Raw genomic sequence first — 72,089 nt, forward strand, 5'->3', positions numbered from 1 at the left:
ATCACGGTACACCGTGCGTGGAATTTAATTTCTATGGCGCATACCCGTTTATGGTGATGATAGTTTTTTGGTACGGGGTGGACAACTGTTAAAAAAGAAAGCCCCTGAAGACTTCAACTTTTTTCCGACCTCCCTTTTTGCAGAGGCGGAAAGAGGGAGCAAGACCATCTACGAGACAGGCTCAACAAGATCAAGAGACGCAACTGTTGGGTCTGTATTCTCACGACACACGATACGTGCAGAGGCGTACTTTGGCAGCATCGTGAGAACTTCTAGTAGACGGCCACCGGCTTGATACATTTTAAGAAGCCTTTATAGGTTCTCTTGTCTGCCGATCTTTCATAGCCGTGTTGATAACAAGGGCTTCAAACGCAAGTTTTGATTAAGGTTGTGAAGATAGAGTGAATGTATATTAGTGCGTTTCTATAGTTATAAACATGTACTATGCGCGTGGCGATGCCACTCTGAAGTTAATATAACTTTGATCTCCTTGGAAACAAATATTATGCGTTGTGATGGCATGCGTTCTTGCTTGGCTAGTGGCGCTCATGGTAAAGCAACGTGTGTCTACTCTCCTGCGCAGCGATGAATGAGTGGATATTTTTTTAACGATGTATGTCACGTGTCTACTCTTTCCAGTTGCACATGCGGAGTGTCATCGCAGCGAGCGATAGAAGTTAACTTGCTCCTTAAAGCTTGCCGACAAATGAACTCGCCGTATCACAACAGTGTCGACCTATACATAACGGAGGGCATGAATGATAATCATCATCAGCCTGACAACGCCCGCAGCAGGGAAAGGGCTTTTTTTTATTGCGATGCAATTATATGGACAGTCTCGGCTGGCTTTTGCCGTCGCCGTCACCGCCGTCATGCTGCGTATATGTATAAGAATGTATATATACATCAATATCCCAAAGAAAAAATTACAGCATATCCACGGGTGAATGATGAAGAGCTTGGGCGAAGCTCCTGAAGCAATCGTGGTCTCGGGATTCGCTTCTAGTTGAGCCCATTTCGCAGCGGCGTCCTTGGCGCGCACCGTCACGGGATCGGCCTGGCTGCCGCCAAGCGAGCGTCCGCCGCTGCGCATCGTCCATGCTCCGCCAACGATCCGACACGTACGGCGACGATCCAGAAGAATGAGAGAGGCGCTCGCTCCCCGCGCATCCCCGCGCAGCCCGCGCAGCAGCCAACCGGAGAGCAGCGTAGAGTCACTAGAAAAATTTTTCTAGTGACTCTAGGGCAGCGTAGGGTGCCTTGATGCGCGTTTTGTTGGGCGCACACATCGAGGCACACTAGGGATGGATGGATGGATGGATGCTATGAGCGTCCCCTTTATAACGGGGCGGTGACAAGTGTGCCACCAGGCTCGAAAAAAAAAAAAAACCTTTACTCTTTTTTTTTTTAGCGTTGGCCTAGTGTCTTTACTTCAATTAAAACTATTTTACTCCAGAAGACAAAAAAAAACCTTAAGTTTTCAGCTTCGTTTTGTGCCCTTTACGGCAGAATGTCCTTATTTTTTTTCCCATTATTTATTTTTGTCCTTTCTCTCTAGTTTTCTGCCACCAGTACTCTAACCGTCTCTTACTTATTTCAATCGCGGGTGTGTTCAGCTTTCCATTGTCTCTAAAACCCAAGGCGTCATGTAGGCTCGTGCCCAAACGTACACCTGGGTGGATGTCTCCACATTCAATCAGAACATGCTCCGCCGTTTCCTGATCTTCCCCGCAGCACGTGCATTGTTCTTCTTCTTTACTGAATCTCGCTTTATAACTACCCGTTCTAAGGCAACCCGATCTCGCTTCAAACAGTAAAGCGCTTCCCATTGAATTGTCGTAAAATGCCTCCCTCCTTATTTCATTTTTGCCCTTCCGGTAGTTACTCAAAGCCGGTTTTTTCTCCATAGCTGTCATCCAGTAAATCCTCTCCGCCTCTCTGACTTTTCGCTTAACGCTCTTTGTTGACATACTGCTTACACTACCAGCCGTATATTTACTAGTGAGCCTCCTAGTTCTTTTTCTCCACTGTGTGTCCACGCTCTTCCTATACAAGTAACGGAACACCTTCTCTGCCCATCTACTCTCCTTCATATTCCTTAGCCTTTCTTCGAACCTTATTTTGCTCTGAGCCTCCCTCGCCTCAAAACCTGCCCATCCCATATCGCCCTTTACAGCCTCATTTGTCGTCTTCCCGTGAGCACCCAACGCGAGGCGTCCCACAGTCCTTTGATTTATATCCATTCCCGATTGCACCTCTGCCCTCATGCACACCACTGAGTTCCCAAAAGTAAGCCCCGGAACCTTTACACCCTTCCACAGACCTCGAAGCACCTCGTACCTATTGTATCCCCACAATGCTCTGTGCTTCATTATTGCAGCATTCCTCTTTCCTTTTGCTGCTGAGGCTTTTTCCTGTACCTCCATGTACCTGTCACCCTCATTTATCCATACTCCGAGGTACTTGTATTCGTTCACTCTCGGTATTTCTTGGCCCTGTATTGACACCGCCTGATCACAAGGGTCATTGAATACCATCAATCCACATTTTGTTACACTAAATCCTAGTCCTAGAGCTTCCCCTTCCCTTCCGCATATATCCGCCAGCTGCTGTATATCCTCTCGACTGTCAGCAAATAAGACAATATCGTCAGCATAAAATAATCCTGGAAGCTTCTGCTCAATCATCACGCCGCCCTGTTTGTGTGACAGATTAAACCAAAGTTGCTACCTTCTAGCGCTTTTTCCATATTCACCATGTACAGCATGAATAACAGCGGGGACAAAGGACATCCCTGTCTCAGCCCCTTGCCAATCTCAACGTTCTCTTTGCTACTCATTCCTTCCCATTCTATGCAAACTGTATTTTCTCGGTATATCTCCCTCAAAAGCTGTATACAGTCGTCGCCTATGCCAATTCCTTTCAATATATCCCACAAAATTTCCTGATGAACGTTGTCGTACGCCCCAGTGATGTCTAGAAAAGCCATGTACAAGGGCCTATTTTCTATTTTTGATATTTCTATACACTGAGTGAGAACAAACAGGTTATCGTCTAACCGCCTGTCGACTCGAAATCCATTCTGGAGTTGTCCCAAAATATCGTTGTGTTCTGCCCACTTTTCTATTTTCATTTTTACTGCTTGCATCGCCAACCTGTATAGTACCGATGTAATGGTTAGTGGTCTATACGAGCGAATGTTATCCTTTTCTCCCTTGCCTTTATAGATTAAGTTCATTCTACCTTTTCGCCAACTATCCGGTATTTGCCTGTCCTTTAAGCATTTTTCTACAGCTTTCAGCAGTGCTTCTTTAGTGCTATTTCCTAGTTCGTTAATGAGGATGGATGGATGGATGCTATGAGCGTCCCCTTTAAAACGGGGCGCTGACATGTCTGCCACCAGGCTCGAAAAAAAAAAAAAAAAAAACAGCTTCCTTGTTTCATGTTGGCCAAATACCTTATCTACATTGATTAAATCTATGTTATTATACCAAAAAATATAAATTCACGGTCCATCTCTCTGCCTCTTAAGGCAGAATGACCTTATTTTTTCCCCCCATTATTTATTTTTGTTCTTTATCTCTACTTTTCTGCCACCAATACTCTAACCGTCTCTTACTTATTTCTATCGCGGACGTGTTCAGCTTTCCATTGTTGTCCCTAAAACCCAAGGCTTCATGTAGACTCGTGCCCACACGTATACCTGGGTGAATATCGCCACATTCAATCAGTACATGTTCCATCGTTTCCTTAGTTCCCCCGCAGCATGTACATTGTTCTTCTTCGTTACTAAATCTCGCTTTATAACTACGCGTTCTAAGGCAGCCCGACCTTGCTTCAAACAGTAAAGCGCTTCCCCTTGAATTATCATAAAACCTTTCCCTCCTTATTTCGTTTTTTCCTTTTCGGTAGTTACTCAGAGCCGGCTTCTTTTCCATCGCTGTCATCCAATAAGTCCTCTCCGCCTCTCTGACCTTCCGCTTAATGCTCCTTGTTGCCATATCGCCCGCACTGCCAGCCGTATATTTACTGGTGAGCCTCCTAGTTCTTTTTCTCCACTGCGTGTCAACGCTTTTTCTATACAAATACCTGAAAACCTTCTCTGCCCATCTACTCTCCTTCATTTTCCTCAGCCTCTCTTCGAATCTCATTTTGCTCTGCGCTTCCCTCACTTCAAAGCCTGTCCATCCCATATCACCCTTTACCGCCTCATTTGTCGTCTTCCCGTGAGCGCCCAACGCGAGGCGGCCCACCGTCCTTTGATTTACATCCATTCCTGATCGCACCTCTGACTTCATGCACACCACTGAGTTCCCAAATGTAAGCCCCGGAACCATCACACCCTTCCACAGCCCTCGAAGCACCTCGTACCTATTGTATCCCCATAAAGCTCTGTGCTTCATAATTGCAGCATTCCTCTTTCCCTTTGCTACCGATGCTTTCTCTTGTACCTCCATATATCTATCCCCCTCATTTACCCATACTCCGAGGTACTTGTACTCGCTTACCCTCGGTATTTTTTGGCCCTGTATTAATACCGTATGGTCTCCGTGATCATTGAATACCATCAATCCACATTTTGTTGCACTAAATCCTAGTCCTAGAGCCTCACACTCCCTTCCGCATATATCTGCCAGTCGCTGTATATCATCTTGACTGTCCGCAAATAAGACAATATCATCAGCATAAAATAGACCTGGAAGCTTCTGCTCAACCATCGCTCCGACCTGTTTGTGTGACAAATTAAATCCAATGTTGCTACCTTCTAGCGCTTTTTCCATCCTCGCCATGTACAGCATGAATAACAGCGGGGACAAAGGGCATCCCTGTCTCAGCCCCTTGCTAATTTCAACGCTGTCCTTGCTACTTATTCCTTCCCATTCTATACAAACTGTATTTCCTCGGTATATTTCCCTCAAAAGCTGTACACAGTCGTCACCTATGCCCACTTCCTTCAATATATCCCACAAAATTTCCTGATTAACGTTGTCATACGCCCCGGTGATATCTAGATAAGCTACGTATAAGGGCCTGTTTTCTATTTTAGATATTTCTATACACTGGGTAAGAACAAACAGATTATCGTCTAACCGCCTGTCGATTCGAAATCCATTCTGAAGTTCTCCCAAAATATCATTTTGTTCTACCCACGCTTCTATTTTTAATTTTACTGCCTGCATCGCCAACCTGTATAGCACCGATGTAATTGTTAGCGGTCTATACGAGCGAATGTTATCCTTTTCTCCCTTGCCTTTATAGATTAAGTTCATTCTACTTTTTCTCCAACTGTCTGGTATTTCCCTCTCCTGTAAGCACTTTTCTACGGCTTTCAGCAGTGCTTCTTTAGTGTTATGTCCGAGTTCGTTAATGAGGCTGACGGGAACCCCATCTAAGCCCGGAGTAGTGCGCTTAGGAATTTTTCCTTCGGCCTTCTTCCAATTGAAATTCTCTAGTACTACATCTTCGTCGGTTGCTCTCCTTTGCGTACTTTTACTCACCGGGGGAATCCCCTGGGGGACCTTTTTAAACGAATCGGCTGTTATCTTTCGGATGTAACCTAGCGCTTCATATCCTTCCAATTTATTTCCTCCTTCATCTACTATATGTTGTTGCATTGTGACAGACTTCCTACCCAGCGCTTTTAGGTGGCTCCAAAATATCCTAGGCGCGGCCTTCTTCTTTTCGCGAATCTCTGTCATCCAGCGTTCACTTTCACCTTTAATTTTTGCCTCGACTAATTTCTGCACAATGGATTTTTGCTCTAAATATATTTCCCATATTTGGTTGACTTCGTCCTGTGGCCGCTTCTCCTTTTTTGCCTTTCTGTGCTCCCGTGATGCCTGACGTCGCATCTCGATCGCTTCCCGGATTTCTTTGTTCCACCAACTTTTTGGCTTTTTCTTTCCTTTCCAACAAATAGTTTTCTTCTCTATTTCCATTTCTTTCGTGATTACATGTAGCAGCTCACTATACTTCCAGTCTTTGCCTGGTAGTTCGTCTACTTTTTCCTCGACTCTTGCGGCTATATTTGTTATTTGTTTGTCATTTAGATACGAGCTGCCAAACTTTGATTCTATGTTCTTATTTTCAGTTTTATATCCCATTTGTAATATTATGCGTTTATGATCACTACCTAAGCTGTTAATGCCTTCTTCGTCTATTCTCATCTCTCTAAGTTTGTCATATATTCCTTCTGTCATGAGACAGTAATCAATGCTCGATTGCCTGTTTCTGACTTCCCACGTGATCTGCCCCTCACACTTAGGCCCCACGTTAACTATCTCAAGACTATGTTGCTCGCAGAGATCTAGCAATAACTTGCCATTGGTGTCTGAATATCCGTCAAGGTCATGAATGTGAGCGTTCATGTCCCCTAGAAGGATTATCTCGGCATCATGACCAAATTCTTTAATATCGGTGCTTATGCATTTCACTATCTCCAGATTCTTTTCTCTGCAGTTATTGCCTGTCCACAAGTAAGCTACACCTAGCCACGTTTTCTTTCCACCTACTGTGCCCGAAACCCACATGTGCTCTGAACACGTTTGTTTCACTCTCTCCCATTTTGTTCTGCTATGAATTAGCATTCCAACCCCCCCACCTCTCCTTTCTGATGTGATCCTGTTACATCCTTCCCAAACATAATTTTCAATATGTGGTGGCTCTTCCAAGTCTCTAAGGTGTGTTTCTGTAACCGCATAAACACCTATCTGTTCCTTGTTTAACTGTCCCTCAATCTCTAACCATTTTGCCTTTTTTCTGCCACCCTGCATGTTAATGTAACTAATTGCAACACGCGCCTTCTCCCTTCTTTTACCTTTTCTCTGTTTTTTCGCTATACTACCTGTCAAAGAGTCCCCCTGGTTGTTTTCCTCATTACAAGCTACCATGGGCACCGAAGGGCCCGCGTGCCCCCCAAAAAAGCTACTGCGCGTCCTGCAAGACGCCAACCCACCTCATGGCCAAGCCTCCTATCGAAGTGTATTCCGTCTCTTCGAAAACCACCCCACCTGTGCACCTCTCTGTTTATTTCCACTACCTCGATGCCTTTCTCTCTACTCATCTGCCATATCTGTTTGTTTGCGTCGACAACCGCTCTTTGCAGGTTGCCGTCACGCACCGGTACCTCCGGTATTGTGCATACCACTATCTGCACCTGAGGGGAAATGGCGCGCATGTCATCGACCCCTTTCGCCAATGTGGTCGCTAGTTCGGCTGATTCGTTACTCAAGACGTCGTTTAGACCTCCCGCGATTATCACGAGGTTACGTCCATTAGACTTAGCTGCGAGTTTTGCGTTAGCTTGTCTCATCACTGATCCCAGCCTATGGCCCGGGAACTTTCCTATTAAAACTCGTTTGTCGCCTCTCACCCTTTCCTTGACTGCTTCTGCGCATGTAGCTAAATTCGAGTCCCCGGCGATTATCACGTGATCCGACTTTTCTGGTGGACTCTCCCGCACCTGGCCACTGCACCTGTTACTAGCGCGTGCTACTGCTGTTGTTTTGTCCCCTCCCGTTCCCAAGACTACTTCGCGGAAGGTGGGTCCTGTGTCCCTTGCACCTGTCTTTTCCAAACCTGTTTCCCCCTTCGCGCCTACCACTGTGGGGGTCGATGCCCCATTTTTCCCGCTGTCGCCTGCTTCCCTGTTCCCCGTGGCTACATTTGCTGGCATGGCTACCTTTGCCAATCCCTCCTCGGCTGACTTAAGCCTTTCCGCCATAGCCATCGTTTTTTCCCGCTCTGTCGCTACCGCTTTCTCCAGCTCGGAGATTCTCACCTTGAGCTCATTCTGGGCGGCCATCATTATTTCCATCTTCGCCTCTAACTCGCATTGCTTACACTTGGCGTCAGCTCTCTCTGTCGTCTCATCCTCACAAACCTCTATTTTCCGCCCCATTCCGCATCCTGAACACTTTACGGTCTTTTGACCATGGCTATAGAGCATTCACGCGGCAGATTAGATACACTTAAAGCCAAATGATATCACAAAACTCCGCAAGTATGTTACACTTCAAAGCACCTGTGCACCTTTCAGCCACGTGGTGGCAAAAAAACAAATATTAAAAAAAAAAAAAAAAAAAAACACCCGAAGCGACTGTCACACCACTTTGTACCAACAGCACAAAGTTGTAAGCTCTATTAAGCTGCAATCTAGTGGCTTAACTAAAGAAACAAGCTCGAATCATGCAAAAAAAAAAGCACTTATCTGACGCTGTCATTCCGGAGCCCACGAAAAACACGTCCGTCCTCTAGCAGCACCACTACACCACTACCTGTTGCAGAACTACGTGTTGCAGCGGCACCTACCGGTAGTGGCATAAACGACATCGACTATAGTGCGGCAGATTTACACGCGATGGCGCCACGGTAAGTTGCAACTTCCACGCTGTTTTGAGAATTGCTTCGGAAGTCGGATACCTGACGGATGTGGGATGGAGGTCGAGATGAGAGAAAAGAAAAAATACTTCTCTACATTGAATTAACCTGGCGCAGTTGCTGCAGTCAGTCATTCCACTGACTGATGGAAGCAAGCCACCACAACGGCCTCCATCATCCTCAAACAGAAATAAATACCTCCCTGCACCGGAACCCCTTTATCACTGCCATGATAACATAGCTATGCCATACGCCATCCTACACCTAATTGTCAAAAGAAGAAAACCTGAAACGCTTAAGAAGTCTCCACATGACAGACAAATCAAAGTCGGGACATGAACAATTTATTTCAAATGCTTCCAGAAAGTCAAGTTAACGCCCGGTATGTTTTCTCTTTTTTAAAAAAGGTACTTCAAGAAAAGTTTTTGAAGTTTTGAGTCAGCGGCTTGCTGCAGGACACACGTCATCGTCAAATTATGTTTATTGAACCAGTTTATAAGTGTAAGCACATTATCGCTTATACTTGTAAACATATGCACGTATTAAAAATGTATACACGTATTAATATACACGTAATATACAAGTATCAATACACGTATGAAACATAATACACACACTAAAAACTTTTACCAACCAATTGTGCTTGTCGACTGTACCTAAAGAAACACCTGCTCTAGTCTTTTCATTTTGACGGAAAGCATTGTACATATGCGCGTTTATGATAACTTTACACTGAGTGCGGGCCGAGAAATCGTCTCTAATAATTTTGAAGTGTCCTTTCCTACTGTTGCATGTAATTCTGCTCAGCAACATTAGAAAAGCGTCAGTAGACATTGAAGCCAGATTGGGATACAGAAGGGAGAGGTTTTTCTTAACGATACACAAGTAAATATGATATTAGTGTGCTAAATGTATGTGGCGCTCGATTGCTAATCATAGTGGGCTTGGCATATGTATTAAAATGGCTTGGAGAAAAGGAGCAAGTTTTCGAAAGCCTCCGCAAATGTGGTTATCTCAATAACAATACTCGACACATGACGGCACCATCGTGAGCTATCTTGTATTCTTATCTTCTTTCCTCCAGCATTTTTCAATATTTGTTACATTTCATCAATGTTCCTTTTATATAACGCATTACAGCATTATTGGGGTATGCAAGTAAGGCATGAACCAAATACAATGTCATACAGCTCTTTCTCAGCTACAAGTTACAGCCCCCTGCGTCTTGACAGCAAAGGATTGAAAAGAAAAAGGCATGGACAAAAATCAGGGGACACCCTTCCTTTGCAGACGATTGGTAACGTTAATGCGAGTATAAAATTGTCTTATGGATGGTGTGTTATACCCGTGCCACACGGGCACAGAAAATGGCATTTACCTTCTAATGCCTTCAGATTTAATGCCGTTCGTGCGGTGCCACACGGACGAACGGAATGGAATTCGCCCAAATGCCATTCGTCACCTAATGCCATCGCCAGAACTCATTCGACTGAAAAATGCATACTCTCGACGGCACAACTGACCAAGTGCGATGTACCTAAATTATATAAAACGACATCCTATTCAGCTGAAAATAAAGTTTTCACGTCTTTTATTTACACTAATCACCTAAACGTGCGCTTCAAACGCTGTATTTTGGTGTAATTTTGGTTGCGACAGGCGCCATTTTCTTTTTACGCTGTCTCTGACTAGCGTTGGCTTAGGTTACTACGGTCGGCTGCAACGTCGTGAAAGAAAGCAACGAACTAAAGTGTAATATGCTTATTTCTACGTTTAATTACTATCGCAGGTATATGAAGCTTGTAAAGGCATGTTTATTTTTTTTATTACTACTGAACAACTGCTCACTACAGAAGATGCTGCGATCGACATCATCAAGTCATGCCATTCAGTTTGGACGTGTAGCAGCTCCGCCAAAAAAAAATGTCATTCGGCAACTGAATGCCTTCACTACCGAATGTCATTTTCTGCGCCCGTGTGGCACGGGTATTATTGGTGACCATGTCTAGTGTGTTAGGATTGTTTCTTTGTTTTTTTAATGAAGAGCAACGCATAGTCAACGTCACATAGTCCGTGAACCGAACGGGCAATAAAAGAGCCTTATGGAAGTTGCGGCACGCACCCCTTGTTACATGGCCGTTGAGGACGGCCGGTTGGTTTACAATCTAATTTCCTTCAGCCACTCACAAAAGCATGGAGAAATCGTAAGGCCAGATCGTCTGCCCTCCCGTTTCTTCTGTGCCTGTGTATTTTTGCGTTTCGACTCACTAATACGTTGTGTAAACAAGATCCGCATTACACGTTTATCTCTATATAACTTTGTTGAATCGTTTGCTCAGTTCGCTTTGGCGATTTCGAATCTGCTACCCACACAGAAAGGCAAATACACCTGCTTCAACTAAACTGAAACGGTCGCACTTTGTTCTTCGCGTTTAAGCTTTCCGAATTAGCGCCAGTCCGATTTCGTGCGCGGTCCTCTCGTCTTCGTCGTTTTGCGCGTTTTATGAACATTCCGAAAGAGTTGCGTCGAGAATGTGTCGGCGCTGGCGACCGTACGACTTCGCGCGACAAGCGTTCACTTCTTTCAGCGCAGTCTTTACGGGTTCACAGCCCGTGGCCTTTACTTTTTCCTTCCTTTTACGAGTGACAAAGCAAACGAAGACGCATTGTCTTGTGTCCCTGTTGCCCGAAGTGGGTCGAGAGGGCCTGCACCTGCACTTCCAGCGCTATCTATTCGTCGTAGATAGGCGCGCTGCTCTCGTGAGCTCGAGGCTGGTCGTCTCGGTGTCGCCATGAAACGCCTCCCGACGTGACACGCGGAGAGTATCGCACCAAGGTTAAAGGAGTACTGACACGATTTTGAAGTGCAGCAAAACGGACGTTTTTGGTTTCCTTGGCATGTAGTGTTAACGCTCTCCCCACACCGCATCCGGGAAACACGTATAAATATTTAAGTTTGATTTTAAAGTTTTCATCTCCCAGCATCTGCAAGGCAGCTTCACCGCATGGAGAGCCCTATGACGTTTCAAGTCAGCTCACTTGGTTTGCGAAGTCTGGGTTCTGCATGCAGCCTAAATCACAGAAATCGCTTTCGGAGGCACTGGACGACAGTTCACTCATCATGAACCACGTTCGACTGACAGCAAAGGACAGCAGGTGCATATTTCGTGGGTTGCAGTCTGCCCGTGACGTCACGGGCAGACTTGACACGTCACTATGAAGCCTCCCTCTCGAAACCGAAACCGAAACTGCTGGTTGAAAGAAGCGGTATTAAAAATATATGCAATGCATCCCCAGGCACCACGACACTCTTTTTAGGGTTCTCGAGACCCGTGCTTTCATTTAGAGCAACAACCCGAAAAATTTTAAAATTCATGTCAGTACTCCTTTAAGATGGGTGCGTTCAAGAATAAAGAAATGGTTTATTGGGGTAAAGGCCAAAGAGGCCCACCAAGAGACCTTAGAGCTGGCCAGTTAGTGGACACATTGGGTTAAGTGGAGAATAGACAAACATAATAGTTGAAGGGCGTAGGCCCGATCAAAACATAGAGTCTAGTGCGCAATACCATCTGACGCTCCTCTGAATTGCCGTGGTTTTGAAATCAGCATGTTTAACAATGGTCTTGTTCACGGGCGAAACCATGAATCTACTGCAAGGGATGATGAAGGAAAATGAGAAGGGAGGGACGGGGGGGGGGGGGTTCCGGCCAGCCCTATTTGTATGCACGTGTGTGGTTGTTTGTGTGCTTGTATGTGCCCGTACATGCTCTAAAAAATCATGGGTGCGTGGTATGGGGTTTGAAACTGACAACCAACCCATCCATGGCTGCGCCAGTGATTATGTAGGTGTCGTCTAGGTATACACGATTAGTTTTGTCACATGCTGGTCTTCAGCGTTTCATTTTTCCACTGTACCGTCGAATTACGACTTTAGTGAGATTTTCGTAGAAACATTTATTCCCGACTCCAGTTATATTATGGTTAAACATGGTAACAGTTCGTATATATGTCTCACAGAGAGAGATAAATACATGGAAAGGAAAGGCAGGATGTTATACTTGGTACTAGTAACCGGTTTGCTACCCTGCACAGGGGTGGGGAAATAGAGCTCGGAAAGAGGACAGAGAGAGAGAATGACGGGCCTACTGAAGAATAAAGCTAAGCGTTTTCTGCAAATGCTTCAATTATTCGCAACATAAACCACTTTTCGCAAGAATATGTATTATGCTCTTATTTTGTTTGTTTCTTTACTTTCACATTAAGCACGCAAGCTGATACATTTTTTTTTTTTCTACGCACCAGTGTACAGTGAAAGGAGGATATGAGCAATGAATATTCCTTCCGCGTCTTTCTCTTGTTTTTTTGCCCTCTTGAATACTTGCTCTCGAGAATAGATAAGGAAGCCTAAATGTCAAGTACGTCCGTTATCTAAACGAGTACGCTGCGCCCTGGTCACGGCTGCAGCTAACTACCCTTCACTTTCGATTGGCTTGTTTTATCGGAGGCACTCAACAGGGCTGTCCAAACGCGGCTTCACGCAGCGCCAAGGCGACAGCATAAAAAAAAAATAAAAGAACAGCAGCACGTGCAACAGCCCCCTATCCTCGTCGAGCTTAGCAAAGAGCATTGCATTGATAACGGCAGCGTGTCGCGAACTGCGGACGCTTTGAGAGAAAGGTGCCTATCTCCACGCGTAACAAATGCACTTACACACGTTATTCAATAATTAGCCGACACTTGGGGCCACAGACGCTGAAGGACAGCTTCGGTAGTCTTTTTCTTTTTTTGGTTGTTTCCCAGAGAACTACAGCTGTTGTTTTCTAATGCTGTGTTCAAACATCTTGTATAGCCAACAATTAAACAAAAAAAAAATACGCCAGGCCTGCGCTGAAACCGCAGCACAGTCACAGCGAAAGCTGGAATAGCGGCGTTTCTAGAGCCGGTTGTAAGCTCTCTTGGGACTACTAATACAAGTACCCACTACGCCATAAATTACAATTTTTGTGAAGTTGGGAAGCACCTACTAAGCCATTATTCGTCATTCTGCGGAGAAGCGAGGCAACAGCTACACGTCTGTAAGGCATTATGTGCACTTTGTTGACGCGACGACTGATGACGATGAAGAATTATGGCTCAGCCCTTTGTAATGGGTTGGAAGCTTTAAACGGCCCACCAGTTATGCAATTTGCATTTGGTGACGTCCGGTCATTTCCCTCTCCCGCCATGCTGTATAACATACGTTGACGTGGGAGCGCGAGGGGGGGGGGGGGCGAAGAACTTTACTGAGACCCCGAGGAAATGGATCATGCGCTTACGGGCTTCCTTGGCAACCAATACAAGTGCACTTGCGAGGAACCCACTACGCTATAAATCAATGTAATTTTTGAGAATTGAGGAAGCAGGCACTATGCCATTTTTCGTCATTCTGCGGAGAGCCGTGGTACCTGCTAAACGCATGTAAGGCATTATGCGCTTTGTTGATGCTGTGCCTGATGACGATGAAGCATTATGGTGGAGCCCTTGGTAATGGGTTGGAAGCATTCAACAACCTACTCGTTACGCAATTCGCATTGTGTGACGCCTGGTTACAGAATTCGCGTTGTGCGACGCTTGGTGCTTATTTTACTCTTCTACCACGCTATATTGCATATGTTAATGTGGTTCCTTCCCGACATGAAGCCTGTATAGGGCCTTTTTGCAAAGCAGTTTCAAGCACCGGCATGGCTCAGAGGTTGAATGCTGGGCTCCCACGCAGAGGGCCCAGGTTCGAACCTCGTTCCATCCTGGAATTGTTTTCTTATTTCGTTTTTTTTTTTTCTTATTTCGAGCGATAGTGGATACGGACACCGGCGGTGGTGGCGGCGGACAACTACGGCGCCAAAAACGGCCGCTGAAATGATCTCATAACAGCTTTCGCTGTAAAAAAACTTAAATTCTGGTGCTTTACGAGTCAAAACGACATATAGCCTAATTACGAGGAATGCAACAGTGTAGGACTTGGGATTAATTTTGACACCTGTAGTTCTTGCACGTAAATCTAAGAACATGGGTGTTTATGTATATCGCCTGCGTCTAAATGCGGCTGCCGTGGCCGGGAATGGAAACCGCATCCTATAGAGCTTACCAGTGCAACGGCTTAGCCGCAAAGCTACCACGGCGGGTAACAGCCAAAAATTAATTGGTTAGACTGCGAAGTCAAACTTTCACACAGTATCGAAATAAGTGGTAATTTTCGTAACGAGGCATGGCAGCGTAGATGGAACGACTTGACACCTGGAGTAGCAAGCCAGGCGATAAACCGGACTAACATCTCCGGGAATATTATTAAAACTTAAAAGTTATGTCTCTCTATCTCAAAGCCTCCGTCTTCAAACAGCGCAGACACACGAAGACACAAGAAATAAAAGATGACACGAATGCTCTTGTCATATTTTCTTTCTTGTGCTCTTTGAAGATGAAGCTATTGCAACTATCCCGAATTGTTATAGGTGACTCAAAGCCACCGCGGTGATACAGTGGTTACGGTTACGGTGCCAGCGCCAGGGTTCGGATATAGCATTCTTGATAGGAAAGCAGCGAGCGTGCAGTCCTCAAGAAAATAAGCCAGATGATGATTATTGCTGCGTGGTAGAGAGACGTCCCAAATACGCCAAATACACGGGATGGGAGAGGGAGGATACAGATAATAGAGTAAAAAGAGAGAGAGAGAAATTGGGACACAAACACACCCTCACAGTCTGTAACTATCGCCGCTGACTGTGATTATGCGACATCGCTTGTCTATCGCGAGGTATTACCTGATAAAAACTCCGCAATAGAAAGTAGAATAATACCGTGGTCATAGGTACAATCCGAAATGACCGTGATGCGTGAACCACACGTGCGGCACGTTTCTTGCCCGTTTGTTTGATTGATTGCTTTTTTGTTCTGTCCCTGTCCCTCGTGTAACAATGGCTGCCGCAAACAAAATTTATAGCCGCTATGCTCGTGACCATACGTTATCGTTTTCTGTCCCCTCTGATACGACGAACTAAACTAGATTATAAATTGTTCTTAGAAGCACATTCACGGTGACAATAAGCGATGACTTACAGCTCAGATCACCACATTTCTTTTCGTGGTCACCGTGAGATCGAACTATATAGGTGGAGGCACCATCGCCGCGTGGGCCAGTAGACGGTCGGTGCACATGGAACGCATTGAAATGTAACCATCGATGTGCTGCTGCACTTGTCTGATGGTGAAGCGCGCTGGATGCGTGTTGCTGGCTTTCTTTCTTTCTTCTCTTTCTTTCTTTTCTTTCTTTACTCAACACTGAAAATCTTATGCAGGTCCAAGGAGGTTCAGGAAAAAAAAGAAATCAAACAAATGAAGCAAATGTAAACAAAGTTAAAACAGTTTTAAAGTATCACAATGTGGCGGAAGGCAACAGAGAATTATTCCAGTCCATCACAGTGCGAGAGAAAAGAGAAAACGAATAAACTGTTCGTGTAAAATATTATCATATTGTTGTTGGTGTAAAATATTATCACATTGTCACGGGGTCGTGACGTCGACGAAGGCAGCAGTCGGCGTGTCCATGATGAAACTCTTTCTTTGGCCGAACTTGTGGCCGGGAAACTGAAAGTCAAACCACAGCAATACACGCTGCACACTGATAGCGGCGAACAGAGCGTCGGCAGTCGATAAACTGAACCGCGGCAAGGCGCATCGGCATTTATACATGCGGCATCGAACATTCGAGCCTCATCGCTGGTGGCCGCGTTAGTTCGAGAGTAAACTGAGCTGTTCGCGTTTGCGCGCTCGAGCCTAACAGATGATCTTAAAATAATCTCGAATGTTCCCAGATATTCTGGCGCAGTTTGTTCAAGGCAGTAGCTACACTTGCAATGGGCCCATAACATAACAAAACATAGAAAGAAAGGAGCGTGTGTGGCAATATTTTACACCAACAAAGCTGATAATATATTACCCTGCAGCGTATACTTCTGCCCCAAATGCGCTTAACACTCCTATTAACGTGAGAGGAGCGCAGACAGACCGTTAAAGTGGGTCAGGCATTCAGTCACAAAGGCTTTGTTTCGGCACTTTATTGTGCTTTCAGGTCGTGTTCGGTTTACCAGCCTGCTAAACATGCTAGTGAGTAACAGCACGTCAACAGGATGGCCAAGTTGTTTCGCCTGTGGTTGTTTTGTAGCAGTGGTATTCACGAAGCAGTGCTTTAACACTATTGGTTTTGCGTTAGTTTCAACTGTTCTCGTAGGACATCAACGACTGTAATACGCGACTGCAGTTGAGTAGGGCAGCAATGTTGCGGCAGATTTTGCTGAAAGCAGTCGCTGAGAGTCAGAGGACCAAGTGAAAAACTAGCGCGAATGCAGCGTTGGCAACGCACAGTTAAACCTGGTTATAAGGAACACTGATACAGCGAATTATCGGTTATAGCGAGCTAGATACGAACTTTGTTCACACTTCATTTCAGTGGCATTTATTCTTTCTTTTTTTTATAACGAAGCGGAAAACGCGAGCCTGAGCTGCCGCGGTATTTGCTGTAACGAAGAAATATTTCATCATGACGGCCAGCGCAAACGGAACATCGGACGACAAAAAGAAACGACGACACGACACAGGCAGTACTGCGTGTTGTCCGTGTTCCGTCTGCGCTGGCCGTCACGAGTATTTTCCAACTCGCCCAACTCGCTACCCTATTGAAGAAGTATTTGGTTTGCGCGAGGCCCTATACTCGAAAGGCAGTATAAATACGCCATAAATACAAGCAAGGTACCCACTACGCCATAAATCACAATTTTTGTGAAGTTGGGAAGCACCTACTAAGCCATTATTCGTCATTCCGCGAAGAAGCGAGGCACCAGCTACACGTCTGTAAGGCATTATGTGCACTTTGTTGAAGCGACGACTGATGACGATGAAGAATTATGGCTTAGCCCTTTGTAATGGGTTGGAATTGCTTTAAACGGCCCACCAGTTATGCAATTTGCATTTGGTGACGCCCGGTCGTTATTTCCCTCTCCCGCCATGCTGTATAACATACGTTGACGTGGGAGCGCGAGGGGGGGAGGGGGCGAAGAACTTTACTGAGACCCCGAGGAGAGAGAGAGAGAATAAGAATAAAAGAAAGGCGGGGAGGTTAACCAGGGCTGAGCCCGGTAGGCTACCCTGCACTGGGGAAGGGGGAAGGAAAGATAGAGAGGAGGAGAGAAAAGTCACTCTTTCAGCCGACGTCACAGTTCCGCGTTTGACATCACAAACGGCGAATCAGTCCGGTATCCTTGATAAAACGCAACAGCGCTTTCGTTGCCTTTCGGAACTGTGATGGGCAGCCCCATGGTCCTAATATTTTCGCGACAGTAAATCAAATGGACGGAGACCCCGAGGAAACGGATCATGCGCTTATGGGCTTCCTTGGCAACCAGTACAAGTGCACTTGCGAGGAACCCACTACACTATAAATCAGTGCAATTTTACTGAGACCCCGAGGAAGTGGATCATGCGCTTATGGGCTTCCTTGGCAACGAATACAAGTGCACTTGCGAGGAACCCACTACGCTCTAAATCATTGTAATTTTTGAGAAGTAGGGCAGCAGGCACTATGCCATTTTTCGTCATTCTAAAGAGAGCCGTGGTACCTGCTAAACGCATGTAAGGCATTATGCGCTTTGTTGATGCTGTGCCTGATGACGATGAAGCATTATGGCGGAGCCCTTTGTAATGGGTTGGAAGCATTCAACAACCTCCTCGTTGCGCAATTCGCATTGTGTGACGCTTGGTTACAGAATTCGCGTTGTGCGACGCTTGGTGCTCATTTTACTCTTCTACCACGATATTGTATATGTTAATGTGGTTCCTCGCCGACATGAAGCCTGTATAGGACCTTTTTGCAAAGCAGTTTCAAGCACCGGCATGGCTCAGAGGTTGAATGCTGGGCTTCCATGCCGAGGGCCCAGGTTCGAACCTCGTTCCATCCTGGAATTTTTTTCTTGTTTCGTTTTTTTTCTTATTTCTAGCGATAGTGGTTACGGACACCGGCGGCGGACAACTACGGCGCCAAAAACGGCCGCTGAAATGATGTCATAACAGCTTTCGCTCTAAAAGAAAAATAAATATAGAAAGACAATTCACCACCACAATTTTTTCATGTGATTGTGAATTGGTGTTAAAATCCACCAGACGAAGTCGATGATCACATCCTTTCTCAAATAAATGTAATCGCAGACCTGTGTTGTCGAACCAACTTTGTTCTGTTGTAATTTCACCTTCTCATGTTCCGGTCTATTTAGTTTGAAATGCCACGATATAATGATTACCTCGTTTATAATGGGTTTGAGGCAGGGGCGTAATTTTTTTCGGGGGGGCACCTCCTTGATCTGAATGGGGGCCGGGCAGGGAAGTGTGGTGTAGTGTCATTTTGTGCTCTGTAATCTATGGGAGAAAGAAATTTCGGGGGGGTGGGGGGGGGCACGGGTCCGGTGTGCCCCCCTCCCCTCGCTACGCCACTGGTTTGAGGTCTAGAATAATGTGTTTGATTTATCTATAGATTTTTGCACGAGATTCCCGATTAGTTGAAGCGGGTTCTTATTTCTACTCTTACAACGAATATCGGATACAACGAACTAACTTATGGCCCCTAAGCTACTTCGTTATAACGAGGTTCGGCTGTATTTGTGAAGTTGGCAGAGTTATCTATGAAATAGGCATGTGCGGCTCAAAAGCAACTTAGCTTGCGGTGCGAGTCCCTGAAAGTATATTCGTGTTAAAGGGCGCCATTGTTAAAAACATCAACGTTTCCTCCAAAAAGGGGGGAGATCGAGCGGCCGTGGTTGTGTGATCGCATTATACAAATGACTGTGAGACGAACTCTTCGGCAAAGTGCGAACGTTTCTTGTGTGTCTTGTGTGTGTACATTGTTGTCGACACGTGGACATTTTGCATGACGTGAGAACATTCCTTTTAAAAGGACATTGCCGTGAGTGAGTTTTACAATTCTCTACTTATCTTTAAAGGTTCGTGACGCTAATTAATAAGTAAGGGAAGAGGAGTAGCCGGAGCCATGTATAGGCACCAACCTCTCCTTAAACACATTTAATAAAAAAAAAAAACCTCCGCTACGATTATACTGCACCTTCAGTCATCTCAGTGCGTCGTCGAAGCGACCAACCAGCGCGCGTGAGAAATCATGGCCTGCACATGGCGTGTGCTGCGCACTCGGCGGGGCAGACTTCACGTTGGAAATGTATACGTCGCTCCACACGAAAGAACGATGGGGCCTGTCAAGCAGGCCAGACTGCGCCACTTATTTACGACTGACAGCGTGCCTGTGGTCGGCGTCAGTTTGTTTCGTGCGTGAAGCTTGTGTAAGTGTGTGCATGAAACTGACCAGCCCGGCGTGTTGTCGTGCGTGCCTTCGGCTGCGTGCATTTCGTCATTCATTCGTTATTATGTAAGTACGTTACAGTTTCCATTTTTGCCATATTTTCCCGTTCTCTCTCTCTCTTAAGTTCATGCATTTCGTAGAAAAATGCTTGCTACATCCTCGTCTTCAACGCAGATACGCAGCTGCTAAATATGACCGCCTGTTGCACCTCTGACACCAGGCGGCTTCCACTGAAGGCACAGTCACTCCGCAAAATGTGAGTAGTTGTTCTTGCGGTTATAGCACACACAAACCCAATCATCGTATTCCCTTCTCTGTCGACTGCTTTACATGGGCCGCACTGACCAATAATTGGTTCTAACTGCAATAATAATAATAATAATAATAATAATAATAATAATAATAATAATAATAATAATAATAATAATAATAATAATAAAAAATGACTCGGGTTTAACGAGCAAGAACCAGGATATCATTATGATGCACACCATAGTGGAGGGCTCCGGAAATTTCCACCATCTGGTGTTCTTTAATGTGCACTGACATCGCACAGTACACGACCCTCTATCATTTAGGATCCATCGAAATGCGACCGCCGCGTCCGGTGTCAAACCCGCGACTTTCGGTTGAGCAGCCGAGCGCCGCAACCACTGAACCATACCGTGACAGACTTCTAGTAGAAGGTGGTGTAGACACCATGTAGCAGTTGAAATTCTGATTGCCAAAACCAATGACCCTAGTTTGTATAGCTCAAAAGCTTGAAGCCCATGACTTGTATTGCTCTTCGGCACAAACGGTCCACATTAATTAACCAATTTCTCAATCACTGTTCTATCTTTTCTTCCTTTCTTTTTCTTTTCGCATAAAAAGCGTCACACGCTGACACATCATGGCCATGAGCAATGGCGTGCTTTCTGATTTCATGTGATCTGGGCACCGCGTTGAACATTAATATAGCGAAAGCAGAGAGCAGCAAATTGACAGCTGCGCTAGAAGCGAACTGCATGGCCTTTTTTGAGATAGTGGTTGTCTCTCTCCGGACGGTCGCAGCTCTAAGATCAAGATGTCGTAACCTTTTTGCCGCTTGTACGGTGGGTGTGAGCTTGTGACACAGTCCCATTGTCGCACGTAGGCTCCGTATATACGTATTATCATGGCTTCTATACGCCCCGAATTTCATCAGACGCACCGAACTTATTCGATCAATGGCCATTGTTTCGTGATACTGGCATCATCAGTAACGGCCTCTTTTGCTGAGTGCACGTCTCTCAACGTGGGCTTTAGCTTCCAGGTTACGAATGACATTCGCGTGACACAGACGTCCGACACTGTACATCCGGAGGATGTTCCCTATTGTCAGGCTTTTATAATAATTTTTGGGGTTTAACGTCCCAAAACCACGAGTTGATTATGAGAAACGCCATTGTCAGGCCTTTGAATGCAATGGTTAGTTATAAAGCATAGCAATAGTTTGTAGGGACGCGAAATATTCGAGAAAGCTGTCCTGTTGCTTTGTCTGGGAACATAACCTTCAAGTAAGAAACTAGCGCAGCTTGCACTAAGACTCGCAAGCCTGGGTCACAGCAGTGCTGGTGGGCACGTTTTGTCTTCTCTCGTTAACCATCTGTACAGAATGCTTAGGAGGTCATTGAGCGCGTGCCGGTTTATGACGATGATAATTTTTTTATCTACGACACGCGGCAAACCTCGACTGTAACCTCGACTCTGCTGTAAAATGTTCCAGCCTAGGCGTGTTCCAGGCGCATCCCACTAATTCGCAGGGCACTTAATAAAGTTCACTGATCTGATCTGTAGTTGGTATTGCAATCTATACTGTCACCAGCTAGGTATTACATAATGATAGAAAAGAAATTCGCATTTGTTGTGGAACTAACGTCCCGTAAACTTTTACTGTTAGCAGCACGTGAATAACTTTAAGGTGAACAAATCACGGGCGACCTTTGTACACGCATATTTACGGAGGTTACGTTTGCGTGCATCGGATTTCTTACCGTATTGCACACCCTTGAAAGTGCTCGCACACGTTCAACGCATATCGACATTTCTATAAAGATACCTCTAAAGTGGGTCAGAGTTAGTCCATGATGCTATGCCGATAATGACCGATAATGGTGTCGATACCTCTGCCTCAGGCTTCTGGCTCTATAGCGCAATGCCCTCACGATCACACCAAGGTCGTCCACATGCTTCTTTTTTACAGCGAAAGCTGTTATGAGATTATTTCAACGGCCGTTTATGGCGCCGTAGTTGTCCGCCGCCGCCGCCGGTGTCCGTAACCGCTATCGCACGAAATAAGAAAAAAAAAGGAAATAAGAAAAAATTTTCAGGATGGAACGAGGTTCGAACCTGGGCCCTCTGCGTGGGAGCCCAGTGTTCGACGTCAGGGCCATGCCGGTGCTTTAAATTGCGTCGCAAAAAAAGACACTATAGAGGCTTCATGTCGGGAAGTAACCACGTTAACATATATAATGTAGTGTGGTAGAAGAGTAAAATAACAACCAGGCGTCACACAAACGCGAATTCTGTAACGGGGCGTCACACAACGCGAATTGCGCAACGAGTGGGTGGTTGAATGCTTCCAACCCATTACAAGGGCCTCTGCGATAATTCTTCATCGTCATCAGCCACAGCATCAACAAAGTGCACGTAATGTCTTACAGGTGTTTAGCGAGTACCACGGTTTATCCGCAGAATGACGAAAAATTGCATAGTGGCTGCTTCCCTACTTCACAAAAATTATGATGATTTATAGCGTAGTGAGTTCCTCGCTAGTGCACTTCTATTGGTTGCCAAGGAAGCCCTTAAGTCTCCCATGATCCGTTTCCTCAGGGAATCAATAAAGTTAATTCCCTCTCACTCTCTCTCTCGCTCTCCGTTTCTCCGGTTAACGTATGTTATAAAGCGTAGTGGGACAGTTAAATAACGACCGGGCGTCACACAATATGAATTACGCAACTAGTGGGTCGTTTAAAGCTTCCAACCCATTACAAACGGCTGAGCCATAATTCTTCATCGTCATCAGCCGTCGCATCATCAAAATGCACATAATGCCTTACAGATGGTACCTCGCTTCTCCGCAGAATAACGAATAATGTCGTGGTGGGTGCTTCCAAACTTCCCAAAAATTATGATTTGTGGCGTAGTGGGTACGTCGCTAATGTACTTGTATTAGTAGCCACAAGAGAGTTTATTACGGGCTCTAGAAATGCCGCTCTTCCAGCTTTCGCTGTGACTGTGCTGCGCTTTCCGCGCAGGCCTGGCGTTTTTTTTTTTTTTTTTCGAAAGCCTGCTCTTAGGTACAGTAGTTGGTGGTGTCAAAAATACACATGCCAATTTGCTTCGTGTATAAAGTCTAATAATGATCGGTGGTTTGGTCCACGGATCCAGCGGTCGAGGTCGGGTGGTTCCCTCACGCTAAAATTGCTCTTTCATGCGTGCGTCGCTCGACAGTTTCCGTCTCAAATTCGTTATTCGTGACGAAGCTGGCATTTGAGGTGTTGCAGTGCACTGCATTCAGACCCGACCCAAATTTTTCGTATTTCGGACCAACAAACTAATTTAATTCTGCCTGCAACAATATCGCGTTAGTAAATGTTCTTGTATATTCGTTCCTCGCATTGTTGGATTACTCTATTGTGTGCACAAGTGATCGCCTGTAGGTCCTGTGAGTCAAGCAATACGAAAACGTAGGCTCTAGAGTCGTAGACTCAAAGTGAGAAGCACGAGCGTCTACCTTTGTAAATGCAACTAAATGCTGCACGACTGGCACAGGCTGCTTTTAATGCCAATTACGACAACGCTCTGCCTCCTAAAGTTCATCCACTTCGCGAACGGAAACGAGTCACCGCTAGCCTCCGCTATCGTATAATTTTGGATTGACACGTGTGCATGCGTGCGTGTGTGCGTATGTGTGTGTGAAATCTCGCGCGCGTGCACGGAAATCGCTTAGCTCTACTTTAGGCTAAGCGATTACAACAATCTAGAATTCAAGACCCCCTCATGATACCCTGCTTAAATGCCACACATCGTATTCTAACCTGCAATGCGTGCGATATCAGCAGTCAGTAGCGATCAGATTATAAATCTGATTTGATTGTGTGTCTTACGCGAACAGTTGAACAGCAAAGTTAATTTGTGCCACACCGACATATAACCGATCTTAAAGTATGTTCTTTTCTGTGCTTATGTTTATGTGCACAGCTTATGTATTCCGCCACTGCATGCTGCGGAACTGTACACTATGCTGGAAAGCATAACAGCTTTCTCTTCTCATACCCTCTGTTCATTGCCGAAGTGCCTGATTGATTGATTGATTGATTGATTGATTGATTGATTGATTGATTGATTGATTGATTGATTGATGCGGTTATACTGAAGAAAACGATAGTCATGACTGCAGAATCTCGGTTCGACCGGTTCGGCAATCGCTTTCTCATTTGAACGCCGCGAAGACAAGAAAGAAAAGCGTAAAAAAAATAGTAACGCCGACTCCACCACGCACCTGCATGCTACGGCTGCCGATATGTGTCGTCGGTCGCCCTCGATTCTGCGTTTCCGAGACTCTGACAAGCCGCAGCCGCTCGTATTGTTATCGTTCAGTGGACAGCAACAGCGGCAGCAGCAGACCGCTTGTTTGCTTTTCGACGTGCCGTGTATGAATATACGAGTCGACGTCGGAGGCGTTCGCGTGCGCGCCTAACCATGCACGCGAGCCTCACCGTTCCGTTCCCTTCCAAGTTATTCGATACCCAATCAAGACGGCGTCAGGCAGGACACAATAACGTCTGAGGGGGCCAGACTGCGCAAGGGGCGTTAAAAGTGTCGACTGCGAGTATCGGAGCTCTAGTTGAGAACGGAGGGGAGGATGAGAGAGGTGCGCGTAGCGATAACGGAATGCCCGTCCTCCTCTCCGCAGGCCTTCCTCTTCGCTCCTCCTCCTTATTCATTCCGCGCCCGATAAGCCACCAGCGGACAAACTGCACTCCGCGGCGACGCCGATCGCTAAATACGCCCCGACAAGCTTTGCAGACGGCACGCAACCGCGCTCCAAGGAAAGACCACCGCATCGTACGCGGACGGGGTAAGAGGAACTTACGTCTTTTCTCTCGCACGCCTTGTAGCATTATATGGCCGCGTGATAGCCGCATGGTGGGCATGGTGGGCACGCGGCTGACGCGGTGCGGCGGCAGCTTGCGCAAGCCGCACGGCTGGCTTCGCCAGCCAGCCTGCGCCAGCACCTGGCACGGCAGTAGGAGCGACCGACGGCGGCTTTTATATACCGTACGCGGTTTGTGCGGACGGAACGCAAGTTGGGGCTGTGCGCAAAAAACACCGGCGCGCTCTCACCCACGCTCTCACCTCTCTGGATCGTTTACGGCGACGGTGGAGACGCGGGTTATCTTGAACGACGAACTCGCGAGGCTTAAAGCGTTGTGTGCCGCAGAGCGGTGAAACGCCGCGATATCGATAGGCACACCCCTCGAGACCCAGTGATATGTCGAAACTCAGCCGCCCGCAGTTTTTTTTTCGAGAGGCGATCGCCGATTTTGCGGCGTAGAAAGCGGACTATACCGGCAGTCAAGCAGTCTCCTCGGCTGTCTTCGTCTTCGACCTACGCTGCTTGCGACTTACTCAATTTAAAGGCTGGATGAGTTGCTCAGAGAATTTGGAGCGAGCTGATTTCGACACCACGGCCACCAGGAAGCATTCCTGAGTTTGAATTATGCAGTGACGTACGGTCTAGCAGAAGTATATATAAAATGTTTGCATTTTGAAAGTGTGCCTTCTCAGCGGAGCGCTGGACGACTGCCAATACAGTATTGTTTACGGTGCGCCATACAATTGGGTGAAGTTCAACGCTTCCACCGCGTGAAGTGCGCAGCGCGCCAGGCGATTAGTCAGGCCAATATTTACGGCTTATCGCTGACCTTTTTACCATTCCCTCTATACATGCTCCATCGTCTATCGCGCATTTCTCTCCTGTGCGTCAGTCACATGTGCCCTGTGTGCGCGCAGATATCAGACGTGATTCCATGTACTGTCGACCGCAAAAGTTTGCGGGATGTGCAGCGCGTGGCGGAGCGACAGAAAACTGCATTGCTGCGTCACCTACCGTGATGCGGTGGGTGTTGAGGCTATCGGCCTCAGCGATTAGAGACGGCGCGTTTAGACAACGTGCCGTTGCCGGATCTAATCGCTGAGGCTGCGGCCGATAGCCTCAACACCCGCGGCATCACGGTAGGTGACGCAGCAATGCAGTTTTCCGTCGCTCCGCCACGCGCTGCACATCCCGCAAACTTTTGCGGTCGACAGTACACTATAGTCATGAAGCGGGTGTGCCAGCACTGCCGACCGAGTCCAGTTGTACGTTATGTGCGTGCTATACATCCAGCGCCGTACTCCTAAACTACGATCAGCTCATCATTACCGAAAGGTGATTCAGTTTAATTAAAGAGGAAAAAACTTCGCAGAGTACATAACGGTCTCGTTAATTTGTCATATATGCACTCTCAATGTTGCGTAAACAGTGCACATGCACATTATGCGCCACGGCATGGCACCATAATAATAATAATAATATCTGGGGTTTAACGTCCCAAAACCAAGATATGATTATGAGAGACGCCGTAGTGGAGGGCTCCGGAAATTTCGACCACCTGGGGTTCTTTAACGTGCACCTAAATCTAAGTACACGGGCCTCAAACATTTCGCCATATTTAAATGCGGCTGCCGTGGTCTGAAATGGAACCAGCGCGGCGTCGGCATTGGGGTGCAAAAGGGGCACTTGACCCCCTCAAGCCACACCAGCACTTGCCCCCACCCAAGCTACACCGGCGCTCTCCCCCTCTCCCAGCCGCGATGCAACACAGGCTTGCACCCCCCAAGATAAAATCCTGCCGACGCTCATGAACCATCGTCGTTATTCTTAGCAACGGTACAAAAAAAGTTAAAATCACAGCTGTGAAAAGAAAGCAGTTTGGCGGCAAAGCATGAATGACGCCGTCTTTCGTCAGAAGATACAACCTGTACAAGCAGGTCAACAATTTGAGCTAAAAAATGGCAATATTCAGGATCTCGCAGTTTTCTTTTTCTTTTTCTCAGGCGGATACGTGACAGGCACAATCATTCACCCCAAAAGTCATTCGTGTCTACTGCAGTGTTGCAACTTGCCATAGTCAACAATAGCTGGGAACAAAAGTATCACTTTGTTTTTGCTCAGTAATATATGCGCTGATCTTTCTCCCGCTGTATCCTATAGGTTGCTGCGAAAATCTGCTTTAGAAGCATCACAAGGAAAAATCGCACAGCTAAGCAGTACTATTCACTAAATTATCTTGAGTTGTTCTTGCGCCTTTTGTTGTGGCTCTTTCTGAACATTTGATTGCTCGGAATTCGCTCGTCAACAAAGAGCGATTACTCGTAGCTCTTATCAATTTTCTTATACTGTACTGCTTATATATGTATTGCTTATATATGCCGTATCACAACGTATTGATCTCACAGAAGTCTATGATACGATAATGCAAGAGAGTCAATTCTGTCATATCAGTGAAAAATGTTCTGATACACTGCTGCGAAAAGATATTATGTAAACAATGTCGGCGCTACTGAACGTAATAAATCCCTTAATTGATTTTCTAGCTAATTGCACATAGCCTGATTGACCAGATTAGTTCGTCAAGAACGCGCAACGATGCTCCTTTATTTTTACGTGGCCCGCGATGTCGTCGCAAAATTTTCTTTTGTCACTGTTTTGTGCTGCGCGTAGCGCCCTCCGTGGCTGAAATGATATTTCTGCATTGCTTGTTGATACAATTAGTGCCTGTTTGTCGCCCCAGTATGATGCGTGCGGCGCGTATACTTGTTGTACGGGCCCCAAAAGTGTTCCTCGAGCTAATTTTTTTTGATCTTTTCACTGAAGCCCATTCCGTGATTGACTAGAACTAGTGAAGCTCTTTTTTTTTTATTCATAAGCCGTTCCGTACGCGCTCGTCTTGCCGAAAGCAAAAAGTCTATAGGCTTATGGCCATGCAGTTTTTTTTGACGGCTGAGGACTCTTGGTGTTGCATTCTAAAAACTGTTTACTTCCCACCTTTAACCATTATTGTTTTATTTCGGACCTTGACCAACACGAGCGGGGGGGTGTAGTGGACGCTGCGGTGAAACTTGCATACCCCCCCCCCCCCCCCTTTTTTTTCCCCGTATTAGTTTGAACACTGCGCACGCCTGCGGTGGTTCGAGATATGAATGAACGAACAAGCAATATACGACGTGAGATGAATGATTCGTTTGACCTCACACAAATTATTGTCTTCCTTTCAAAGCTTCATCAGTGGTCTCAAGGGCACTTCGCCTATACCTTGACGTTGTCGAGGAGGATCGATGATGCGAGTGAGTAAGCGCAACTTCCCGAGGACATAGAGACACACCAGGATGGATTGGTCTTTGAGCGGTGGGTGATAAGAAGGGAATGGAATTGAGCATATGGATTCCCTCTATGCTGCCAATGTCTCCTTTACTAGATGCCTGACACGTCGTTCGCTCCTCGATCCTCGTAGTTCCGTGTAGTATCCGCAAGGAGCGCTCGCAGCCGGCCCTACTTACGATAGCATCGAAAGTGACCCCATTACAGCCATTTCAACGGCGTCTACGGCGGACGCTGCCTCCGGGACGGCAGTAGAAGTTCCTTTACTCTCGGAGGCATAAAGGTTTGGAGTGGCCACCGCAGCAATCGCTCGCAGCCGACACTACTTAGCGTAGCGGAAAAGGAGAGAACAGGAGAAGGCCAGAAACCAGCTTTTCGGCTGACGTCGCAGGCATAGTATAGCAGGCACTGACGCCACATAAGTGCTCAGTAAATCAGTCCTTGGGCTTTTTTTTTTTAGGTTTTTTTTTTACTTTGAGCTTGCTTTAACGATAATCTTTCACGAGACGGAGACAAAGGGCAATGACGGTCTTGTTATCGTTGTTGTCAGCAAGATACAGGGATATACCGCCTTGGGAAGTTTCACCGGCATTCACTCCGGCCGAAACAAACCTTTTTGTTTTTGTTTGTTTGTTTCCTATACAAGAACAGGTGCTCCCGTAGGATGGCTGGAGAAGGCCAGTGACACTTAAGTGCTCGTAGCACTTGGAACCGCAAATGAATGCTAGTCTGCCTGGAAATGAGCGTTCATTTGTGGTTGCCTGAAAGTGATACGCACTTTCAACTCTTTCATGGAGCTATATGAAAGTGTCGGAGCTTATTAAATAAAGGTGCCCTAAGAAGTTACGATTGCGCAGCACGTTCACATAGGCACAGGGGTAGAGCTTACCTCTCATCGTTTAGTGGCAGCCTCGCCTTATCATTTCTCGCCTGAATGTTCTTCATTAAGTACACTTGTGAATTTATACCAGCCAATTGATTTCATTGTCGTGAGGTTGCCCTCAAGTTTTCTAAAGAACGCGAATACTGAGGCCTCAAAAACTCACACGGTGCCTTTATGCATTCGCCTAAGACGACTCGAAGGCGAAAGTCCTGATCATTTCCTTCTCAGTCCATGTATTGATCCTCTCCCGTCCCCCTCCGAAAGCTTTCTGCAACTAACGTGCTTTTGCAGTGCCTCCAGGAGCGTAGGCATTGCAAGCTGTCTGCACTTCACCTGGTCTTAAGCTTGCTTCCGGGATCGGCCCATTTTTGACCAATCAACGATCCCATGTGGTGATGCCATCGTGTGACGTCACCTTATGTGTCGCCTTAGTGACGCCTTGATGACGTCACGACATTTGGCAGTCTATGACGTCATGGTGTCATCGCGTGACGTCATGGTGTCATCGCGCCATGGTGTCATCGCGTGATAATTTTTTGGATCACCCGTGTTGACGCCGCCGACGGTCAATTTCGGCGTTTGATGAGGCATCTAAGGCTTTCGCCTTTGTATGTATTAAAGCATGTCCAAGAAGCCCACTACAATTTTAGGTGGGCGGGCGCAAGTGAGACTTGCTCATAATCTCTCGAAAAGCAGATAGTAGACGCTACTGACAATCCTCTCGGACATTGAACTTTCACTGCGCGACAAGCAAGATTCCGCCGCGAACGAGGCTGACGTCGGGGCAGCGGCGCCGTCGTACGCGTGATAATGAAACTGTCAGCGGTACTCCGGAAATAGCGCTCAGCAAAGCGAAGATAAGCTTGTCAATTAACGAAGTATAAGTCTCATTTTATTGCGTAAAAAAACGCGTCGTGAGAACGGAGAGCTCGAAATTGCACTACTCGAGCTTCATATGTTTAATCATAAAGCAGGGCGTGAACTGTAGTATACACGCTTCATTAATGAATGTATCCTGCAAGAGTCCACCAAACTGACTGCCCATATAAGCGCACGTTGATTAAACAGACTTCCGTAGCAGGCAGATGGCGCCAATCATTACCAACGTATCTCAATTAGTGCAAAATCAGCGTGTAGAAACACGCACTGAAACGGACTGTTCACTGAGTGTACTCTAACAGAATACGCACTGCCCCCCTCCGCCCAGTTGTATACCAGTGCGTACGTTCTGTAGCATGATCTATGCAATTTCATTATGCTAAGCAGCTGTATAATTGGTCTATTGCTGACGTTATTGACGTGAAAGGAAAAAAAATTTAAATAGTTTAAGACGACTGACAGGGGGCCTATACCGTACCAAGGAATACGGAATACCATTGCGTTTACTCCGTGTCGTCACGCGTCGCAGATGTGGGGTCCTGGCGCATTTCGAAATGACCCATAAAAAGCGCTCGCAGAGCGCATTTGCTAATATTATTCCGCGGGGCGGTTTTGGCACGCAGTTTTATACTTTAGCGTCCGCCGACGCCACGTGCAACGCTCAAGTTTGCGCAGCGCCGTCCCCCGCCCCAGCGGAGAGAGGGGAAAGCTCTGGTAGCTCGGACGGGTCGCGCTTGCTTGGTTTTCCTATTGCGCGCGCGGAGTACGTGCTCCCTGGGGCTTTTATCTCGCATTTTTCACGCTATGGGTGCCGGTCATTCATCGTACTGGAAAGCAGGCACGCAGTCCTGCTGCATTGTGAACTGTCACAAAAGTTTAAAAATGACGAAGAGCCGAAAACTGCCCGTCAAGTTCTACCGTTTCCAATGCAAGCAGTGCGAAGCGCAGAGGCGTCAAGAGCGGATTATGACAGTTCGCCGCACTAAGCGATGCTTTCGCGGTCTTGTCACCTTGGAGCAGTTTTTGTCGTACACAGTAATACGAACTATTAACGGGGAGAAACGCGATGGCATTTGAAAGAGAAGTGCGTTTGTGAACCAAAGCTACAAAAAATAGACAGCCGCTGTACATTTCGAGATCGCGCGCTGGCTTTCCGAGTCAACCATTTGTAATGTGACAGCAGCTGAGCATGTTGGCTTAATACACCACAGTTTAAATACCGTACCGTGAGTACTACAAGTGTTTTATTCTGCTGATGGCGGTAAATTAGCCGTCGCGGCTCACTGTAAACAGAATTATGCTGCATGTTTGCACAGAGCGTTTATATTGGCCTTGCATGAGACACGCCGTGATTTCTTAGTAGGCTGAGGTGTTGTGCTGCTAAGACCGAGGTCGTGGGTTCGATTCCCGCGTATGGCAGCTGCATTTCGACGGGAGCGAAATGCAGTACACTGGCGTACCTCGATTTAGGTGCACGTTAAAGAACCCCGGGTGGCCGAAATTAATCCAATGTCCCCCACCACGGTGTGCCTCATAATAATGACGTGGTTTCGGCACGTAATATATAGGCGCGTGAGCCCGCGACTCACGCTCCTTGCATGCGCGTGGGCCGCGGGCGATATACAGTTGCCCCTGTGGAAACGAGATGAAAAAATAAGCAAGGCGGCAATTAAATTTTCGATGGCTTCGCGAAATCAGACGCGCTTATCATCGGGCACAAATCTCGGCATAATCATAAACATGCGCGATCCCTGTGGGTATTGTATAGTATGATGCTGACCAAGCGAGCAGTCGAAACAACCAAAGCGACATTCGAATCAGCGAACACGGTGCGTGATCAGGCGTCGATATTATGCGAAATGAAACACGCCTCTGCAAGAAGCATGCATGGTCGAAGTGGGCATGAAACATTTTTTTTTTTTTGCACGCATCATTATGCTGTCAAAGGGAGCTCTAAAAGATCCAAGGTGGCATTGAACTTGCGATCCGACGTTGTTATCATCCGATGTAAACCTCGGCAAAATGAAACTCCCACGAAACTGAACACTGCGCATTGCAATGCTGCCAGTGACTCAACAGGGTAAATGTAAATTTATGCTATTCACAATGAGCTCATGATAAATTTAAAGCCTCACGACAAACTTGGCATCCAAGCAATCGAAAGTTATCAGTCGAAAACGCACGCGAAAGCCTGCTGGATGTTTGCTGACAGCTCCGAGTAGACACGACTGCCGCAACGAATGTGCGTTTTACCGGTAACATAACTACAGAACTCTCGCAGTCACCTCCCTATTCATGTCAAAGAAATGGGCCCGTTCACCATCGGCACGCACGTAGCGCTCGCACAAACAACATCGTCCTTGACGACGTGCTCGGTCCCGAAAAGGTGGTCGATCAACCGTCCTCCTCTGGTGAGATTCCCACCATGAAAACGTTTTTTTTTTTTCGTCTCTGGGATCTTTCTAAACCTTCAGAGCAAGCGACACGTGAAGCTGCACGTGCACGGCGAGCAGAGAACAGCGCGTGCAGGGTGCGTGAACGTACTGAGACAGCGCAGTCACAAGGCAGGCGCGGGGAGAGGAGCGACCGGTTTTTGCAAGAAAGGCGGCGAAACGCGTGCGACGCAGCGCCCCCTGGCCGAGCTTGGGAGGCCTATATGTGCGGAGTGTGCGAATAGTTAATGTTGGAAACGAATCGAATAGGAATCAAATAATGATATTGAATCGAATGCGAATACTAATCGAATATTCTTCGAATAGTTTTCGAATATAAGACAACCATTTTAAAAAACAGTCGTAAAGCTCTACAACATTTTATTTGATAAAAATATTCACGAGCTTTCACCAAAGAACATCACGGTTACTTTTTAATCGACTCAAAATACCAAAATTATGAAAACTTGGGTAAGCTCGTATACAGCAGAGACCAGAGCATTCGATATATTTTGTAACTGTAGGTTAAAATACTGTGTAGTGGCTACAGTAATCAAGGGGATACTTTGTCGCCTCCTTTTAAACAGAATTGAGACATAAAAACTAAATAATTTTGATCCGAACACCACCCATAGAGCTAAAGCTGTAATGAAACAGATAAACCTGTCATCACAACATGGGCTTCGGCACTGAAAGCATGTAAACATCAGTGTTGAAAGCTGTATCGGCAACAACGATTTACGCAAACCCAGCGCTTGCGTCTGTTGTTATGCATGAAGCTGAATGCAGCCGTAGTCCCCGCCTTAAGTTATTACAAGATGAAGACAGGAAACGATTAAGGCGGTACAGCTCCAGCGCAGTAAAAACTAATCGTGGAGTTTTAAAAAAAAAAAAACGCCTTCATCCGGGAATCAATACAGCGTCGGCAGTCTTGTAAAAGCTTGGGCTGCACGCATATTCGTAATTCAGTGATTAAAAGAAGAAAAATGACCTTTAGCTGTTCCAAAGTATCGTTGTGTTGGGATTCTCCCGTCGGTGCTGTTATTCGAAAACTATTCGAAAAATATTCGGCATTTCGAATATGTACTATTCGATTGTAGTGTCGAAGCGAATAGAATGCTATTCGATTAGTTATTCGAAAATTTCGAATATTCGCACACACCTAGTGCGTAGTTAAGTTCTTCTTCAAACCTTCAAAAATTGCGGGTTCCTTTTGAGTCACAATGGAGATAGCTCTCAAGATACGACTGTCGTGACTCTCAGCGCCGTCTTATGAGGTCACTGTAGAAGCTTGGCAAAACTGCGGAATCCACTGTTCACGTTGAGAACCCAAGCACCCGCCGATTAGCAAGCGCTGTGACGCTCGTACGGGTAACGAGATCTCAGAGAGCGCTGCGCAAGAGGCCACCAAGCACACATGTAAGATCAGCGCTCAGGCTAAGTGCACCTGCAGAAAAAGACTGCACGCCATACTGCGTTGCGATATCTTGTTCCGCGTGTTTAACGATGGCCGAGAATGCATCGTAGCATTCATAACTATATATACGCGTATACCTATTCTTTGGCAACCTTGGTTTATGTGCTATAGCGTAACTGTATGAGATAAAGGCACAATCTTTTGCTTGCTTCTCAGATCATGGATACGAAGGCAATTTTCTATGGCGTCGTTTAAAACAGTGCTCGAAAGTCTGTATATAGCACCATGTGTGCACAGCTGTAATAATATTTTAGTTGCCAGCTGACGCCAAGACATCGTCATTCCAGCTGGTGGTGAATGTGCGCGCAACTAATAAGCAGCACGCTGGTGTGTGTGTGTGTGTGTGTGTGTGTGTGTGTGTGTGTGTGTGTGTGTGTGTGTGTGTGTGTGTGTGTGTGTGTGTGTGTGTGTGTGTGTGTGTGTGTGTGTGTGTGTGTGTGTGTGGTGTGTGTGTTTCACTTCCCTTATGCAAAGATACGAAGGGACTTCTTATATGTATAAACTCCAAAAGGGCGCGTTGAATGTGCTGCCATATTTTGCACCAGACACTGCGCAAATTTATGCTTTTGTATTTCGCGCTTTCTGACCGCTACCTACAAGCAAAAGAGCTCAACATTGTTTTTATTACGGGCGCACGCAAAGCAAGCCGCGCTTTAAGCGTTTTCTTTCTTTCTTTCTTTCTTTCTTTCTTTCTTTCTTTCTTTCTTTCTTTCTTTTTCACTCAGTCAAATACCGCTTAGCACAGCCTTCTTTTTTCTATTTGATGTTGAATTATTTGCAGATTTCCCTTCTCGCCTACACAGTGGCTATTGTCCACACCTCGTTCGTTTTCGTGGTTTGCTATGTGCCACATTGTTCTGTCAATGCACTGGAGGAACACGATGCCATCGTGCCATCGCACGCAAGTGCATTCGAGCGTATTCCGGTGAAACTATTTACCACAACAGCTCTCCATGGTGTTCGAGTATGCGACAAATACAAGCGCTCCTCGTCCGGTGGATTGCGACTAAAACGTTCGTAACATTACTTTACACGCACTCCATCCAACTTTGTGTCGCACACTTATCACGTTGTTTGGCGGCATCGTTTTCTAGAACATGTCGAATAATGCGCATACCGTGCATAAAACGAGTTTCTGAAAATTATGAAGCCGCTTACCTCGGGAACAAAGGGGCTAAAGTTGTTTGTTTCAGCCGCTAATTCGATTACCAGGCCGGGTCGCCAGTTTAGACTTAAGGACAAGTTAAAAACTCACAGGGTCGCTTGTGCATTTGCCTAGGACGACTCGAAGGCGAAAGCCATCTGGTACGCCATAATTCATCATCATTTTGCGAAGTAGCGAAGTACTCATTGCGCGTCTGTAAGGCAATGTGAGCACATATGTACGTATAGCTGCACGCTGTGTTGATTCTAAGGCTGATGATGATTATGACGATGGTAAACTATGGCTGAGACATTTGCAATTGGTGGGCAGCTTTAAACCACCCACTCATTACGCAATTCACACGCTTCTGCCACGCAATCATAGGCGTGCGCAGAGGGGGCCAGGGGGGCACCCCCCCCCCTCCATGTCACCTAAGAAGAGGGGGGCGCAATGTCTCCCCAATATATTGACTTAATAGGGAGGGGAGAGCGCCGCGATGAACCTTCGCCCCCCCCCCCCTGAAGAGGAACCCTGCGCACGCCTATGCACGCAATATGACATCTGTTAACGTGACTCCTCGACTGACCTGTGCAGGGCCTTTATGCCAAGTTTCAAGCGCTGGTGTGGCTCCGTGGTAGAATGCCTGACTGCCACGCAGTGTTCGATTCCGGCTCGAACCCTGCTTTTTATTTCTCTTTTTGTGCGAGGTCACGTGATCCTCCCTATCACACTCCGCGTTTTTTCTTTCGAATGAGGCACTTAGACTTTTGCCTTAAAACATTTTCACGTGACAAACAACTATAAATGCGTCCTCCGTTGTGACGTTGCTCGTGTCGAAGTGCCGGCATTGGAGCCTGATAACCTGCCATTTATAAAAAAGTCGTGTGTAAGTTTACGTCATCGTAATGCTTTGCTGAGGACCCTTGGCAGGCTTTCAGCACGGAAACAGACATACACAGAGCACTTCAGGCTTCTGTATATTTTAATTGCCGGGCTCAGCCCTGTTTAACCTCCCTGCTTATATTTTATTCTTCTCCTCCTCCGTGATTTCGTTGTAATTCTGCACTTAAAACCTACATGCATTAGTAATTCCAACTCCGTTATATCAGCACCCTGTTATAATCGGGTAACTGAGAAAGCACTGCCGTCGAAGCTGCCTCTTTGATCTCTGCTGATGCCTTACTTCGGGCGTTCTTCGAGCTGCGCTGGTTCGAGTCGCGTCTCACCTGCAATGCCCACGACGCCCGTCAGTCAAGCGAGGCCACGTTTCACACATCTACAATTTCCCCGCTTACTTGTGCACTTGCGAAAGTGTTCCCATCTTCTATGCCGTCGCTCGTTTTTGCATTACGTGACGCAACGCACTGCATGTCGGCACACGTACACACACACACACACACACACACCACACACACACACACACACACACACACACACACACACACACACACACACACACACACACACACACACACACACACACACACACACACACACACACACACTCACACACACACACACACACACACACATGTCTGCACACGTCCACACAAACGCACGCACGCATGCAAACACGCAAGCCCATCCGTTGCAACATCGCGCCTCGAGGTGACAGTCTGAAAATGGACAGGTGCGGAACAGCGCAAAATAAAGTGAGAGAGAGCTCAACATTATTCACGAACGCTTCTTTGTACGAGCCATAGCATCGGGTCAGATGACGGCGAGTTGCCATGACAAAAGAAAGCGAGCACACAAGTCGGAAAAACGCAATAAAAGGGAAACGAAACATGAGGAGAATATTGCTGGCGGTGAAACACACACGTGTGAAAGTGAGACGCAGCTCTGCAAATGCTCTTATGTGCCCAGATGTAAGCGAACTTGCTCTTTCTACAGTTCTATGGTTCAACTTTATTTAATCAGAATAGTTTGTTCAAGTTAGTAGGCTAAGTAGATGCCTAAGTGGATCATGTGTGTTTATTATCTTCTACAATTTGTCATTTTGAGTTCTTATATAAATATTCCCGTATTTAAGTTTTGTTATTTATCACCGTTCTTTGTGCCCCTCCTGCTTGGCCCATGTTGCCTGCAGTATTTCTGTAAATAAATAAATAAATAAATAAATATATATATATATATATATATATATATATATATATATATATATATATATAAATAAATAAATGATCTGGAAAGCAACCGCTTAAGTTTGGGTCTTAAAATAGCTCCCAAAACACAATACCATTTTAGGTTGCTTAAGTACTTGCACAAAGCTCAATTTTTGTCAATTTCGCGGTTAGAGCTCGAACTGTCAACGTATGCCGAACGGTATTGTATTTCGCACTAAAAACACAGCGCCGATACGCCGGTGTGAAGACATAAATTTCAAGGTATCTTTTCGTATTTCGGCCAACGTGGGATAATCATCTTTCTTGAGAAGTGCTCATTTTCGTCCCTCGTTTCATTAGAACGCAACGTATAGTCTGTCTTCGACCACAAATGTTACACGACAAAACGACGTGTCTCAAAGGAGATGATGTCTGAATTTCAACGCGGCGCCTCCCTCCATTCTTTTTTCTTGTCTCTTTTCCGCCTCATTAAGCCTCCTCTTATAGGTAGGCGACATTCTTTTTATTGTAGAAGCGTAATTAATCATTGCAGCTTAGGTTAATATTCCTTTTTGGTGTCCCTTTAGACAAATTTTAAAATAAGAAATTCTAAACATTGTAAAACTCCTTATTAAAACAACAATGGTAAGCGACTTTACCAACAGGGATATTACCAGGCGAGACGGTGGTCTGTCGAGCTCTGTAATATTTTTTTTGCATATTAGATTGTCCATTCGTTCTATCATACGCTGTTGCAGCTACAATCTAAAAGCTTATCGGCTACACACTCTTACGCGTACGTTTCCACGAAAGCGGGGGCTCCCGTGCGTCCTGTTTACTTGAAGCTTACAAACCCTTTTCGTAGACGCGAATAGTTGCAGTGAGAACAACGGCTGAATGCTACACAATGCTCTAATCAGCAGCGCCGAGATAACCTGGCTGCGGGTGGGAGCGACACGCACACCCATTCTGGGTTTTGCCCTGTCTTCTCTGGGCTCATTCCGCAAAAACACAATCAGCGTTGAAGACACCAACCAGCCCATTTCTCGCTTCATGCCGCGTCAAGGTACTGTTTCGAGGTTTCGTTTTGATATTTTAGAGGCGTTATCATGTGTTATTTTCACAGGAGTAAGGATATAAATGTATTTAAAAATTGTGAAGACTGCTTTGTCCGGTTCGAAGGCACGCTTCCAGCTTTCTTTCCTCCTTCCAAACGTCGTAACGCTGCTGGTTTTATTTGAAGTTTAATCATATAAATCACCGCACTGAAGTCCCACAACCGCGCCATATACGTGGCAATCCGTGTCCTTATTATAATTTTTCAGAAAGACGAAGTATTTGTTATGCGATATCGCCCCTCTGTCGGTTCTGCGAAGAAATAGAAACCATTGAACATTATTTTTTTGTCATGTGGCAGTTATTCACTATACTTAGAAAAAGACTTCTCGTTATCCCCATCTGCCAAGATAAGTTTAAACTTAACTGCAGAAATTGTACGTAACTTCGGTGCTTCCACTTTGGGATATTTCCACAGGGATGCCTTTGATGCAGTTTGTAAATTTATTCAAGCTACTATTCAATGGTATACGTTCATTCAAACGTATACCACTGTGGGCTTCCTCGCCGTCTATTCAAACGTATACCACTTTAACATACACTTTTCCAAATATTTGTAAAGCATTAAAAAAAATGTACTAAAGTCGAGTACATCCGTTCAAAATCGTTCTGGTCAGGTTAACGCAGCTGTCTGGTCTGCTTGCCAATCACACAATAATTTCGTTGTTATGTTTTCTTTTATTCTCGTTTTATTTTTATTTATTTTTTTAATCTTTATAGCATCTTCAAATTGTTTTCTAAATGTTCAGATCACGAAGTCTTGGCCAATCCTTCGGAGTGGGTATGTACCATGGTGATGAGCAAACAAAGTACGGGTTAGAAGAAAAGACTGTTGGGCGAGTTGGTAATGCATTATGTGGCCACTTTTATACATCTGAAAGTATGGGGCCACTTTTCTAAATCTGCAATCGTCCGCTAAAATCAAGTCCAATAGAAAAAAATGCTATGGTGCCGTCCCTTATTTCGATACATGGTAAAAGCATTGCGTATTTTATTTATAGAGTCATACTTTGATTTGTGGTATTTACTTCTAAAATTTTCGTTATTTTTCCGGGTTCAAGGAACCCGCAGCTGCTAATACGCGTATAGGCGTCGGCAACTTCGTGTGTGACTACGTTTGCACTGTACTCTCCAACGCCACTTGCATTGGCGACCAAGTACGTATAATGAAACAAAGAAGAACGACACGTTTCCGATTTCCGGCCTTTTTTTTTTTTTGGCCTGCCTGCCTTGCGCTGAGTTTTGCGTGTACATGAAATATGTCATCGGGATAACATAACAGGATGACGTAAGCGCAGCGTCCTTGTTGTCTTTTCCCTTGTCTTGTGATTTGCACTCAATACCATTATGACGTAACCGGGCTGTAATGTGGCTATAGGAAGCAGGTAGGCCCAAAGATTTTTTGGAAATTTTTAAGGCTGTCAGTCGTTCCTTACTTTTGTGTAAAGAGCATGACATGCTAGGCTTTTTTCTTCAGTGGAAATTATTCATGAGGCATATCATTTGCAAAAGAGGGCACTGCGGGTATTTGAGGATGGCACCTACGGTCGTACTTCAACATGTAACTCGCCCTTCGCGCAGCCAGTCTTTCTTGAGAACTCACCTACTTACTGGTCGGACACTGGAGGCATAGGTACTCATCTATGTCATACTTTTGTGCCACACTGCTTTGGTCAACACTTATCTATTCGAAATTTAAATTATAACATTCACATGCATTTCACCTTGCACAGCGCTGAACATCGGTGCAAAGTCGCACACAAGCCCGTTTTATGCGAGGCTCGCGCTGGAGCACTGTGCAGCGTGTTGGAGTAACTGTACGCTGACCCACGCAAATTACGTATATCGTCGCATTTTTTTTTTTTTTTTGCGTTGTCGCGGGAGCGCCTTCCCGGCCTACTACGTCCTCCCTGTTCCTGTCTGCCTGCAAAGCTTTCCCCGAGTCGTAATGGAACAGAAAACCCAAGGTCAGTTCTGGCAGATCTTAAGAACTCGATGTACCGCCAACCAGTGTTGCGAACCACTGACCTAACGCATGCGTACACCTCTCCTGTTTTCGCAGATTCACCAAAACGCAAGAGTGTCTGACGAGCGCCGTGTGTCTCGTTCTGACCCAGAATCCCGGACCCGTTCTGAGAGCGCCACTCGAAGACACTAGACGACGCTTCCCACAAGTACAAACTCTACAAGAACTGAAGAAACCGGTGTAAAGATGGCATTTCAGTGGTCTCAAGTCGTGGCCCCGCTGTTGCTCTTGTTCGGAACGCTGCTGTCGGGACTGCTTCCCATCTGGCTCGTCAAGAGGCTCAGCATGGCGAGGTGGGGCAGCAAGGCGTTCGCGTTCCTCGTCTGCATCGGAGGTGGCGTACTGTTCGCCACGAGTTTCCTGCACCTTCTGCCCGAAGTGCGCGAAGGATTCGAGAAGTTGACGACGGACTTTCCCGTCACCGAAGGTGTCGTCTGTGTGGGCTTCCTCGCCGTCTACGCGCTGGAAGAGATCGTCCACGCCTGCCTGGGACACAGTCACCACACCTCCGGCCACGGTCACTCGCACACGGCCGCTGTAATGAACTGCAGGTGGGCATGATTCTTGCGCCATTACGTTGCTATCTTAAAGAGAGGGTACCGCTGTTGCAGTAAGAAATATATGTAAGGGCTATCTGGGCGCAGTCATTTAAACCTCATCGTAAGCCTTCTTCAAAGTCAATGCCTTCGTTAAGACCAACGCGTGTCCTTGTTTTCATTTGACGGGTAACATAACTCCGCATAGTAGCCACAAGCTTTGTCTTAACGCCACCTCCCAATTTTGTATCAAATTTTCGTCAACATGTTATAATTTGAAGGTAAACGCACTGATCTGTGAGCACCTCTCTATTAATAGAGAAAAAATTGGGCCATGGAGTAAACCATATCCTCAGTATAAAGCTTAAGTTGCCCTCATCATCATCATCAGCCTGACTACGCCCATTGCAGGAAAAATGTGTCTCCCATATTTCTCCTATTAACTCAGTCCTGGGCTTGCCGCGGCAACGTTATTCCCGCTAACTTTTTAATCTCAACTGCCCACCTAGCTTTTTGCCTCCACCTCGTGCGCTTGCCTTGTATTTGAATCCAGTCTGTTACTCTTAATGACAAGTAATAATCTTGCCTTGGCACTACATGCCCTGCCCATCGGGCCAACGCTCGTCACCGCCCTTTCTATTTTTTTCTCACCCAACTCACAGCCACGATGCGGAGCAACCTCCCCCGGTGCACGAGAACGGCGTGGAGAACAAGCAGAGCTTCTCGGCGGACGCTGTGGCTGACGAGGACCACGGCACGCAGCGCTTCTCTCTCGGCAGCGTGCTAATCGTGGTGGCGCTCTCGTTTCACTCCATCTTCGAGGGCCTCTCCCTTGGCCTGCAGTCGACGGACCAGGCCACCTGGATCATGTTCCTCGCCATCTCCATCCACAAGTTCGTCATCGCGTTCGTCGTGGGCTTCGACATGAAGGCGAGCCACATGCGAACGCGCACCATCCTCATCTACATAGCCGTCTTCTCGGTGATGTCGCCGCTCGGCGCGCTCATAGGAGCCGTGACCAAGAACAAGCTCGAGGACTCGCCCGTGGTCGCCGGACTCAATGGTGTCGCGACGGGCACGCTCTTGTACGTGACTTTCTTCGAAGTCCTGCAGAGGGACAAGAACAGTCAGCTGAGCGGAGTGCTGCAGCTGCTCGCAGTTCTGCTCGGCTTCGGTATCATGTTGACGCTAGTCCTTGTTTTACCTCATGACTGAGTGAAAAAAAAAGCTCGTGTTTTTTGTTGTTGTTGTGAGTGTTGTATAGGTAAGCATTGATTCTGCAGGTCAGGACCTTTGAAATAGATCTGTATGAAACGAAATAACCGTCGGCGAACAACTTATATTCAATGTGATACAACGTGCCAATCGTGGTGCAGCTGAACGTAAATGCAACAATGCAATCGCGCATAATGTAGATATGTTAAGAGGGTTATTTTTTGCAGTGGAGATGCGTCGCGTTTGTGAGCTCTGCGTTTCACGCATATTTAACAACGGCAACGTTCTTAGAGGTTTTACTCGTGTTTGAGTAAGATGTCAACGTAAAGCACTGTGGATTATAAGACAGTGTGTAAACACTTCCCAAAGTGTTGTTGCTAAATGTTGTGTGCACTAAAGTTCAAAGCGAATTTGACTTCAACTCAGCATTTTAAAGCCATTCATGTGTGTGTTTCTCTTGTCATCGCCATTACTGTCTGATTGTTTGTTTGATGCAATAAAAAGCACGTCTGAAATCATGCCGCGTGAACATGGCGCGAGAGACATCTTTCTTTATGTTAGAATATTGAAAGTCTGTTTTCAATAACGCATCATTGCATCGTTGAATAATAACAGTTTGCCCTGCTGAAATAAATATGCGTGTCAACGGTAGAAAGTTTCGCACGAGAAAGAAAACCAAAGGAATGACATCCATTTTTGTTCTGTAATGCTTGAGCATACATGCCGAATAATCTACTGTGACATTTACTATGCGAGCCCATTTATGTACCCGTCCCCGCAGTTTTCCATATACAGTTTACGCTCATTGCTTCATCGTTAGCTTCCCTTCACTTCAAGCGGGAGTTGGGAAGGAATGAATTAGGAGGTGTTGCTCATTAAGAAGAGCTATAAGGTGGGCTAGTTGGTGTTGATTCATCTTCGAAGGTGCGCTTAGTGAACACAAACGACACAAACAAAAAGTACAGGACATAAGGCAACGAGCGCAAACTACCAACTGGTTTATTGTCTAAAAAAACGTAGCCCCAAGAAAGGAGTTCGTTTGACACACCTCTTTCTTGGGGCTACGTTTCTTCAGACAATAAACCAGTTGGTAGTTTGCGCTCGTTGCCTTATGTCCTGTACTTTTTCGTTTGTGTCGTTTGTGTTCACTAAGCGCACCTTTGAAGATGAAGTTGGTCATTACAACCAATGAACAAAATATTGTTTCTTTTTTCATCGTAAAGCGCAGGAAAGGCTTGTCTATCCTGCTAGGTTTGTTACACTGCGCACTTGTAGCGTAAGACAGAGAGATGAGAAACAAAGTTTGAAGACAAAAAAAAAAAAAAACTTTGTGTAAACGTGCACTTGTACACGCGTTACTTCGCCCGGGTGTATGAACAAGTATAACGCAGTAGTTCTCACGGTGAATTAACGAGAAGGCAAACAGAGGGACGATATATGTATGTCAGTAACAACAGTACGAAGCCGAAAAAATTATAAGGGGAGTCCTTAGGTGTTTTTGAGGAGATACAAAAGCCACAAAGTAATGTAAAATAGCTTGCCCTCATTGGGAGACGAACCCGTAACATCTGCGCTACGAGCACCTTCCACTACCCATTGTGCTACGGTGGTGTTTGTTTCCACGCACACTTTACTCAATGCCCGAGAAACCGGATGGGCCAACAACCACCGCAGCAGCACATCTGACAATGCCACTGGCGCATCTCATCTACGTGCTCTCTTATCGACCCTGCTTCGATGCAAACACAAGAAGGGAGCAGGCAGCCTTATCTGGCAGCTGGCACACGGAGTCAAAAGTCGGCGGTCGCCACAATGTCCACGGACTCGAGAATCGACGAGGGTGGTATTGTTCCCGTTCCCCGTTCGGCATTGTGCCAGCCGAAAAGGCATCTTCACAACCTAGCCCGTTGTATGTATGCTTACGATAGCCTTATCTTTGGAGCATCACTGTCGATTTCTATTGTTCCTCCTGCGTATGTCTCAATGTATGCGTCGTTCTCGCAAAAGCATTTCCTTTTCCCTGGAGGATATATGCATGGGATTCACTGAACTTTGCATTTCAATACATTGCTCGTGGTAATGTAATTAGTGTCGGCCGTTTTTCAAGTTCGGCTGATTTCCACACAGCGTGTCGGAATAGAGCCATATTTTGCACGAACTATTCCCGCAGATGCGGATAACAACCCCGTGAAATTGATTATTTCGAGTTGGTACATTTATCAGACTAGTCTGTGACTTCTGAGTAGTGCGATAATTATGTCGCCTATATTGTGTGGTCTATGTCTCTTGAATCTGCTCCCAAGCAAGCTGCTGAACACTTCAGACGGTTGCCATGGTGTTAAACGCCCGTACTGTAAAATGCTCTCTTGCATAAACGTCATTCCTTATTAGTCAGCGTTCGGGCACTTGCCAGTCGTGGTAATGATGGCTTTTAGAATAATATCTGGGGTTTAACGTCCCAAAACCACGATATGATCATGAGGGACGCCGTAGTGGAGGGCTCCGGAAATTTTGACCACCTGGTTCTTTAACGTGCACCTAAAGCTAAGTACACGGGCCTTAGCATTTTCGCCTCCATCGAAAATGCAGCCGACGTGGCCGGGATTCGATCCCGCGACCTCCGGGTAGTGATGGCTTTTAGAAATTTGGTTGGTTTTAGAAAGGACGCTCTATGTTTCGCTAGAAATGGTGCCCTTTGCCGCGCCATTTGGGAAAATGCAGAATAGAAATAAAAGAGGAGGGGGGGGGGCGTATATAGACAAAAAAATGTTGTCTGGAGACCTCGCAGGCGCCACAGTGAGTTCACGTCCCCCCCCCCCTGACGTCTACTATAAGAAAGCCCCTACACGCAGCCGAGCACCAAGCTCAGGCGTTATCCACTTGAAGAACTAATGGGTTCGCGGTGGCACTAGTATTCGACATAAGTTCCTTTTCGCGCGTGTAAGAAATTGCGGAGTACCCTTTCTCTCAAAAGGAAAAACTGATCTACTACTTGGTTTGAAATCATGTACACTGAGAGCAAGAAAGGACGAAGTCTTCTGCCGGCCGTACTGGCCGTACTACATGAGTCCCGGTCTCATCCGCGGCAACCCGTGATGCTGTTCCCAGGGCCACTGCCAGGTGGCAACACCATATCGTCGGCAGAGGGCTTTTTCGTGCATAGCGTCGCATTTTCAGCGTAACCTAAGAAACACTACGGTCTTTAGAATTATGTATCTATGTATTTTCTAGTAAAGGAACACACGACCCAATACTTACGTATTGATGTTGCGCCTCAGATATGCGTAATATTTGCTTTTTAATCGACAATGTTCACAAGTATGAACGCAGCTACCAGTTCAAGATGGCTGGGCGCTCAGCAAGTGCTTAAACTTTGGCCGGGTGGCTGAATCGTGTGACAGACAGACAGACCAAAATTTCTGCGTTCAAGTATCCCAAGAAAGACTATCGTCTTTAAAGGTAATAAGACGGGGACACGGTGCATGAGGGCGTTTTTCTCTCAATTGTGAACCGCGCGTCTTCGGAAAAAGGGTGATGAACACCAGAAGGAAACGTACGATGACACAGAGCGCTGTGTGTCTTCGCGCGTTTTTCTCTGGTGTCGATGTCCCTTGCTGCGCTACAGCGAAGCTTAAGAAATGACCCACTACCAACGATCCCACGCATCCAACCTTATTAAGCCCAATCGGGCCGCGCTTTCATCAGATGAGAAGATTGACACGTTTCAAGCTCAATCCGCACAACAGGTACTGGACGTTCTATATATCCAGCACTTGCAAGCCTTCAGTAGGCCCCATGACTCGACTATGTACAGTGGAATGTGATACGCTTGAGATCCTGCGTCCAGTACTATGGAACGCGGCAGTGTTGTTTATTACGCTTACGCGAATTTTTCGTATGCTCACTACTTTCTATCATCTCCCTATCTTTTCATCCCTTAATCCCCTTCCCCTGGCGTAGGATAGCAAACCGGACGCGCGTCTGGTTGACTTTCCTGCCTTTTCTTCCTCTTCCTTCACCTGCATTCGAATACGGTAACCGAAATTATACTTACGCTCAAACTTGATATGGTTTGTTGTCTTGCTATACATGACGTTTCGTTGAGTAGTTGATAAACTCCATTGTATGAATTAGATGAGGAGATTCTACACTTTTACGAATAAGCTTCAGATATGTTACACTTTTACTCAGTCCAGAATAGTTCAGCATATCTACCTCATATCGCATTATGTGAAGCTGTCTTTTTTCAATAACCATAGAAATAGTTGATGCGTTACGATCTAAGGATTCCATGACGCAATTTCTTTGCACTCTATACCCTCAGCCCATGTCTCTGCCCTTCGTAGTGTGTACGCATGTATGACGTAACTAGAAGTACTCAGTATTTATACCTTCGACCATAGTTGCTTGTCTGAGCGCCAACATTACATAAATTTGCATTCCACACAATCTATTTGCAGAGTTCTACTAATGCATATTCGCCGATAAGACGACTTGATATCGAGGCACAAAGCGTCGTAGCCTCTTGAACTCTACTACTTTCTCACTTCAGCCGAACGACGTCTCTAATCTAGAACTGATAAGAATATCGAGCGTGTCTTGGAAGAAGCAGATAGCTATAGCTTGCCCGTGCCCTACTTTTCATGGCAGGCGAGCGAGCCAGCGTGTTCCGTCCGCGTAACACGTTGCTAAGTAGCGAGTTCTATTTTTCTCGTGCCGTGCGGTAAGTCCGTTTCCAAGTGTCTTCCGATACAAGAAATCAACGTTCATTTTTATCTACATGCGATAACGGTGTAATCGGATACGTATTATCGTGTCGCGATAGCGCTTCCTCATAAGTGGCTATTGAGGCGCTTTAATTACTGCGAACTGAACTATATTTCAGCACGAGTATTCAGTGCGTGAGCTATGACAAGCAAGGGTGAACTACCCACTACCGTAGCCTCTTGGCTACCGCGCAGAATTTCAGTCACTTTTCGAAGTCATTGATTGGTACTGACCGTTTCTAAATTCTAGCATGAAACCAGCTCATTGGCAGATACCATGTGAGGAAGGTGAGAGCTTTCGTGTGCGTAAGTGTGTTCCTTGCTTGGTAGATGATAGCAGCGTTGCTATTTGACGATTTCTACAGCGACCTGTACATAAGCTTCATTAGTACCGGTGCCTGGTATAACCGTAAATGGTACCTAAATGTCCTCACCGGAACAAATAAGTGCCTTCAAATGGACAACTGATTTGCCGAGCCTAAGCTATCTTTGCCTTCCTGATCTAGTTTTGGCGTGGCTGTTCGATAGCTTTTTCGTCGAGTAAAGTCAGTCAGTCCCTGAGATAGTGTAAAAGTAAACTGGGCCAATCGCAGAGACGATCCAAGCAAAGCTAGGCCAATTCTAGAGACTCTGTAATCCATTTATTCCTCAGTATCGTGATTATCTCGATTCCAGTGCTCGTGTTGTCATGGACGCCACGTCGACGCTGCGAGCGCTGCTCCTGCTTGGAGGTAACCTGGTAGCCGGGCCCTTCGTCTACTGGCTACACATTCGGGCAGACGTTCGGCAAGAATGGCTCGTGTAAGTGTTCTGTCGTAAACGGATCATCGAATGCGTTACATCAACCGAGAAGTAAATTCTACTTTTGGTTGTCGAGTAGAATGATCTTGTCAAATATCTATATCTTACCTTAAGAATTAACTAAGTTTTTCTTTCTCCCCGCTAGCACGTTGCTCAATTCGACCAGCATTGAAACGCATGAACTACGGCTTTTATTTGGTGCACACATAAAGACAAACTATTTTCAGCGTTGGGACACGTTGCGACAGTCACCGAAAGCCCCGTACGCTGACTTTCGCTACGAAGGTGTCTGCTTGAATCCAATGGATGCTATAAAATATATTGCTTATCTTTTTGCTCTATTTTAAAAACATGTTTCTCATTCAATTTTTGCTCTGTTAGCCACGTATTTCCCCAATTCCTTCTTCTAGTGAGAACTTTTCTCGAAATATTTGCACTAAATTACTGGCAGATAGTGCAAAACAGTGGCATGAGAATATGAAGACATTTACCACTTTGAGAGTCCCAGCGTTAACCACTGGTTCCTTTTAAGGAACACAACACGAGGACTACAGAACAGGAAAGAGAGATAAATAAATATACCTCCTACCCCGGACGACGGCTCCTGGAGGCCTAGCCCGGGCCAGTGATTCCTCGTTGGACTCTAGATACATCACCTGTATATAGTTTCCAGATCTCTGTAACAGCATAGTGGAGCCTTCACGGGATCAAAATCTGTTGTCCACTACAGATACCATCGTACGGCCCTGCTGATTTCCGGGGGTGCTTTGTTCGGCATGGCCTTCGTCGACATGCTGTACTCAGGGTCCAGGATGTTGAACCAGACTGGGAATTACGAGAAGCCAGTGGCGGAAATAGTTGTGTGCATCGGGTTCGCCGTGGGCCTCTGCCTCCAGCAGTTGGGCGTTGTTCTCGCCGACCGAGCTGAACGCAGGAGGATGTCTAGGAGCGTGTAAGTCAGAACAGCGCCAAAACTTTCACTCCGTGCCATAGTCTAGGCGATCATTTGGTGTCTCGCCACTTATGTACTAGTTGGTACACGTGTGTCACTGAAATTTCAAGTGCGAACTGGGACAAGAACGAGCGAGGGAACGACACCAGCGCATTCTATCAACTGAAAGTTTCATTAAGCAAGAACGAACATATATGCCTAACCAGGGCACGTGACCCGCCGCACATGCGCACCGTTCCTAGGTGCAAACACAGATCAATATCACACCGCGCCTTTTCACTAACCCCTTTCTTTAAGGAGTGACACTTCTTTGCTGGAAATAGTTAATGACGGGTGACTGATACAGGTTGACCCCCTCGCAACTTGTACGCATTCTCTTCGCAGGTCAGCCACAGAAAGCACCATGCTGTCCTCTTACTCAGAAAACGTCGACTACGGTGCCACAGAATCTGCTTGCGCCGTTCACGGAAGGCGCCAAGAAGACAAACCGCTGTCCCACGTGGGCATTTGGGCTTCCTTGGAAGCTCTAGGATGCCTCTGCGTCTACTACACGCTCCACTGCCTGCTTCTAGGTCTATTACCCGATCAAGCTACAGCCGAAGCCAGCGACGGCTTCAAGGCAACCGAAGTGAACACCGTCTTGGGCTCCGTCGCACTCGCCGTAGTGATGTACTCGTCCCAACCACAGCCGGCGATGCTCCTCGCGGCATCGTTTCTGTCAGCTGTCCTGCCAGCTGTGGCCTACACCATAGGCTGCTTCACGACTAAGTGGAGTGTCTCGATGTTCTACGCGGGCATTGCCGACACGTTCTGCTGCGGCGTGCTCATGTGCGCGAGCGTTCTCGGCGTAGTGTGTCCGTACAGTCGATCGAAAACGGGCTGTAATTCGTTCCCGCCTGCGGCAGCTGGCCTCGTGTGCGCAATCCTCGTGCGCTTTGCCCTTCCAGGAGCATGGTGACAAGGTCATTCGTACGGACTAGCAATATCGCTCGCTTCGCGTGATGGACGCTGCGTGAGGTGACTCTGGACTCTTCTTGACACGTCGACCGCGTTGTGCTCGGGTTGCTGCCTCGTTGTCGACACGAGGTGCTTTTCCACCTTCTTGAAGAAACTTTAAAGTCTTCAAGAAGTCGGAAAGTTGCGTGCTATGGCCTGTACGCGAAGCGCGCACTGGTAAAAACTGCACTGAAATTAACTGCGGTGTCTGCATACAACTGCCACGTTAAGAAAACGGGTTTATCTGATGTCGCGCATAAACAGTGAGAAGAAGAGATGATTTGTAGCCTCATCAACAATTTGAGCGCCGGACTGAAACACGTCTTTTTTTTAGTTTTGTGAACGCATATTCGAAGACCTCGGGTATAGCCTATCCTACATCTACACGGTAGCATGTTCCTGTAGACTTCTTTCGAATGATGTATACTGTCACTTGTCCCGTTAATGGGGACGGCAATCGCCGGGCGGATTCTAAGGGCTGGCGTCAAGGCCCTCCGAAAACGCACCACGAAAGCGCGGACAATTTAGAGTTGGTCCTTTGGTGCGCCAGCGAACGCCGGTTGTGGTCCAAAGACCGAGTCAGAGCCGAGAGTCGATAACACAGACGAAAACGAAATATATTCTCACTTAAGGCAATACAAATAATACAAACACATGCACACTCGGCTGGTACCAGTTACAACTTCACAATATAATTCAGATGGTGTTTACACAACGGGAGCTAAACAAACAGATCACACGCTACGAATGCAATCGCATGCATTACAACTATTCAACGACAGTTAAAGTCCTGAATAAACAATGGCGTATCCAGTCCACAATACTTGGACGGTAATCGAATGCTTCTCTTCAAGGAAACACTCACGCCAGCTCCAGCGTTGATCGTCGTAGCTCAACCGTCGTCGTGACCAGGGGCGTAGCCAAGGGGGGGGGGGGGGTTGGGGGGGTTCAAACCCCCCCGAAATTTTTCAGTTTTGCTTGCGTATATATACACATACACATACAAACGCACGCACGAACATACATAAAGTATGGTTGAACCCCCCCCCCGAAAGAAATTTCTGGCTACGCCCCTGGTCGTGACTTGTCACGGCTCACACGGTGTCGTCATCGGATTCTTCCAAATCGACGATCGACTGACCGCACACCATCATAAACACGTCTTCTTTGGCTAGCGAAGCCACACGTAGCATAACTTCACCATCACCGGGCGACTGACTCACTCCTGTCTCGACTCTCTCACTGACTGCACTACTCCACCGACCTCTCGTCGTTTGCACGCTTTTATCCCTTCTTCCCCGGTTTCCAGAAGCGTCGGGAGCGTTCTTCGGCGTGCAATACAGCTAAGGCTACAGAAGGGGCGAGAGCTTTCTCGTAGGTTCGAATCGCGGCGGCACCGCTCGGGGATGCGTCCCCCCTTCCTTCTAGAACCATCCAGGCTTTGCCGGGCGTTCGATCGTGTCGACGGCGTCTGGCTCGAGTGGGTGAGGAGGATGCGGCGCGCCGGCGTCTTTTGATGCTTGTTTTTTCGTCTTTTGCGCTTCTTGGGCGAGCGGTTCGCGCCGTTCTGTCTCGTAGCCAGCTGAAAGCGGCCTCGCGCGCGCTTTATAACCCGCTAATTTGTGACATATACATTGGACTATTTAGACGCATTGACCAGCCTTGCTATGCCTATGCATTTACCCTTTTAACACTTTTTTTAAATGCCACACCATTGTACGGAATTATTTATTTTCAAACGGTCACCAGATTTTCGGCGGACGTTTACTAACTCCCCTTTAGCATTCGTTTTTTGTTTTGTTTTTTACTTTTTCCTGACACAGTCTTCGGTCTTGGCGGATAGTTACGGTCAGGAATATTATTTGCCGTCTTTTTTACTTCTTTCCGCCGTAGTCGATTATAATTTAGCGGTCATGGCACTGCGCTGCTGAGATCGAGGCCGCAGGTTCGATGCCGGCCACCGCGGTTGCTTTTCGATGGAAACAAGAGGCAAACGCACGCCTGTACTTAGATTTAGATTTATATACATGTGCACGTTAATGAGCCCCACGCTGCAACACAGCTATCCACACACCCCCACCACTCAGCGTGCTTCACAATCACATCGTGGTTTTCAAGTAAATACCATAAAATTTATATTGAATTAATTCTCATTCATAGTACAAATAGAGGTAATTTGAAGTGGCCTGTTAACAGCCTTGTACTCCACGTTCTTTCTCTCTCTTTTATAGTATGAAAGCATATGTGTGACAACAAGTATCTTACTGATGACTGCAGTAAATGAAGCACATCAAAGCACATGCACATCAGCTAGCGCGTTGCATACAACAAGCCATATTTTACTCTTTTCAGACTCTTTTCAGAAATTGTGTGTGAAATGTGTCGCAAGCTAGCGTTTTCATTTCGTGAATGAAATACCCTGTCACACCTATTTGTACGCGAACCTCTATGGTAACTATCCATAGTTACGATGAGTGTCTGTGGGCCGTTTTTATTTTTTCTTTGAAAGTAAGAAAAAAAAGCTCACGTCGTCCGTTACGCCCTTTTATGCTTTGAGGATTTCATAATTCGTTAATTCATGACTCCATGTTAAATACTGCATTAAGGCACTTGGCGCATTCGGAGATGCCCGATACACATACCCCACGGGCGTGATATTTGTTCCGCATAGCCGGACAAAAAAAAAAAACTAAACAATTTATCATCTTCAAATCAAATTTAAGCATTCCCTGCGCCTGAATTGTCGGAACCTTAATTTTTGCGCTGCGTTGTTGCCGAAATGCCGCCTACATCTCTACATACCGCCTCACCACTAAATTAAGCTGTAGCATACGACTCTAAATTTAGCTATAGTACTTGCACCGCGATACTAAGACACACAGGAAAAGGTGCAAGTAAAACACTGGCATAAACAGTGCAAGCGCCAGTGTTTTCCTTGAGTATTTATTTGCTTGTGTTTCTGAGTAGGGCGTTGCAATCAATAGCTATGCGCAACCAACTAGGCCGCTCTTCCAGCATCTCAATTCGCCTAAAACACGCAGTTACTGAACGTTAATGTAGCACATCAATTCTTCCACTATCGGCCTAGCGCTTTCCTACAAATGCCTCGGAGTTCATATGACGCCGTCGTTCTTGCAGATCACGCATATAGGATCAGTTTGATCCGAGGCGACCCACGCACACTTTGTTATTTTCAGCGCAACTGAAAGCTGTCTCTCTCTTAATAAAATTGACTTATCAAACATATATGCGCGATTAAACAGAACAGAACAGCAACTTTTTTTTTTTTTAGGTCAGGCGAGTTATTCGGGGATTTGGGCGAATATCCCCGCCTAAGCGTCGGCCACGAGCCCTTGAGCTCTGGCGGCTTCCTCGGCCCGCTGGACGGCCCACAGCTGGTCCTCGAGGGCGAAGGTGAACAGTGCAGTCTCCCAGCGCGTTTCTGTTCGAGGCTGTGTTCTCATCTGGAACCCCACCTCCGTCACACTCTCATAACATGTGTTCCAGGGTTGACCTGGCCTCGCAAAACTTCCAGCTTGACGAATAAACTTCTGGGTAACAGAGGTTCAAGACCACTGGGTTTGGAAACGTTCTGGTGTGCAGATGTCACCAGGCGACCGTTTGTTACTTGTTCAGTTTTATTGCGATAGCAATTACATGGACACTCTCGGCTGATTTTTGCCGTCGCCGTCGTGTCCTGGATATGTATATGTATGTGTATATATAAAAAAGGCATAAAGAAAAATAAAGCACCCAACCATTCGAACCATCGGCCCCTCACTCCCCAGCGCGATGCGTTAGACAACTCAGCCATGCATGCGCCGGCGAATTCACAGCAAGCTATTTATATGCACCATTTACCGCTGATGGTAAGCAAACCTCTTTTATTTAACTTATGCGGTAGGGCATACTGGCACCAATAAAAAAAAAAGTAAGCAAATCTCGGAGGACCTTGAGCGTGTTTTCTATCACCCAACGCTCCTACATTTTCTTTCAATTTGAAAACTGCCCTTGAGACGCGCATGACAAAGTGGCCACTTTCTGTACCCACTTGTGATGTGGAAGGAAAAAAAAAACAAAGAACACCGCGCACCCTGCGTCAGACGTTCCCGTGTGGCAGGATACGCAGAGGGGTCACTCCACGCGCCACAGTTTAAAAGAAAAAGAAAAATTCGGCAGATCCCACGTACCATGGGAGTCGATGTTATGCGAAGCATGTGGCGGGTAGTTGACTGTGGCGTAACTGTTTTACTGAGCGACACGTTACAAAATGACGCTTAAGATTTGTATAAATTTTATACGCACACATATATAGATTGAAGAGCCGCATATGTGTTATATAACCAGTTGTTTACGGTTGGGTAACGCTGCCAATGGCAACGTGGGTATTACCAACACCAGAAGCGGTAAGCTGATATGTAGTGCTTATACGTGTCCCGAGAACGCACGCATGTTTCCGGAATCCGTGTGCATGTGTGCAAGAAGTTCTTGACAGTTCTTGAACAAGGGCATCATCACCGTGATCAGTGAGCACCAGCAGCTTGTCACGACTTGTTATAGGATCCGGTCGTGATCGTGGTCGTGATCGGTCGTGATCGTGATCCGGTCGTGATCGTGTAGGGAAGTATGTGGTATAGCAGAGCTGTTGGAATTCGTGGATGCCTCGGTCATTTCGTCGACAAATTGTCTGTCGACAGAGCCGGCGACATGTCGGAACCTGAAGCCACGCTTCGTGTTGGTGAGCTATAGGCCGTGGAGGCTGGTAGGCCTGGATAGTGCTACGTAGACCAACATCAGTGGATGGTGTTTGCCGTATTCGTAGACTACCTGGGCGTATGTGGCCTACGTAGCCTAGTCTAGAAAGCGGCTGTCAATTATTCTGGCATCATCCTCGGTCAGCATGAGGCCATCGCCCAGCCTCGTAAGAAATGAAGAGGACACTGCGTCGTTCTGGTGGATGAAGTGCACTTTACGGCGGTGCGTTGATGTGGATATCGTATGTAATTTTCGTTAATGTATTCCTCCGGGTTCGAGCAATGCTTCAGTATAGCTTGCTGAATCATAGAAATACAATCGTAATGTTTATTAGACTGCTATAAAAGCGGAGCCAACACCGGAACTACAGACGTTCATCTGATATGACGCCTGTATCGTAGGAGTACATATGTAGTGTTTATTGCTTTCTTGTAAAATTAGATAGCCAGCACCACAACCACAATTGACGTTGCACCGAAGGTACGCCTGCGTAGGCTGTTTTTCCAAACCAGTTTATAGACCTGGCGTGGCTCAGTGGTAGAATACCTGATTGCCACGCAGAATGCTTGGGTTCGATTCCGCCTGGGATCCTAATTTTCATTCTTTCCATTCGTTGAGTCAACGCTGCCGATGTTGGTTTTCCTTAACGCTCTAGCATTTAAGTTACTAATGTCTGTTCTCGCCGTTCCTGGGTAGATATAAACAATCACCTGTGGCGCATACCCGTACACCGCGGCCCGTGGTAAACGGGTATGTGCCACACGTGTCTAGTGGAAAGGGTTTGACGACGTACGCGACAGGAATTTAACGTTATTCATGTCATGACCCGGCAATCATATTCGTCAAATCCTCTTACCCTCCCATGCAAATTTTGGTCTACACCAAGTTAAGGAGGCGATCATGAGAGCACCCAGACGTAGGCGGCTAGATAGATAGATAGATAGATAGATAGATACGTAGATAGAAACGCTCAAAGTGCCAGAGGTTCGCTAAGAAATGCTTCGCATTTAATATCTAAGAGCGTCTGATTCTCCGTTGTCGACACTTGCAGCGCGTTGCTCAAGCAAAAAGACGTAACAACTGTGACAGTCGTTAGTTCACGCTTGTCCTGTGTATGCCTGTGCGTTCTTTTCGGGCGTCCTTCTTTGTGCTTCAGCGGCGCGCTGCAAGTATCGAGCTGCTTCTCGTTCTTCGTGCGACATTCCAATTTCTTGCTATCGCATTCATTGCTTCGCCCTTGCGGCGAAACTGTGACATTTTTTGGTAGGGTGGCGGAAGTTTGCACCTGGCCAGTCTGTAATCCTGCATTATATCTCTGAAACTTGTGAGGCGATCCTCCCTCTCCCGCTACTCGCCCGACGTCGCGGCCGAGGGGGCGCGGTGGTGTTGACGGTGGTGGCTCGGTCCGTAAGCATCCTGAATTTATTTAGCATCCGTCACAAAGATACACATACATCACCGATTATCCGTCACACGAACTTCAGCAGCAAAAAAGGCACTTTTGCTTGCACGCACATTAAGCAAACTTTATTACAGCAGATGAATAGACACACACAAAAAAATGGGGTAATAACAGCACCATTCTTTCGAAAGAAGACCTATGGTAACAAAAGCAAGTAAACCTAAAAAGATAACAAACGAAGAAAAGAACATCGCTACTGGTGACACCTGGTTAGAGATACAAGACCGTAAAAATAAATATCAAAAGCCTGCCCACTTTAGGTCGAAAATAAAGGATACATATTTCTTCTGCCAGCTCGAATAAACGTTCATTTCTCTTTTCCTGCGCAATGAAGCATTCTTTCAAAACAATTATTTTCGTTCTTTTTTCCGGAAGGTAGACCGTTGTTCAGATAAAAAAAACTGAGAGCCAAACTTCGCTTTTCTTTTAAATTCCTCGGCTCTGGTAAAGTGCGAGAAATATGCAATATACAGCTTGCGAGAAGCGGCGTTTTTCATTTTTCTTGCTAACACATTGTAACTTCTGGTTATCAATTCGTAGTTATTAATTCCCAAAATTAACGACTGACTCATAGCTGTTTAACGCGTCGCTTGGATTGTATTGCCTAATCACCGCACGATTGCATCGTATGAGTTGGCTTCGCCAGCAGCAAAGAATTGGACACGCCAGCAGGCGCGTGCAATCCACACGCCGGCGCTTGCGTGTTGTGGAGTATTCGGGTGAAGCTACGAGAGCCAATTGAAAAAGACCCTGGACAGCATGTGCTTCCTGACAGATGGCGTATTGTCCAGTTTCGTAAAAACAGGTGCATCAAGGCAAAAGCCATGAGCTGTTTTGAAGCAGCAGGCCGTGTGACAAAAAAGCTTACACAAGCATTACGTGTTTCCTCCCCCCCCTCCCTCTCTCTCTCTTTCTCGTCTGTTGATCTTTGAAGGCAAACAAAAGAACGAAAAAATTGTCACTCCAACAATCATGTTTCTAATACGCCACGCGTAACTCGTATCATTCCACGTTTCCCGGCGGACAGCATCAATTACTACGCGGAACTGCTACACACAGATTATCTTGCCTCACGAAAGAAGGAAAAACAAAACACATGTCCTCCTTGCATTATATTTCCCCCTCGACTCTTTCAACAAACGTGCCGTGCGCGACTTCTGTTCGAATGAAAAGAGCCGCCACGTTTATGTCCGATAAAACACCCGAGATTGGTTGTTTTGCTCGACTCAAAGATGGCGCCACCATTCCCCTTCGCCGGTTTTAGCGCTTCATTTGAACTGTGGAAGGACGTTGAAAACAGATCACCTGTAGTACAGCCAACTGTAACCGCAATTTACTTGTGGGGCTTTAAGTATAACTTAAGAATTCCAAGGGGCGGAGAGCCGTGCGTAATTGCTGTATACGTCTGCGGAGCTTGTGTGACGACTGGCATCGTGGCACGGGCACCGATCTTTGAGAGGCCTCACGCGCTTACTGCGGTTCACTGCCCACATTTAGCAAGTGGCCCCAGTAAGTGTGGACGCAGCAGCGTAGCCAGAATTTCTTTTTTTTTTTTCGGAAGGGGGAGGGGGTCAGCCATCTTTTCTATATGTTCGTGTCTGTAATACACACATGCAAAACTGAAAAATTTCGGAGGGCTTGAACCCCCCTTTCCTCCCCCCCCCCCCCTCTTGGTTACGCCAGTGCTTGACTGCATACTTAAACACGGCACGTTACTCACAATTAGAGATGGGCCAATTGTCGTTCCTGCAGGAAAGCACAGATGTAACAGCAACGAAGAGCTGAAAAAAAAAAAGAGTAAACGACTTGTCGGAATGCAACAATAGAAAAGTACATTAATGCTTAAAGAAGCAGAAGTAATGCTCGCTGAACAATTATTAACGAAAAATAACCTGTAAGCGATATAACGTGGATAGTACAAAAAAAAAGTAGCAATTAACGTGGCAAAGGTTTTCTTTTTTTTTTTTTTTTTTTTTGAGCTCAGCCTTGAAGCATATTAAACATAGCGTCAAGCAGACTTCTGTGGCTGATTCATACAGCCAAAGTCCAATGAGAGATTAAAAATAAACCTTAGAAAGCTTTGCATGTCTTTCTATTTTCTATTTAAAAGTTATTTTTCTTTCAGCGTGTCGCTGTACCAGTGCTCCGGGTAACTATAGAATGCATGCCTATACACCGTACCGGTTTGAAGCTAGACTATGCGAACTGCCACAGTTGTAAGTTCAAGATCATTAAAGCCTGATGTCATCGGTGTTTTACTGCGGTGCATCAGAGCACACTGTCGCTGGCAATTTTTTTCACTGAGCTTCATATTTGCTCCATGTCCGAAGGAATTAGAGGCCGAGAACAATTCCTATTAGACGAGAACAACAGATGTGTTGAACCGCCCGGAATCTAATTAACAGAAGGCGATTGTGCTTGTTAAAAAATATTTTTTAACCTTTTGATGGCATTGGCAAGAGCGTTCCTGATCATTATGAAGACAAAGTTAGTTGTTTCAGTAGGTTGATGATATCTGGGGTTTAACGTCCCAAAACCACGATATGATTATGAGAGACGCCGTAGTGGAGGGCTCCGGAAATTTTGACCACCTGGGGTTCTTTAACGTGCACCTAAATCTAAGTACACGGGCCTCAAACATTTTCGCCTCCATCGAAAATGCAGCCGCCGCGGCCGGGATTCGATCCCGCGACCTTCGGGTCAGTAAATGGAGAGGATGAGAAAGCTATCGAATATCGCAAATTAGATCTGCGAAAACTCTCAAGGTGCAGGAAAGTTCGCAAAAGAGAGAAAAAAAGTTTTCGTCCATCTGTCTCCAGCATAAAGCTTGTTCTACAAACGAGTGAATAACAATTTTCTTCCTTTCATAGAGCTCCTTAGTTGAACACATCGCAGGTCTGCTATCACGTGCCTAACGGTCCAATGACGCTGTATACGTTCTAAAGTCTCCGGAGGCAGGTTTAAAGACCATTGTCGAGGCAAGTTTGTCCAAACTGAAGAGCTCGGAATTCCTTCCAAGTGTAGCGAAGACGCACAAGTTATGGACGAACCAGATGACACGCACTGCCCCAACTCCAGTACGCTCAGTGCTGTTACCACGTCTGGTTCATCGCCCGATGATGTATTCGCTTCTTCCATTGCTGACAACCTTACGCCGGTCCAGCGTTCCCAGCTTCTGGGTCTCTTGGAAGAATTTCGCGCTTCTTTCGATGTCGCTCAAACTTCTCTCGGCCGCACGTCCACCGTTACGCATCGCATCGACACTGGCGCCCAACCGCCACTGCGGCAACGTCCATATCGCGTATCTCCCACAGAACGCCGCGTAATCAACGAGCAAGTCGACGACATGCTTCGACGCAATGTTATTCGACCATCTAACAGCCCCTGGGCGTCTCCTGTCGTTCTTGTTGCGAAGAAGGACGGTTCTGTGCGGTTCTGTGTGGACTACCGACGGCTCAACAAGATCACTCGTAAGGACGTGTATCCACTACCGCGCATAGACGACGCGATTGACAGCCTACAAGGAGCAGAATTCTTTTCATCCATCGATTTGCGCTCAGGGTACTGGCAAGTACCTATGGCTGATGACGCTCGACCGAAGACCGCCTTTGTCACGCCCGACGGCTTGTACGAATTCAACGTCATGCCGTTTGGGCTGTGTAATGCGCCCGCCACCTTCGAGCGCATGATGGATACTATTCTGCGCAACCTGAAATGGCACACGTGCTTGTGCTACCTCGACGACGTCGTTGTGTTTGCTCCAGACTTCTCCACGCATCTTCAACGCCTCCGGCATGTGTTGACGCGTTTGAGCAACGCTGGTCTGCAACTGAATCTAAAGAAGTGCCGATTTGCAGCACGGCAGCTCACAATACTCGGCTACGTCGTGTCCAAGGACGGAATTCTCCCCGATCCAGCCAAGCTTCGGGCCGTGACCGAGTTCCCGAAACCGACGTCCGTCAAAGAACTGCGCAGTTTCGTAGGACTGTGTTCCTACTTTCGGCGCTTCATTCGAAACTTCGCGACTATCATATCGCCGCTGACGAAGCTCCTCGGAAGTAACGGGCCCCTCCATTCGTGGTCGTCAGAGTGCGACGACGCTTTCGCAACGCTCCGTCGTTTGTTGACGTCGCCTCCCATACTACGCCACTACGACCCTACGGCCCCTACAGAGGTACACACAGACGCCAGCGGTGTTGGCCTTGGCGCTGTCCTTGCGCAGCGCAAACCGGGGTTCCCTGAATATGTCGTGGCATATGCAAGTCGTACGCTTACTAAAGCCGAGACCAATTACACCGTCACCGAAAAGGAATGCCTGGCGATCATCTGGGCCCTTACGAAGTTCCGACCCTATTTGTATGGTCGCCCATTTGATGTCATCACCGACCATCATGCACTATGCTGGCTGTCGTCATTGAAGGATCCCTCAGGCCGCCTCGCCCGCTGGGCACTTCGCCTACAGGACTACGATATCCGCGTGCTGTACCGCAACGGACGCCAGCATGCTGACGCCGACGCCCTCTCGCGCTCGCCCTTGCCTGACGACAATACCCCATGCTCGTCACGTAACATTATTGTTTCTTCCATCGACGTTCACACCATCGCTACCGAACAGCGCAAGGATAAATGGATCGCCTCGCTGATAGACTTGCTCACTGATCCGTCGGCAACACCAACCACTCGCGCGTTGCGTCGTCAAGCCCACCATTTCGCCATTCGTGACGATCTACTGCACCGACGCAATTACAACGCCGATGGCCGCCAGTGGCTACTTGTGATACCCCGCAGTCTGCGTTCTGAAATATGCGAGTCCTTCCACTCTGATCCACAATGCGCGCACTCTGGGGTATCCAAAACTTACCACCGCATTCGACAACGATACTTCTGGCGAGGGATGTACCGCTACGTGCAGAAGTTCGTTCGCTCCTGCCTCGATTGCCAACGCCGAAAACCTTCAACGCACGTGTCACCCGCTGGTCTACAACCATTACCTTGCCCTAACCGTCCCTTCGGGCGCGTGGGCATCGACTTGTACGGACCACTTCCTCTGACATCGGCTGGTAACCGCTGGGCAATCGTCGCTGTTGACCATCTAACGCGATACGCCGAAACCGCCGCCCTCCCAGCGGCTACAGCGCGCGACGTTGCCTCCTTCCTGCTACACCGATTCATGCTGCGTCACGGTCCACCCCAGGAGCTTCTCAGCGATCGAGGCCGTGTCTTCTTGTCGGAAGTCGTCGAAGCCATTCTCAAAGAGTGCCATGCTGTTCACCGCAAAACTACTGCTTACCACCCGCAGACGAATGGCCTAACCGAACGCTTTAACCGCACGCTCGGCGACATGCTCTCAATGTACGTCGCCGCCGATCACACAAATTGGGATGTCATTCTGCCCTTCGTCACCTACGCCTATAATACCGCCCCTCAAAGCACAACTGGGTTTTCCCCCTTCTTCTTATTGTACGGAAGGCACCCGTCGCACACCATCGACACGATACTCCCATACAAGCCGGATTCAACTGAGTGTGCGCCGATTTCTGACACAGCCAGGCTTGCGGAAGAGTGTCGCGAGCTTGCCAAGACTTTTACAACGCAGGAACAAGAGCGGCAGAAGAGCATTCGCGGTGGCACCACCACTTCTGAGTCCACGTTCCTCCCTGGAGCACTCGTATGGCTCTCGGTCCCTACCACTGCAACTGGCCTCTCTTCAAAACTACTGCCGAAATACGAAGGCCCCTATCGGGTCGTCGAGCGCACATCCCCGGTCAACTACGTGATCGAACCCATCGAACCATCTTCGGACATGCGCCGTCGAGGGCGCGACATAGTCAACGTGGAGCGCCTCAAGGCCTACTATGACCCACTCATAGTGACGAGCTGTTAGGTCGCCGGACGGCTCCCTTTTCGTACCCGGGGAAATTGTAGCGAAGCCTTTGAGTTGAGTAAGGGGTTGCGCTCTCTATAGCCTTCTAGTGGGTCGTCCTCTTGGGCTCTTCCCGCTCGCGCTCTGAGCTCGTGTTCTTGCTTGACTGTCGCCATTGAGCATCGTCGCCGACTGCCGTCTAATAAACACCTCAACAATATATATATATATATATATATATATAAATATATATATATAAATATAAATATATATATATATATATATATATATATATATATATATATATATATATATATATATATATATATACATATATATATTGTGAGACGACGGTCAAGCCGAAAGACTCTTCTTTATTTATCTCGAGCCTGAGCCCCGCTACTCAGACCCAAGTGGTGATGATGAGTATTTACAGGTGAGAGGATGAAGCATATGAATAATGCTCACACTAATTTCCCCGCGCGCTGAAGCGGCCAGCCTGGCCGCGACTTAGACTGGGGATAGACGTCGAACGAAAGGCTTCAGACGCGAAACGTGGAGTATCTCGGAACCACGGCAGCGACGGTCGGAAGAAACCTCAACGGGAGTAACGCGATAGTTGACAGGAGATGTTTGTTCAATAACTACGTAGGGTCCAAGGAATCGCGATTGAAACTTCTCACATAGTCCGGGGGCACGAGTAGGCTTCCAAAGGAGCACTTCGTCACCAGGACGGAAAGACAAGTCACGATGAGAGCTGTCATACCGCTGCTTGCGGTCGTGTTGACTGGCTTCTGTACTGAGCCGAGCAAGTTGGCGACAATTTTGAAGTCTCGAGACGAACTGTTCCGGCATAGTTGTAGAATTGTCGGTTGGAGTGCGTAAGAATGAAGCGTCGATCGTGAATGTCGCCGAACGGCCGTAAACTAGGTAGAACGGCGAGTACCCAGTAGTGCGTTGGATGACGGTATTATGAGCAAACGTCACAAATGGTAAGATTGTGTCCCAGTTGTCATGAGCGGGCCCAATATACATGAATATCATATCAATTAGTGTGCGGTGGAATCGCTCTGTTATGCCATTGGTTTGAGGGTGGTATGCTGATGTGGTCTTGTGAACTGTGCCGCAAGTTTTAAGCGTTTCTTCAATCACTGTAGACAGAAAAGTCTTGCCGCGATAGCTCAAGAGGACGCGGGGCGCACCATGCCGTAAGACAATGGCTTCAAGAAAGAAGGTGGCCACGTCAGAGGCAGAACTAGAGCGTAGAGGAGCGGTCTCTGCGTACCGCGTGAGATGGTCAACGGCTGTTACGATCCATCGATATCCTGTGGACGTTACGGGAAGAGGTCCGACCAGGTCCATTCCAACAATGGCAAAAGGTTCCTAGGGACAGGGTACTGGATGTAACAAGCCAGCAGGAGGTGAAGTCGGCCGCTTGCGCCGTTGACATAGTGCGCAAGAAGAGACGTACTTTGCAATCGAAGTGGACAGACCAGGCCAGAAGAAGCGGCTCCTTATGCGGCTGTAGGTTTTATGGAATCCCAAGTGGCCAGCAGATGGGTCGTCGTGGAAGGCCTCAAGGATCTGCGTACGAAGCGAGCGTGGAAGTACGGGAACCCACCGGTGTCCATCATCATTGTAAAACGTACCGGTGCAGCACGTTGTTTTCAAGCTTGAATTGCCTGCGTTGTCGGCGTAACCTGGCATTAGGCGGTGGAGACATTCCGCAGAGTCGTTGAATAATGCGATGGCAGTAAGGGTCTTGCTGTTGACAGGAGGCCAGCTGCGTGTGGCGATTGTAAGGAAGCGGGCCACCAACCGTTAGTGCCGATAACGTAGGTGGACGCGTAGCGACTTCATCGTGGGAGGAGGAATGAAGAGGCTTGCACGGAGATGTTAGTGGCAGAGGGCAACGAGAGAGGGCGTCGGCATCTTGGTGTTTTTTCCCAGATTTGTAAAGGACGTCAAATGAATACTCCTGTAGACGGAGCACCCAGCGGCCGAGGCGTCCGGACAAATTCTTAAGTGATGACAACCAGCATAGCGCGTGGTGGTCTGTAATTACGGTAAAATGGCGTCCGTAAAGATATGGGCGGAATTTCTGTACGGCCCAAATTACAGCCAGGCATTCCTGCTCTGTGATGGAGTAGTTTTGTTCAGCAGTTGTGAGTGCGCGGCTGGCGTAGGCAACGACTCTTTCTCGACCAGTTGCATCACGCTGTAGGAGGACGGCACCGATGCCATGCCCGCTAGCGTCGTTGTGTAGACAAGTAGGGGCGTGCTCATCGAAATGACAGAGGACGGGGTCAGATGTCAGTGCCGCCTTGAGGGTGTCACAAGCGATGTCGCAAGCGGTTGTCCAAGTGAAGGCTGTGCCCGACGTCAGCTGTTTGTGCAGTGGCGACGCGATGGAGGCGAAGTCGCGGATGAAGCGGCGAAAATACGACGCGAGGCCGAGAAAACATCGTAACTGCTTTTGATTTTCAGGGCGAGGGAAGCATGTAACGGCATTCACCTTGTCAGGATCGGGACGAACACCATCTTTGCTAACAAGGTGGCCCAATACGATGATGCTCTTTCTGGCAAAATGACATTTTTTTGTATTGAGTTGAAGCCCAGCGTTAGAAATGCACGTCAAAACTTCGTCCAATCGCTCGAGATGCTGGCGGAAAGTGGAAGAAAAAAATAACGATGTCATCAAGATAACATAAGCAGGTCTTCCACTTCAGGCCACGAAGAACCGTGTCGATCATACGCTCAAACGTTGCCGGAGCGTTGCATAAACCGAAGGGCATTACATTGAACTCATAGAGGCCATCGGGTGTTGCAAAGGCCGTCTTGTCCTTGTCCACTTCATGCATAGGTATTTGCCAATACGCTGATCGAAGATCAAGGCTTGAGAAATATTCAGCGCCCTGAAGGGAGTCGAGGGCATCGTCAATTCGCGGCATCGGATATACATCTTTGCGCGTGATCTTATTGAGAGCTCGATAATCGACGCAAAATCGTACCGAGCCGTCCTTCTTCCGGACGAGCACAACAGGCGACGACCAAGAACTGGACGATGGCCGAATGATGTCGCGTTTCAGCATGTCAGCGACGTTGTCCTCGATGATTTTACGCTCTGCAGAGGAGACGCGGTATGGTCGGCGGCGCACAATGGAATTGCCCTCGGTTTCAATGCGGTGCACGGCGACGGAGGTGTGACCCAAAAGCTTGGAGTGGATGTCAAAAGAAGCACTGTGTTTTCGAAGTAGAGCTAAGAGATCTTCCTTTTGCGCCGCAGGGAGATCAGGGTTGATGGTGGCTGTTAGAGCAATGGTTGTCGCATGGTCGTTGATAGTAGTAGGCGACGGTGGTGGATCTGTGTGAAGAGGCATCAGGGCAAGAGGTTCTGTGTCAGCAAAGCAGGCCACAACGCTACCTTGGGGCAGGACAAGTGGTGAAGATGTAGGATTACGTGCAGTGACCAACGCTCTGCTGTCATGAAACCTGACCAAGCTAGGCGCAATGACAATTCCTCGGGATATCCAGCGATCGCATGGAGCGAGAAACACATCACCATTAACGATGGTATCGGACGTCAACGTCAGAACATTCTCGTCGCCAGGTGGAATGGAACAATCGACCGCCGTGAGGAAACACAGTTTGCGAACATCGTCATGAGATGAAAATTCCGTGTCCGTCATATGAACGACTCGCTGTTGACAAGATATCATGGCCGACGCTGAGGAGAGAAAGTCCCATCCCAAAATTAGTGTGTGCGTACATGACGGCAAGACGAGAAACTGAATGTGATGAAGTATGCCGTCGATGAAAACTCGCGCTGTGCACACACCAATAGGCCGAACAAGAACTGCATTGACACACCGAAGGGGAGGGCCAGTATACGGGGTTTTTACCTTTCGCAAGCGAGAGCACAGTTCGATACTAATAACGGAAAGTGCTGCCCCCGTGTCAACCAATGCTTCAGTCCATACACCTTCAGCACATACTAACAGTACATTTTGAGGGCCGCTGCGGAGGAGTTTGACTTAGCCCGAACAATGCAGCTTCCCCTCCCAAAGCTGCACAATTTAGTTTTCCGGGCGATGGCCCGGGGCCGAAGTAGCTGGTCGAAGGAGAGAAGAGGAGTGGCGCATGGGTGATGGAGAGCGGCGACGCGGAAAACGGGAAGCAGCGGCTCCGTTGCGGCTCTGCGGAGATGCAGAACGACGTTCGTAAGCTTGGCCGGGGCGATTGTATTGTGGAACCGGAGCGGGAAACTCGTCTCGTTCATGGTAGTCGTAACCCCGTCTTTCGTCCTGTTGACGGCGTCGGCAAAACCGGGAAATATGTCCACGGACTCCACAGTAGTAACATACTGGTCGAGGTGGGCGCCAGGCGTTGGGAGAGGGAAGCGACGCTCGTGGTGACAAAGCATTCACGGAACCGTGCATTGTGGGCGCGTGGGGTGGTATCTGTTGATGAGGCGCTAGGGCCGCAACCTGGGCGTAAGTTGGTGTCGGTACGGGGTCGTGCCTGGGAATTTCCGTACACCTCATGGCAACAAGTTCTTCTCGGACGATGTTGCGGAGGCTGCTGCCCGGAGATGTCGTACGGAGCTCAAGAGGGTACGACATAGCCTGTGCTTGCAGTTCCTCTCGTATGATGGAACGAATCAAGCTGCGCAACTCGGTGTCAGTGGTTGTGCTCAGATGAGATGTGTCAGGCTGCAAACGGAGCAGATGGAGCTCATCAAGGCGCTGACACGTGGCGACGATTTCCGAGATGGTAGTGGGGTTCTGCACTACAAGGGCGTTGAATGCCGTAGCGCCAATTCCTTTAAGGAGGTGGCGCACCCTGTCCGTCTCCGTCATTGAGCTGTTCACGCGGCGACAAAGGGCGAGGACGTCTTCTATGTAAGAAGTGTATGACTCTCCGGTTTGCTGGACACGCTCCGCTAATTTCTTTTTCGCGATGTCCGAGCGGATTGAAGGGTTCGCGAAAATTTGTCGTAGCTGGTGCTTAAAGGAGGTCCAATCGACGAAGTCCAACTCGTGGTTGAAAAACCAAGTCTCGGCTACACCCGTCAGGTAGAAGGCGACACGAGTAAGTTTTGCAGGGTCGTCCCAGTGGTTGAGTGCACTGACGCGGTCGTACTGCTCCAGCCAGTCTTCGACGTCGTCCCCACGAAGGCCAGCGAACACCGGTGGATCCTTCTGAGGGGTGGTAACCAAGCAGGAAGGGGTTCCTGACGGGGCAGGTGTCGTGGATGGTCCAGCGTTGGAGTTCTCGTCGTGCGACATTGCCGATGTCTCCGAGTTCAAACGGCGACCTGAACGGAGCTCCAGGGGTGTAGTGAAGTGGAAGGCGTAGCACCCACCGGTAGAGCCAGAGGACTGAGGAATCGTACAGCACAATCCACAACTTGTGAGACGACGGTCAAGCCGAAAGACTCTTCTTTATTTATCTCGAGCCTGAGCCCCGCTACTCAGACCCAAGTGGTGATGATGAGTATTTACAGGTGAGAGGATGAAGCATATGAATAATGCTCACAATATATATATTTGCGATCATGGAATTGGAAAATTTTAAAAATACTCTTTCGGCCAACAGGCAAGTGTTTTACTAAAGCAGTTTAAAACCGTTGCTAAATTATTGTTGACTATGTGACGCAGAGCACATATGTTTACCATTGCGCTGCAATCCTCCTTCATAGGTACACGAAGTGCTGTATGTGCACAGCAAAGGGACGAAGACCGAAACAGGACCCGGCCGTCTGGCTATATCCAAGGATTGGAACCAACTGAACAAACCAAAGCCCGTGGCAGTTGCTCCTGCCCCACGCCCCTTCGTTCTCTTTTGTTTGCAACACACTCCCGCGGAAGGTGAAATTGCGTACGTTCCGAGAAAGCAAGCTATCTTGATGCAGCGCTCTTATGCAGTTTGCTCCTTCTCTAGCCAGCTCTGACAGAATTAGGGAGAAGACGTTGTCGTGCACCACGACTACGTCGCCGACTTGAAGTCGTGGCGGTGTCTTGGGTGCCTCTTTGGGGGCCGTACGCAGAAGTTACAAGAAGAACTTGAGCCAGCGCTTCCACGGATGATCTGTTAGCGCTTGTTGATATAGCACTCGACATCGCACATCGACGCCTGTTGAATGAGGAATTGAGGCGCTGAAATCTTCTTGAAAGCAGGTTGCGCATTTGCCAAGCAGGAAGTCCGAGTACATAGGCGGGCATGGATTCTCGTAGTCGGCAGAGAGATAATTCTACGGGCGGCTGTCGGAGCTGCTGATGGGGCTGTTGCTGGTTCAGGCTTTTCTGATGCATCTGCTGCTGCTGCTGTTGAAGTTGCTGGAGACGCTGCATCGTTATTTTCTGTTAATGTTTCTGGTTCCGAACTTGCTGGCAGTAGTTTTCGTACAATCGCGCGGTTGCCTGATAATTGGCGTACTCCTTGGAAGTGATGTTCATCAGCTGCTGCTGGTGTTACATCTGAAGCTTCTGCAGGTGCTGCGCGATCGTTTGCCGCTTGACCACTTGGGGTGTCAGGTGGTCCTTGGCGTGTGCTTGGTTCGCAGGGATTCCGAGTTGGATGAAAACTCCGAGGTTTAAGGCGATTCTTTTTCTTCCTCACACGTCGAGGACTACGACGATGCCAAAATATCCTGGTTGCGTCACGCAACGACCTCGCCAAGGAGATGCATCTCCACTGCTTTCGCAGTGGTGGGGCACGGGCGTTGACAGTGCCTTGGTAATGACTTTTCGGACGAAGCGTCGCTTGGTGTGGAGTTGATCCATTGTCGAAAGTCGAGGACCAGGCGCGAGGGTGGGTATCAGAAGTACACGAAGAGCTGTAAGCTGATTAGGTGCGTAAAAGCGTTCGAAATCGGAAATGTGAATTTGCAGTAAGCAGGAAGTTCTCCGAGATATGCAAGACCTGTTGTGTAGAAATAATTGCGTAGAAACTGCGTAATATTACTAGCCATCGTATGCCTTTCCGAACTGTTTTCCCGTAGCGTAGCCGTTGTAAGAGCGATTCAATGAAACAAAAAATGTGGAAGTTGTTGGAAAGATTGTTGTAACGCATGTTACTTCGTGATAAAAGCGTTGGTTCATAATTTGGCGACGGCAGAAAGAGTGTGCGGGCAACAACATGGAGCCGCGCCCATCTTACGTGCTTCCATGGATTTTGTGCTTTTTAATGTAGCACTGTATGCAACGGGCGCAGAGGTTCAGGAACACTCCTGGATGCATGCGCGAGCAGGGAAACACATATAGGACAGACACAAGAACAACCACTTATACTGGGACCCAATCGGCTGAGTTCGAAACAATGCCGTGCAAGGCGGGACGGGACTTCACGCGACACTCCCAGGCATTACTACCCCTGTGACAACCGGGCGTCAGGTAGGGGGATTCCTGTACCCATGTTTCTGAAACCGCTGGGTGTCGGCGGTGGGTTTCGAACCAGCCACCTCCCGTAGCCGAGGTGGACGCCCAATCCACTAGGCCACGGCTACGGTGGAAGCAAGAGCAGTTATCGCAGCTATCTGTGGTGATACATCGGGGTAGTCTGTCTTTGCCCATGCCTGCTATCTATCGCTACTTGATAAAGAAATACACAGCAGTTGGAAATATGTCGCATTAAAAAATTGGTTACGTGAAATGGTATCCGATGTTCACTGTGGTGGTAGTTTCGTGATGCTTTAGTGTCTCTGTAGTTGTATCGCGCCGTTTGATCTTGTGCATTGTTGGGAATATAAAAAAATGCCTTAAACAGCAAAAAAAAGTGTTTTCAAGGGTAGTTTAGGTACAAAATGATGGGTTAGTAGAATTGTACTGGCATGCTCTATTTTTCTTGATGACAGTACAAATATTTGCAATAATTGACCCTCGATACTGAAGCCAGTCACAAAGATTTTTGATCTCCTAGGAATATATAAGTTTTTATTGATCTGCGGTAACATCAGCGGCCTCAGGCCATTTTATTAACGATTTTCGCAAACCCCAATTATGAAACTGTTGCTTTTCTCTCTCTACTATTACGGGTATCGAAATGTTATAGTATGATATTTTTCTCACATTTCGCGAAGCTACTTGTGAAAAGGCATGCCCCAAAATTAATGTCAAAGAGCCTTTAAATTATCAATCAGATCGGTGCCGCAGAATAAAGAATTTCAAAATATGCTCCCCCTGTGTCGATAGATGTCTTCCGGATGAAGTTCCTGGCATTGAAGGCATCCTACAATACAATAATATCTAGAGTTAAACTTCCCAAAACCACGATTTGATTATGAGACGCTGTAATGGAGGGCTCCGGAAATTTCGACCACCTGTGGTTTTTAACGTGCACCTAAATGTAAGTACACGAGCCTCAACCATTTTTGCCTGCATCGAAAATGCAGCCGCCGCGGCCGGCATTCGATCCCGCGACCTTCGGGTCAGCAGTCGAGCGCCATAACCACTAGACCACCGTGGCGTGGCGAAGGCTCCTTAGAAGGCCGCCTGTGGAATTTCCTTGACAGCATTTGTGGAATCCTCCATCGCTTTTTCAACCCTCCCGAAATAATTTCCTTTTGTGGGACACTTGAAGTTTCGACAAAATGTTATCAACAAAAGGTGCGATAATGGTAAGAAAAGCTTGCAATAGCGATATACCGAGATTCAACCAAAACTTGGTGACAGTCTCGTGCTGAAATTCCAAGAAGCGCTGAATTAGCACTTGCACTGCAAATGAAACAGATCTTAAAGGGGTCATGAAGCACCCTACGGGCTTGTTGAAAAAACACAGCCTGTAGAAAACTGACACGGCTATTAACCGCTCAGCCAAATATTGCAGTCGTGCGCGCCGCGTAAAGGCTGCAAGCGGAGCGCGAAGTAGCTGTTTTCTGAGTCGCCCTTTTTTCAAACAGAGGCCGGTTCTCACTCTCGTCGGTGGGAGGTGCTAAAGTCACTGGAACGGGAAAAGTACCGCGACCGTCCTGCCCGCCGCCATATTTGGTCCAGCGCGGCAGCAGCTGCGGCGACACGGTGTTGATTTCACGCGGAGTGACGCATTGTTTACGCATTGCATGCGCTTTTGCAGCCCCGAATGATGAATACCGTTGTTCTCTAACTGATTTGGAAAGAAATAGCGGCAGTTTACACTTGCCTACACGCACACGCACGCGTACTAACGCGATAAATAAATGCGAACTGCGCGGCATTTACGCGCTCGGCTGTCGGTATTATTTATTAAATGCGAAGCGTTTCTTAGCGAACTTCTGCGACTTCGAACGTATCCATCCGTCCGTCCGTCCGTCCGTCCATCCATCCATCCATCCATCCATCCATCCATCCATCCATCCATCCATCCATCCATCCATCCATCCATCCATCCATCCATCCATCCATCCATCCATACATCTAGCCGCCAACATGGCCGTGCTGTCCGGGCCGTTTCGTTAATGGGATGTACACCAAATCTGGTATGGCATAACATGACTGTATGATGAATATAAATTACAGGTGATGACATGAAAATAATAACATGCATGTCATTTACAGCATGATTTACATGCCACGCTCATGGTGCGCTCGCGGCCGCTTCGCTAGCTTGATACACACCAAAATTGGTATGGCGTGACAAGAGTGTATGACGAACGCAAGTTACTGGTTATAACGCGCAAATCGTGTCAGGCGTCCCATGTAAAACATGATTTACATGGCATGGTCTCGGGGCGCTCCCGGTTGTTAAACGAAATGCATATATACCAAAATTAATATCACGAGATATTTCTGTATGACGAACGTGAGTGACAGGTGGTAACTTGTAAAGCATGCCTTACATGACATTGTTTTCAGGTTACCACCTGGTATTTATGATTGTCATACAGTCACGTCACACAATACCAATCTTGGTGTATATCAAGCCAGCGAACCGGCCGCGAAAGAATCATGAGCATGACATGTAAATCATGCCTTCATGACATGCGTGCCATTATTTTCATGTTACCACCTGTTTTTATGTTCGTCATAAATTCACGTACATCACGCAATACCGATTTTGGTGCATATGAAGCCAGCGAACCGGCCGCGAGTGCACCATGAGCTTGGCATGCAAATCATGTCTTACATGACATGCGTGCCATTATTTTCATGTTGCCACCTGAAATTATGTTCGTCATATAGTCACGTCACGTAATACCGATTTTGGTCCATATCAAGACAGCGAACCGGCCGCGAGTGCACCATAAGCATGGAATGTATATCATGCCTTACATGACATGCGTGCCATAATTTTCTTGTTACCACCTGGTACTTATGTTTGTCATATAGTCACGTCACGCAATACCGATTTTGGTTCTTATCAAGACATCGAACCGGCCGCGAGTGCACCATAAGCATGGAATGTAAATCATGCTTTACATGACATGGGTGCCATTATTTTCATGTTACCACCTGGTATTTATGTTCGTCATACATTCACGTACAT

At 47.2% G+C, this 72,089-nt stretch overlaps 2 protein-coding genes across 4 annotated transcripts; both read left to right on the forward strand.

Annotated features, from left to right (window-relative positions):
• Positions 1 to 24,714: 24,714 nt before the first annotated feature.
• On the forward strand, positions 24,715 to 42,669 carry LOC125756185 (zinc transporter ZIP1-like). 3 transcript variants are annotated; one of them, XM_037654766.2, is made up of 3 exons: positions 24,715 to 24,875; positions 40,319 to 40,833; positions 41,481 to 42,669. In XM_037654766.2, exons 2-3 carry the CDS (start codon positions 40,469 to 40,471, stop codon positions 42,031 to 42,033), a joined length of 918 nt encoding a protein of 305 aa, XP_037510694.1. In that variant the 5' UTR covers positions 24,715 to 24,875; positions 40,319 to 40,468; the 3' UTR covers positions 42,034 to 42,669. The 3 variants fall into 3 exon arrangements, with proteins under 3 accessions (XP_037510694.1, XP_037510696.1, XP_049269464.1); XM_037654768.2 differs by lacking the exon at positions 24,715 to 24,875 and adding an exon at positions 38,139 to 38,206; XM_049413507.1 differs by lacking the exon at positions 24,715 to 24,875 and adding an exon at positions 39,341 to 40,223.
• Positions 34,758 to 50,397, forward strand: LOC119387391 (uncharacterized). The gene is made up of 4 exons (XM_037654765.2): positions 34,758 to 34,904; positions 47,475 to 47,600; positions 48,331 to 48,552; positions 48,937 to 50,397. Exons 1-4 carry the CDS (start codon positions 34,858 to 34,860, stop codon positions 49,508 to 49,510), a joined length of 969 nt encoding a protein of 322 aa, XP_037510693.1. The 5' UTR covers positions 34,758 to 34,857; the 3' UTR covers positions 49,511 to 50,397.
• Positions 50,398 to 72,089: the final 21,692 nt, after the last annotated feature.

The sequence above is a fragment of the Rhipicephalus sanguineus genome, chromosome 3 (assembly GCF_013339695.2).
Source record: "Rhipicephalus sanguineus isolate Rsan-2018 chromosome 3, BIME_Rsan_1.4, whole genome shotgun sequence".
NCBI lineage: Eukaryota > Metazoa > Arthropoda > Arachnida > Ixodida > Ixodidae > Rhipicephalus > Rhipicephalus sanguineus.

What these genes read in the sequence shown, in the direction of transcription:
- LOC119387391 (XM_037654765.2), top strand. Translation starts at nt 34,858, where the DNA reads ATGCGACAAATACAAGCGCTCCTCGTCCGGTGGATTGCGACTAAAAC. An exon ending in GTTCGGCAAGAATGGCTCGT is followed by an intron (nt 47,601 to 48,330) that starts GTAAGTGTTCTG and finishes TGTCCACTACAG; the next exon opens with ATACCATCGTACGGCCCTGC. An exon ending in AGGAGGATGTCTAGGAGCGT is followed by an intron (nt 48,553 to 48,936) that starts GTAAGTCAGAAC and finishes TTCTCTTCGCAG; the next exon opens with GTCAGCCACAGAAAGCACCA.
- LOC125756185 (XM_037654766.2), top strand. Translation starts at nt 40,469, where the DNA reads ATGGCATTTCAGTGGTCTCAAGTCGTGGCCCCGCTGTTGCTCTTGTTC. An exon ending in GCCGCTGTAATGAACTGCAG is followed by an intron (nt 40,834 to 41,480) that starts GTGGGCATGATT and finishes CCCAACTCACAG; the next exon opens with CCACGATGCGGAGCAACCTC.